A 68,864-nucleotide genomic window follows, 5' to 3' on the forward strand; every position below is an offset into this window, starting at 1 on the left:
AGCACTTGTTTGTTTTATGAATGATGATATTGAGTGCGATACTGCAGACAAAACCAGTCGCACATTTCATCAGAAAATCCAAACTTAAAAAAATGTGCACCCAAGCAGCGCATATAAACTCACAGCAAACCCTGCTCTCACGAAACCACCTCGGCATGCACACCATCTCTTTATTCATCTTGTGCACTCTTGTCTGTGTATATAAAATCAGTTTCTGATGAATTATTTTATATGAGATTTAAGATATTTAAGAATAAAATAAGTCTATATGTAAAGAAAGTTGTATGGGAAAAAAACTGACCTCTCTCAATGTTAATACTCAGTATCTGAGTTTAGAAAATGTCCTTCTTTTGTTTTCAAATGCCTTTTTTCTGTTGCAATTTTAGTTACTTCATAAAGTATGCAGACTCGCCATGTGTTGTGAGACTTATCCTGTCATATCAGAAATAGAAATGCACTACCCATAACAACATTTGGAATGCCAGAATAGAATTTGTCACTTACAGTACGTTTATTATAGAGATGTTTGTTCAGACAGAAATATTTCAATTTAAAAAAGTGACTTCTGCAGAAAAGAAACGAGAAACATTAATGTGATACTCCCTTTATTTGGATGGCAGGCTTTGAATAGTGAAAGGAGGCCCTGGCAGACATCAACGATGATGCATGACCCTCATAGCTTTGCACAGGGCCACTGGAGTTATTTCCAGGGTCTGGAACAAAATGGGATAGTGGGCCTTACTTATGAGTTATAAAAGAGTGGCCCACAATTGATCACACAATATGTGCTCCTTAGATGCTGGCAGTCAGTGGCCCTGGCTTTATAGTTATTGGAAAGGGATTTGTAACAGTATCACAACAAAACATTTGAAACCAGCCTCTCCTGCTAAACCCACATTAAACTGAGAGAACATAGGTCTAGGTGAATTGCTGTACAACATGTGTATTTGCTGGTGGTGTGTCTTAGGAGCAGCCTGAGCTTTTCAGTGTCTGTGAGACGATGTGTTTGGTATCATAGGCCACCGTAGGCCGACTTCTCTGTTGTCATCAGTAGCAGATGTACTGCCCTAAACGAGCTCGCTGACTTCGTTTCGGCTCACCAGACGGCTCCTGGAATATTCACCTGTGGTACTGTGACAAAACCTAAAGCCAGTTTTCACTTTTTTCTACATTGACACAGATTCCAATAAATGTATTTTTTCACCATGCAACGGATGAGAGCATCTTTGGCTTGTGTTTGTGTGTGTGTGTGTCCGCCATGTGTGTGCACGAGCAGAGAGCGCATTTAACTTCTGTGACGATGAATGTTAGTGAAAGAAAAAGCCTGTTTTTATTTCTCAATTCCCGCCGTAATGTGTTTATTTCTTCTGACAGCGTGATGGAGATTGAGATGCCTTACGGAGCCACCACAGGGGAGGAATTCAAATGATAGCAGGCTTGACTGCCGCTGTGTGTGTGTGTGTGTGTGTATGTGTTGTGCATGCTCAGACCTTACATACACATACATGCATAGGCATCCACATGTGCACACATCACCCAGGAAATGAGACAGTGTGTCTTCCGTGCATCACAAATCACACCCAGGTTTGACAGGCCATGAAACGCCTGAGCACATTTAATATGCAGCTGGAGTTTTTTTTTTTTCTTTTCCAAGGCCACATGCCCCCCTCCCTCCCCACCATCAGATTATTCGTCTGACTGAAAGCCATGTGAAATGTCAGACCCCATCTCTCCCCTCCGTCTGCAATGAAGATCCAGACTGAACATGACTACTGCAGGGTGTCCATGAAAGATGAGTCATGGACGTCTGAAGCCAATATCTTTCCAATATATCTTTTTTACTGAATTATTTTGTGTGCTGCAGCGCCAAATGAGCTGCAGTGGTGATAATGTAGATAATTAGTATATAAGACCATGATGGCTTTTATTACCAGGGGTGTCTTTGAACCAATAAGTGTGTTTTTCCAGAAAGTGCTGTTGCTTTCAGCTTACCACAGAGAATCAGTAAAACAAAAGGATGCTTCGCTGGGTGGTTTCAAGACTGCAGGCCGCAATAGGTTGGACTGCGTGGTTGGCGAAGGGAGAAATTGGCCTAGGACGGCATCTGTTTCATTAAAAATTAATCTGGTTTTAGTAACACAGATGTGTGTTTATGATACAATTAACTGTGTTTTAATTTCCTGTTGTAATAAATAGGTTTGTAAATAGAGAGTATGAGCAGAGAGAGGAGGAGACGGAAGTGAAAGTCTGCTCCTGAGAATATATGTTGCATGTATGTGTTTAATTCTGGGGGCATGCATGTGTAATCACATCAGCAGTAACAAGGAGGAATTCATACATAGCCTACAGTCTGATCTGATTTCACTGAGGGTTTCATATAATGATGAAGGAGCCGTATATGTGATCGAGGGCATGATTTTTGAGTCTCTTTGTAGGCCCGTCTCTTGACACTTGTGGAAAGTGTTTTTGTCTTTCATTGACAGAGAGGAGAGAGCTTTTTTCAAGTGCGTAGATCAATCCGACAATGAATGGCACACAAATGGATTATGTTTTTCTATAATGTAGACACATGTATGCTTTGTCTTACGTAATCACAAATCATCTTCAATTTCTCACACGTCGTGTTATCCTGCCTCTGTGTGCCTTAGCCTCCCCCTCCCTCTCTCTCTTTTTACTCCTCACATGTTTAGAAGCACTCTTTCCACCCTTATAACAAAGCCTGCTCCTTCAGCTCCAGCCTTGGCAGACAGGACTTGCGATAGAAGGCTGTGATCGTCATGCTAATGCCGCCCTTGACTTAAATAACATGCTCGAGACTCGCAGGGCGGGAGAGCGAAGCAGAGCTGCAGAGTGAATGGCGGGAGACAGAGAAGGGGGTGGGTAGGGGGGATTTGGATGGATAGTTTGAGGCTTACGAGAAGAGAGGAATAGAAGGAGTGAGGTGGAGAGATCAAAGAGGAAGAGGAGACAGAAAGAGGTGGGCAAAACTTCTTATTAGATATCATCACTTGGTTTCTTGGAAGCTACATTTCTAATGGGATGTGTGTGTGTGTGTGTCCGTAAAATGTCTCTGTGTGTGTTGGGATGTGTGTGTATGAGCTAAGGCTGCAGCAGTGGTGGAAAGTAACTAAGAATATGTTTTCAAGTACTGTACATAACACATAGATTGTACACATGAATATCAATTTACTCATCTATGGGAGTACTACTCAGCCTGTGAAAACTGCTGTATAATGTGTTCTGTGGCTCTGGAGGAGTTTTGACAAGTTAAGAAAATAACCCTGATGATGTCATAATGATGTCATCATTGTTATCTAGACTTGAGCTTGGAGGTTTGAGCCTGTCTTATAAACTGGGGGCGTGCAGTCTAAAAGCTATGAGCATTTACAAAGCTTGGAGGGTCTAACTTAAAACTGCATTATGGGAAATGTAGGATGCGGCTTTTTTAAAGGTTGACTCATACCAGGGACTAATGGTCAGGATATCTCTGCACTTCTGCTACAAGTTTCACCATTTTACTATTATTATTTTAAGTCCTGAAACTTTGCAGAATGACAGTACTAACTCCAGGAACTATACGACAATACTACGTACTTTATACTTCCACCTCCCTTCATTTCAGAGATATTGCATTTTTTTGGTGAGATCTGACAGCTGATAGCTATAGTTACTTTGCAAATTAGGATTTTACATGCAAAATATATGTTATGTCTCGAAGTTACAATGAATTTTTATATTAATACAATAACAATAGAATTTATATGATGATATGACACTCTGTTCATATAATGAGTGCTGTAACTGTGATACGTGAGTCTATTTCATTATAATTCTGATTGCAGTTTCATCTGTAATAGAGAATTTCTACACAGGCCTTTTTCCCAGAAGACATTCTGACATGTCACAGTGAGAAAAGCACGTGTAAACAGTCTAATATTCACTCTTCATTTACCTCTGTTGTACTCTTCACCAACGCTGAAAATAGCTGCCTGCTGTGGGTAGAAATAGTAGCAATAATCCTGTCAACTTTCTGTGGGTTTGTCATTATGAGTGCGCCAACAGTTACAAATTGTTATTTAATCCACTGTTAATATAAGAGCTATTGATTAGTGCAGCTATACACAGATCTGAACACTTCACTGGCCACTCCACTGTGTGATAGCAATAGTGATGATGCAGTAATGGTGACGTAGTAACAGACAGTGACGTATACGTTTACGAAGCATGTTGCTCTGTCATCCATTATTCACTTGGAAGAAAGAGCCTGCTTTTTCTTGCACAGACTTGTACTGTAGTTGTTTGCCTAGCGGGCATAGGATAGGATGTATGCTAATGCAGTGCATAGGGGCTCCAGAAATGGGAAAACAAAAAACAGCTCTATTGGTTTATTTGGTTGTCATAGCTGTGTTTTGCCCCAGTATGCGTCTCCCTCTGCAGAGGTTGCCTTCCAGCCAATCACTATCTCTCAGCTTCTCCACAAGGAGACCTCTGAAGACTTACATCACTTGTCAAAGCACATGAAAGTAATGAACAAAACCCCAACCTATTTTACCAAGCTCAACCCCATTCTGCTATTTCACAGTGGCTTACTGTCAACACAGCCGCACCTGATTTTCAGTCTATGATGTGACAATCCGAGGTAGCTTCTCATTCTGAAGGAAAAAGACTCTCAGTGAGTGACATGTCTGAATATTCCCTGTAACTTGTTTTCTTGTCACAGCCATTGGCCCCTGCTGCGCTGCTGAATTTCCTAATGCATCAAATCCTTTGTGAGTATTGTGAAGCATGCCAAAGACTAAGTCTGGTGATATTGCTGCACTCTGTAACTCAAAGCTGTGTGCTGGGTTCGGAAGGAGCCAGTAGCTGCCAATCTGTGCTGTTCTATGTGTTTGATAGGCCTGAGTCTCCCCTTCCTCCCCCACAGCCCCTCTTTGTTATTTATAGCTTCCTCTAATGGTGACGCAACACGGTACAACTGGAAGGGAGCAAAGAATCATGTGATGGTTTTAATGCAACAATCCAGTGGATTATAGGGGCCTAAGAGGCTGCTACCACAGTCTGTAACATCGAGGCTTGAACACGACAGCCAGGCTGGCAGGCAGGGCTGAAGGCGGCCAGCTCCCTCCCTCACTCCCTTCCTCGCCCCCTCTTCCTCCCTCCTTCAGTGGAGAGAGAACAGGACAGCTGGGGACGGCATGGTGGGCAAAGGACCAGGGAGCAGGGAGTAGAATGGAGAGGATGGAGAGGGAGGCGTGAAGCCAGGAGATTACGCTACAGTAGCTGTTTGTTATGGGTGTGTTAAGTCCTACACAGCTGCCAATAACCGGTGTCCACCTCCTCTATATCCAGATCCAAATGAAGGTTTATCCTCTAAACAAAAGAATCATTTGACAAAGTTTGTAAAAGGAACTGCAAACTGATCTGAGTTATTCCGTCACTCAAAAACAAAACTCAAACATGACATTATGCAATACTTTGCTTCGTCATTTTTTCATTGGAAAATGAGCCTGGTGAGACTTAACTAGTAAAATTTAAAAAACAACTTATAATTGGTATTTTATACGCAGTTTACAATATTTTTAGAAGATGTTCAAATGAAAATTAATAAATGAAGATTTTACCACAGAAATATTTTTGTGATAATGTGTTGAAGAAATATGGAGACCCAAAGGTAAGCAAACAGGTCAGAAATGTAACTGAATACATGAATAAATAATATTGCTGGTCAAAAAATTACATTCATGCTAAAAACGAAATATAAAGTTTCATACTTTATAACTCCAGTCAGTTGGCTTGTTTCGTTAACTTTAATCAGTTGATAAAATAAATAAAAAACATATATATATATATCACTTCATTTTTAACTCCCACTCAGACACACCAGGGCAGGAGTATGAATCTACAGTAGACAATGCAGGAAATGTTAATAGCCAGTATAAAACCTTCACCTTCTGTTGGTTTCATACTGGGACCCTCATTTAAATCAAATTTACAGAAGGTATCATTGAACAGTTCACTGAATAAGTAAAATATAAAGAATTGGGGGCACGCTGCTGGCTTAGGGGTTATGGCACCATTCCCCATCTCTCTCTCCCCTCATTTCCTGCCATCCCTCTACGGTTGCTGTCTAATAAAATAATAAAATACTCCGTGAGTGATGGGGGATACATTGCAGTGGTCACATGTCCTCAGCATTTTAGACTATATTCCCTCACTAAAGAGTCATAGTACTGACTGTATGCTCCAGAAAGTCAATCAGTTTCATTTGTTTTTTAACAGATGAGTTCTGGGAATCTCAGATTGTAATTGTGCACTTGAGTCTTAAAGGCTTTAAGCATGTGGCCAAATGTTCAAGTATTAGTTCTGAAATGGAGAAACAGCTCCTCAGGGTTTTCCTTGCAGTGTGACAGGACTCAAGTCCTCACTAAAATAAATGCTGAGAGTCGGAAGGAGCCACTGAAACTGCCACTGCCGTTCACTCACGATATAAAAACAGACAGTGATGTTAATGCATGATGTAACGTAGCTGGTAGTGGCTTAAATTGTCAGCAACGCAAACCCACTGAAATATCTGATTGCCTGTCCTGTCTTTGGTTTTCCATTTTCTGCTCTATTCTGCTCTCTATACAGGAATGCCATCTAGTGGATAAAAATGGTAATGTGTGGTGTTGAACAACACAAGTGGATGTCAGTGAGGTAGCCTTTATTTACAGTGTCTGTGAGGTTGAGACAGAGGCCAACAGGCAGGTTAATGCATAAACTGGCTTCCTCTTTGTGGTTGGAAAAGGTTTTTATACAGAGAAACAGAAAGAGAAAATCGTAAAACCACATGATCGCTGCAACAAAAAATAAACAAAGATTATGCAAATGCTTGAGGTCAAGACATGAGTCAATTTGAAATTTCCACATGTGTGGAAGTATAATTGCAAGACTGATCTGCTAGGACAAAATAATGTCTTGGCCATGTGTAGCAGAAACACTGGGCCATTGATCCCAGCTCCCTAAATCGCGTCCCACTTATACCCAGACAGGCCCATTTAATAGATTTTTATTAAGTGAAAGATTAGCCAGCTGAAGTAATTAAGTGTTCAGATGGAGGTGAAAAATGGGGGGCCCTGCTGAACTTCAGCCCCCGGCCAAATGCAAATGTATGCAGGGATACACTTGAAGTCCTTCCTTTCTCTCTTCCTGTGAAGAATTATCATGTGGCAAGTCCATGGGCTAGGTTCATAAATGTTTGTTCTACTGTAACACATCAAGTCTTACTGCAGCTATTTAACCCGCGCTCGCTGCAGAGATTATGCCAGTACATTGTTTTGTCTGCGAGGCCTGATGAATATGCATTTTTTTCCTTCCCTGACTTTAATGCCTGAGTGCTTCCTCACCCTCACACAAGCGCAGACACACACACACACACACACCAACATGCACAGGGACACATTCTGCAACACGAATCCACACACATACAATGCTGTGTACATACAGCTATATGTCCGCATTGTAATGCATTTAGATTACCACTGTAGTGCAGGTACATTTTTCATTACATTATACATTTATTAGTTTGTATTGCAGTAATATAGTTTTGTCTGATAGACTAATTAACTAATAACGTTAGTTAAAGTTTGTTATGATTATGTAAGATTTTTGTTAATGATGAAAATATTGTAATTATAATTGTAACATTGAATACCCTGAAACTAATTTTAGCATCATATCCTCAAGACTGCAAACTAAAAGCTTCACATACTGTTGAAAGAAAAAAGAAAAAAAGAGCAACAGTAAGAGCTCACAGAAACGCAAAAATAATGGAGGCAATACAAAAATGATTAGGCTAATCATAGAAAAGCATTTAAACAAAAACGAAAGAAAGTACAGTAACGGAAGTGCTTACTCTAATAGGGTAGGATGACAGGCCATATAATACCCAGAGACATACCCTACCCCCCTTCTTGTCAACAGGAAGTATAACATTGCCATAGAGTCAGTGAGTTAGCTGTAGGCTTCAACTTCCCATTTTTTTAGCCTACATTTGCTTACATTTTGGCAAACTGAGACCCTTGAAAGTATGCCGAATTAGCAACTAGCAGTTTCTGTTTGCAATGCACCCATGGATGTACAGACAGCTTTCACTGAATTACTGCGATACTGAGGAAGACTTGAAAACAGGATGATTCTCATGCAAGTTCTCGAGTTATAAGGAGCTAGTAGACAATGTCTAAGTAGATTTATGGTTTGTTTGCAAAGTACAGTGGAAGTCACACTGAATCTAAAAATATGTGTTAAATCTGTGTGTTCAGATTTGACTGATGACTTTGAGAAAAAGGTCATCTGTGCATAAATACACTCTGTGTTTTTCTGAAAGCTTTATAGTCTTCTGTTTGGCCTCAGTTTGTGTCACTGACAACTTGCAGCTCAGACTGTACTGATGTGTGTTCAATCAGTGCCAGTCATGAAGCAGATAAAGCTAAGTTGAAAGATAACGCTGGAATTACACTGAATATTGCATAACATGTTTGTTTTCATCCGTAGCTCTTTCTGTGTTACTTAACTAAACTAAATACCCAAGGTACTATATGTTTGGCACCTATTCAAAATTAGTCATTGCAATCTGATTCACTGAGCTAAAATGTGTATTTTAAAATTTTGCTTCAAACTCTCAGCTGCCCTCAGCTCTACCAGCTGTTCCAGAGGTGACATAGACACCTAAAGCATGTCCTCCACCACAGCTCTTAGTCCTGTCCATGGTAATAGATTTCAGCCTCATATAGCAAATACAGCAATCAAGACTGTTCCCATTTATTTTCTTTTGCCAGTATTTGATTCTGTAATCCCCCAGATATTACTGCAGGTCTACCCACAGAAAGCTTGTCACGCTAAATGAAATTGGAAGAGTTACAAGGCGAGCATAGTTGCCTTGTAGCAAGGGTTTTTTCTGTACGCCTTTGTGTGTGTTCCTCTGTGTGTGTGCTGTCTCTGTCCACAGGGTTTGCGTAGTTCCCCTTCTGGCCAACAGGGCCTTTTTTTCAGCTTTTTAACAAGATCTTGGGAAAACAGATGTCACCATTGCTTTTGTCAGATACATCTCTCTTTATGGACATCCCAGAACACATATTTTCAAGGAGAGGAGATGAGAGTAAAGGTGAGAGTAGGAAAGACCTTTGGGAGTGCTAAAGGAACTTGTGGTAAAGCTACAACTTCAAGACGCTGAGCAGTACAACAAATCCTGCCAGGCAACTATGATGTACAACGTGCTTCAAATGTTGATGTATATGCCTGCTCTAAAGCTGTACAGAGAGGGAGCAACTCAAAACTAAGAGTTTATATGATATACTGTTATTCTTCATACAATTTTTAAAGCAATTATCCATGCTTGTTTCACATATTTTCACAGTTTCACCAGCTGATCGCCACTTAATTTGTGTTTTTTTTTAAGAATTAAAAGATCAATTTACTCAAATTTCATAAAAACATAATATATTTTCACTTACCTATCTACTGTGCACTTTTGGTTTTACATAGTCAGCCCAAGGTTTGAGATAGCTAGGCCCCCTTACTGTTGCTAGCTTGAAACAATGTCTGATTTCAGACAAAAGTAGTTTTCTCATTTCTGGCCATCCACTGTTTTAGCAGCTGAAATGACAACTGTCGCTGGCAGGTTTTATCTGCTGCAGTTTGCTAGCTAATTAACCTAAAGTTAGCTCCCTTTGGTATTGAAATGTGGTCCCAAGTTGACGTTTTAATGTGTGCATGACTGATTCAAATTAGAGAATTGGCAAAAGAAAATGTAAACTCGTGCACATTTCCATGCAGCACTGTTATAGGACTTGAGATAAACAGCTGGCGGCACTAATTCTCTCGGCAGGTGCCATTAAACCATTGCAGAAGAAAAGGATGCAACGAGTAGGTGTAATTAGAAAAGCACCAGTCAAACCTCAAACAATGGAAAACCATGTAGAAGACATAATGGAAATATGGCATTTATGTTTGTTTCATTTATTCTTTTGAGGAACATTGCAGTCTCCTAGTGGACTGCAGTGGATTTTTAACTCACATGCTTTACGTATGCCACAATTTCTTCACTGTTTCCGTTGTTTTCATCAATACACCATCTTTTCCACCTCTGCCAAGTGTAAAAACTGGGATATATCCATTTTCTTGGTGGGCAGATGGGAAAGCACTTTGTGTGAAACAACATCCAAAGCTATCTGCTTGGCCAGATATGCCACTAGGGGTAAATGAGATTCTTTTTGTAATTTGGGTGAACTGACATTTAAAGTGCCTGGTTCTAGGGTACACCAGCAAACATTACACATTTAATTAGACCTCCTTCATTTCCCCAGCTGGTCTTTGGATTTCAGCAGGTTAGGTCCAATGACAGACCAGCTCTTTAACCTTATGATTTTGCTGCCACTGGTATAAATCTGAAATGTGACATAACAGGCTATAGGGATTCAACATTTGCCTATTCCTAGCATAAAATCAATACTACATGCTACTAAATGTGGTTTCATCTGTTTCCACACATTACTCTTGCTCATTCAATTCACACTTCAGTAGACTCCCTGCATAGCCTTTCTGCTTTGCTAAATCAGATATTCTCACAGGAGCTTCCCCACTGTGACACAGCCCTGAGCTACACTTTTAAAGCATCATACTGGAACTGTCGACTCAAGGAACTTTTGACACCTCGCAGGTTTTTTTCCAGGGCACATCTGCCAGTATCAACCATTCCCCAGGGACTGACAGCTGTCCACACGCTTGACCTTCCAGCCTCGTCATGGTTCTGCTCTGTAACAATACTGTCCAGACTTCATAGGTCAACCGGGGATACACACAGTCACAATTATGGGTCACAGCACTCGTTTTCTATTTGTGTGGGTTTTTGTGTCTGTCAGTATGTTAATTTATGTTATAAATTGTATTTTTATATATAATGAATATATAAGGAGGGATTATATTTTTATTAGTCTAGTCAGCAGGTTAGTTAGCTTTTAAACAATAATTATTTCATTACTCTCTGCTGTATGGAACAGGATATTTATTGTCATAAATATTTAAAACGTTATGGTTTCCAAGTGACATAATAAATACATACAACAAAAGATTATGAAATGATCTTGCTCCTAAAAACGTGACTGTGCAGTTATTTTTAAAAACCTTTTAAAGTGATTCATCCATCTATGTCTCTATAATGAAGACATTGTGGCTCAGTGTCGGCCCATTCATCTGTTTTCTGGAAACATAAGACCAAATGTGAGCTGGCATTGGTCCATGTACATCATGATTTGGCCAGATTTTGGAGGTGCAGACAGGTTCAGGCATAGAATCAGCTCCAGTTAGCAGGACGAATGCCAGCTTTGGGAGCTGGAATTGATATCGCTGTACTTGGGCCAGTCCTGGGAGGTATTTCATCAAAAGTCTAGTGTAAGTCCAGTCATAAGGCCACTTTTGGTCCAAGCCATTTTGGCCATGTCTCACTTATACCACCCTCTTTGATAACTCTGACAACTCTGATTGAATTAACTAGTTTGTGAACTGAACCATCCAAAGTAAATGTCTCGCTTCTATTTTGTATTGACTTGAGTCACAGAAATAAAAAATAAAAGTTAAAAAACGTTTAAGAGGTCCAACTTCACAGGGACAAACGGTAAGTGTTCTTTCCCCAGAAAATGAATAGACCATTTCAGCATTCAGTGTTTATTTACCCTCTAAATGTAAGATACCCATTCTCTTTTATTCTGAAAAATGTAGCTGAATTAGATTGAACAAAAAAAAAAAACACTATGCTTGTGTCTAAAATATGACAATAGACTAAACTGAGCAGTCATTATACTATCAGATAACTTCAGATTCCAATGTCAAGCTGATCCCCGCCAAGTGCTGCCTCACTGTAAATGATTCAGCTGTGCAGCATTTCCACATTAGGAGCTAATCCTTTTGAAGATGAAACACCTCTGAATGTATGTCTCAGTTGGCTACTGTACAATGCCAACAAGGATCAAACAGACTGCCTTGTTCTCCAGTAATAAGTCATTGAGGGGATATGCCAGAATATGTACTATCACATTAATTGCCTAGCTGCTGAAGTAAAAGTATTTCTCTCTATTATCTCGACATGCCAGAACGCTGAGCAGTCAACAAATCTAATACTGGTCCCCCTCTGCCTGGCCGGAGAGGCCTCTCTATCACTGCTCAGCAGCCACAGGGCACCGCCGGCATAATAGCAATCTAATTCCCTGCCACCCTGGGCTCAGCTGGCACCCAGACAGGCTTTCCATCATCACTAGCACGCAGCGCAAGATGATATTCAAATGGAGTGTGCAATTAAGATGGATCAGAGTGTGTACAAATAGTATTGATCTAGAACAAGTGTGCAAGAGTGTGACTGCATTAGTAATATGAGAGCAGGAAGAGCTGCATGGTTGTGGAGCTAACATTCCTCAATAAAGAGCTGACATGCAAATCTGCAGGATGCTACAATGTATTGTCAGGGTGCTATGTTCTCCAGCTATGAACTAGCTGCTTTTCTGAAAGTCAAGAGTTTGCCTCCAAAGTAGGTCACCAACTGAGGCTTATGGTTTCAGTCTGGCATATAGCAAGACTGAGGAAATCTTCAAAGCCTGGACAAATATCAGTAAAGTGTTTGACAGAATGTGTGGGAAAGATTGGTAAGAATTATTTGGTAACAAGACATACACAGTTTTTTGTATGTACCTCTAAGATTTCTGCCTGAACAACAGTACAGTACAGTGGAGGTAAATATGATATTTTTGTGGTGATCAGCACTCAAGAATGACATGCATTCAATAAACAAAATCAAACAATATCCCTGTTACTCCAGATAACCTAAGCTGTCAGCACTTTCCATAGGGTCTGTTTCTATGATAGAAAATAGCTGAAATGGAAATTGTGGAACTTGGAAAATTGTTGTCTACTGAGTCAGTAATTTCAAAAGATATCCCAAAATAAACCCAGAAATATCCACATGGCTTCCACCAGTTATTATGACGGCAGCCAGTTCATAATTTTCTGTCTATTGGCTACTCTCTGTGATACTCTCTGTGATATATCTTTTTCAGAGCAGACCTTTTGACTTTTCACAGTAGGAGAAGCACAGGTGAGCAATTATTGATCGGCAGGCAGGGAGTTTTCTGAAGCTGTGAGACAGCTACCCCTGTATTAGGCAGCCCGGCCTCGGCTTTACACACTTCCAGCAGTGGGGAAACGCAAGTGCAAGAAACAGGTGAGACATGGTCGAAGCAGAAGTTCGGAACCGTGAGGAAGAGAAGCAGATGTCAAAGGCGGCGCAACAAGGGTCCCAGGGCGCCTGGAAATGGGATCCGTCCGCAAGAATTGTTGTGTTTTTGTTACCCTAGAATGAGCTGTTTCCGCCATGTGTCTACAGCAGCCTAGAATGGATGAACCAAACACTGACTCTAGATAGGGCCTTTCGCGTTTTTTGCAAGTTTTGCGGCCACAGTAGTTTTGACTACACGTTTAGAATAGAAGGGGGAGGCGAGGGTGTTGCAACCAGCAACTACACTGCTAGATGCCAGTTAATCTTGCACACTGGTCCTTTAAGGGTGGAAGCACTCAGTGAAGGTTAGGTACCACCTGTTACATCTACTCCTGGCCAAATACACCCCAACAGGTGTGTCTCGCAGTTCAGTTTAGTTGTTTATGTCACATTCATGTATATCATCTATAATAAGTTTGACTTTCTGACTTGTAAGTATGGTTTAAGTCAACCTCCAACAACATCATAATTACAACCGGGAAAGGTTGGACTCTTACATATCAGACTTTATAAATAGACCTTTTTCACCCTAGAGGGCACTTGATCACATTCTCTCCACTGGAAGGGCAGCCTAGGGGGCACATCATCATGTTTTCATGCACATTGGGTCACTGTAGAGGGCAATTTATCATGTTATATCCAGGGGCATGTGCAGACTTTTTCGATTGGGTTGGTACAAGTGGGGTACTAACTTATGCTGGGGTGGCATGAAGTATGTCATTCCCAATTTAAACAGTACTGTTTATGGACCCCAGTATGTAGAAGTATTCAAATACATTTATACCACATGCTTTTTTGCCCCAAAATACATGGGATTAGCATAAAGTTAGCATGTATGTAAAGGGGAGACTTGGGTACCCACAGAACCATTTCAGGTCAAGGGATCCCTTTGAAAATGGCCATGCCAATTTTTCCAGTGCCTTTTTTGAAAGACAGTGCTGAGTGGAAGAGGGAACGATGATGGGGTGGCCAATCAGATTTCTGGTTTTATCTACTGTAGGGTCTTCCTTGAAGGCACTTGATCAGTTATCTCCGCTGAAAGGGCACTTCATTGTGTTTTCATCCACATTAGGTCACTGTAGAGGGCAAACTACTATATACCGGGGTTTTTTTCCCAACATGGGTAACAAATTATAACAAAACATATCTAAAACATAGATGGATAGATACTTTATTCATCCCCAAGGGGAAATTCACAGTTTCCAGCAGTATCCACAGACTGGGATAAAACAGAAGATTAAAATTTAAGGAGGCATGCAAAGTACTACTACTAATAACAACAACAACAGGAAGCATGCAAAATAACCAATAAAATCAATAGTAAAATAACGAGCATTGGGTGAGTGGCCTCACTTGCATGGTTTAATAGTGTTTTCTTCATATGTCATATATCATAACGAGCTCTTCATATGTTTTATATGCAAAAAGTACCAAGCTGTCAAGTAATTGTAGTAGTGGAGTAAAAAGTACAATATTTCCCTCTGTAACCTAGTAGAAAGCATGAAGGTTCAAGTACAATTACTTAAGTAGCAAATGTTATAAGTTAAATTCCACTACATAGGCTACAGTACAGTGGAACCATGACATTGACAGCACATATTAATGGCATAACACCTCGGTCGAAGCCAGATCACAGGAATAAGAGGAGATAATAAGGACTAAGTGATGAATGTGAGTCACGCTGTGGACGGAGGCGTGGAGCCAACTGTAGCATGCAGCTCTCCCCCCTCTGCCAGCCCTGGCTCCTCCGCGGGGAGGAGGGGAGGAGGGGAGGAGGGGAGGACTCACACAACTGCGGCTCATGATCACCTTCCGTGTGTCGCCTGGTTCTGTGGAGGTATAGTAGTCATGACAGCCTCAAACACTGGCCAGCAACCCCCCTCACCACCACCACCTCCTCCTCCTCCTCCTCCTCCTCCCTCGACCAGCTGGAGACGGTCGATTGCGGCGCATTGCTGTGCTTTCCCTGTTTTCTCCGGCGTTGTTTTTGGACCGGGGTGTCCCGCAGTGACCATCGACTGGCTGCTGGACTGCAGCAAGTAGTCCACCTACCCCCCCGGTTGTGCTCGGTGTACCCAGAGAGCTCGGGCATGCCATCTGTCTCGAACAGTGTTGTCTGGGCCGAAATTCGCTTGACCACTTGAGGGAATCAAAGTTGGTGCAATGGAGACTTCGGGCAGCGATGCAGCGGTCACATACTCGGGCAGAGCGGAGGAGAGAGACGGGTTTTATGATGTGGAGCACCTGCCTCCACTGCTGGAAGATGAGGTGAGACAGGGGGTGTTATATGTTGATTTTACAAGATTGTACATAATGTCTCCACTCTCCAGTGTTCTGGCACATCATCTCATAATGAGTTCAAGTTGGTTAGATTACATGATTTTCATAAACGCACCACCGAGGAGTTCTTCTCTTCCAAAAACACGTTACTTATTCAAACTGCTGGGGCTTTCTGAAGGCCTTGGAATGTTAGAATATTTAATTAGCACTTTAATTTGCACTAGATAACAAAGATGCTGTATTCTTCTTCATAAAGGCTATATATATTTTATGTGTGACCCATAGACTATATATATAACTATCTATATTCAGATTCTACAGTAGAAGTAGGCTACTGCATTTAAAATTCTACTTAAGTACAAGTGCAGAAGTAATAGTAAAAGTAGTGCAGTCTAGTTTTTCCCAATAAGGGAATGATTATTGGAGTAGAAAAAACTAATTTATATTCATTCTTTGGACTTGAATCTTTGCTTTTCTTGTGAAATATTGGCACGTTTGACCTATTTTAGGCTTTGAACAGCTATTTTATCTAAATGTTTTATCTAAATGAAACCATCTGATCTTCAGGTCCCTCCTATCTCCTGGTCTCTGTTAGATCTCCCACCTCTCAAATGAGTCTTTGGTGGAACTTTCAACTCATAGACACCTGTAATGTGACAAGGAACCCCAGACTGTCTAGAGGGGGCCACAAGCCAAAAAAAAAGCAATTGTGTTGTATTTTATAAGCTCATCATCCAGTGAATGTAGTGCAGTACACAATTTCCCTCTGAACTGAGTGTAAGTATAAAGCAGCATAAAATGGAAGTACTCCAGCAGTATAAGAGCATCAAAATTGTCCCTGAGTAAATGTACTTAGTTACAATTCATCACCAGCTATAAATTCATTGGTTGACGTGAACCATTGTAAGTAAGAGTTTTTTAGTGGTAACTTAGTTACCTCATTTTAATTGAGTGATGGTTGACTTCATTCATTAACATTCATCAAATGTTACAAGGGATCAAGGATTAGACAATATACTGCATTGAGTAAATAACAAAATACGCAAACTACTACTACTTTCTTTCACTATTTCTGTCAGTCCCTGCATGCAGAAGCACACCCCCACCAGCCTCACCAAAACCTTAGCGCTCAGAGGCAAACTTATGTAGGACAGCATATTTAACTTGAGGGGGGTGAGAGAGACTTCTAGCTTCCCTCTGCACTGTTCTCAAGGGAAACTGTCTATTTATGGGGCTGGTACTGCTGTTGCTGCTTGAAGTGACACTTTTCTGCCCTGTAATTGTACTCTACCCCACTAGATCACATCGATATGCTTTGTTCACAATCTGCCCCAACTCCCCTGCACCTATAGAGTCATAAAGCAAAACAGACACTTTGAATATTAAAGAGGTTACAGGCAGTAAAATGAGTAAAAATACGTTCCCATTGAGAGATCCTCTGGTATAAATTATGTCATGGAAGGAAAAAACAGTATGTTGATGGAATGGAAGAGCTGGACATTGACACTCACTGCTTTGTGATACCCCCACACCCCCCACTTTCCACCCTTCTATCTGAGTTAAGGCCAGCTTTTGTGTTCACTCACAACCCGAACAGAAGATCCTGTAATAATCAGACCGCAGCATTATGCTGGACGCCGCATGGAATCTCTGAGATCACTGCGTCTGCCAGGATAAATGGGGCCATTTGGTAATAGTGGATCACAGATGATGCAGTGTGTTCATGTGGGTGTTTAGAGTCACTCCGTGGCATAAAAAGGGGGTACGTGCATGATGTCATGTACCAAATGCCCTTGCTATTGAAGAAAATGTAGGATTTGGTGCAAGATTAGGGCACTGTGCAAGGTCTTTGTTCAAATTAAACATATCTTTTGATGCCTCTTATGGCAGGGTTATTCACAGTTCCCCACATTTAAGACCATACTGTAATATAATAACTTTGCTGTCAACTCTGCAAGCTGTCATGTTCCCGTGGAGAGATCACTTCCATCAAGCTGAGATCTCTAACAGTGACCTCATGCTGATGTTAGCTTTATTATAGGAAGTTTTAGCCTACAGATGTTGTCTTGAAATGGGATAAATGTTCTTCTTCACTTCTTAAATCGTAATTAGAACACAAGTCAGCAGATTTACAAAGCTGACCATAGTGTTTTTAAGACTTTTAAATGAGTTCCCCTGCTTCCCGGCAGCCCTTTGTTTCCTCATGAAAATCCATCTGTGAGGATTTGAAACTTGCTTGAGAGCGGTAATTCATTACAGTGAACAGCATGTCAGTTTTTATTTTTGTAAAGAGGCCTTGACTTTGAGATATAGTTTATACTGGTAGCCTTCTCTTTAACATCTCTGCTTAGGGATCTCATGCTACTGGTCCGCAACACAAATTCCCAGCATAGAATCGATTGCACTGCCCTTAACTTTTAATTTTTTCCCCATTAGACTGTTTCCGATTTCTTTTATGGTGATGATTTCATTTCCTAGCAAGGCTGCAAAATCAGAGCAGAAATTGGCTCTTTATTTCAAATGTACTATTTTCCAACAACACTGATTTACTGCAGTGCACCTGACTTCATAGTTTCTCTTTGTAAAGCTGAAAGAAACGGTATTCATAAACACACAGAGCAGCAAGACAGGTACAGTGAGGAGCCAGCGTGTATATAATTTAGATTTATTGCTGAACAAAAACACTTTTTTCCCCAGCGAGTGTTCAAGCTAATCTTTTATGAGGAAGGAAACACATTGAACACGTTTGTTGGCCCTCAAGGATTCGCACAATGCTTTTGAATGAACATGGACACAACTTTTGTTCGTATAAGGCAACCCCGCAGGGCCCTGTTAATTCACTGGATTATCCAAGAATATTTGGTCACCTCATCTGTTCTTACCATATCTCCCTATCTGTATATTTGCAGTAAGGCACTGTATTGCAGTATCACTCGCCACCCCAGCAACCACCTGTTGGATTCAGTTTCTCCAGGGTTTAGGTGGAACTTTATCTCCCTCCAGCGTCCCTCTGTGCTGCAGAGAGTGATGAGGTCAGAGCCTTAACACCAAACTTTTAACTGTGCACACTCTGTATTTACATTTTAATAAATCTGTTCCACATGAGCTAGCGGACTGAAATGCTGTTGAGAGCATAGGGACTGGGAAAATGCTTCTTTGACGGTGCGTTTGGTGCTCATGGAGTGGAAGGAAACGTGAATGCTCTCTGGTCTCTACTGCCTGACATTAAAATGTATGACTCAAGTCAGTGTTATTTATATGGCCCAATATCACAGATGACAAACTTGCCTTGAGGCGGCTTTACAGTTTGTACAGCACACGACACCTCCTATCCAAATACAAACCCTAGATTTGAAAAAAAAACTTGAAAGAACTTCAGGAAGAGCAACAGACATGAAATATATGTTGCGTGTAGAGAATAGTACAATAAAAAATAACATTGTTAACAGTCAGGATGATAGATTGTAAACTTTCAGAGGATGTTGAACAACTTCCTGAACTGCTGAACCATATATTAAACTATATATTATTATTAGACATTGTATAGTTTTTGTGTCTATGTAAGGTACAGACCTAATTAGTTAGGATGACATTTACACTCTGCCTCCTATTGTTTTGAGACAATGGAAAATGGTTGATCTAGCTAAATAACTACAAGCTGATGGAAGAAAATGGACAAAAGGCTGACTTGTGCTTAAGGCGGGTAATTAGTAAAGAGTAAAGAGAGTTCCTCATTAACATTTGGCCTCACACAAGTAGTGTATTAAACCAGAGCACTGATGCAGATCAAGCCCTCAAAATTCTGTGTGTGTGTGCTTACCTGGACATACTTGTGTGTGTGTTCACAGGAGAATGTGTCTCTGGCAGACATCCTCTCTCTGCGGGACAGCTGTCTGTCTGAGGAGGAGGTGTGTGCTGTGTGTGCAGAGTGTGTTCTGGCGCTGCAGAGCATCAGACCCTCCCACCTCTTCCACACCCTGTGTATAACGCCAGACACTCTGGCCTTCAACGCCCATGGGAATGTTTGCTTCATGGAGCAGCTCAGTGGTGAGTCTACAGCACAGGCACACTGCCATTTATATATTTGTACAATAAAGAAAACACTTTCAGGACATTTATACACCTTCATTGGCACTTATCTTATTATACACACCATTTTTGCATGAGATTTTGCTACTGATCAAGCTGACTGGTAACATATTTTTATTATTATATATATTTTTTGGCACAAGTCTTGTCATGCAAAGAACATTTAGAAACCAGAAGACATGACAGATTAAATCAGAGCTGCACTGCAGAGTTTAAATGTGAGATTGTACCTTAACTGCAGTTTAAGCTCAGCTTGACGCAGAGAGAAGGCACCTTTTTCTCTTCAGTGATTTGTTGCCCTGATCTGTATCACTTTCGATTTGCAAATTCCTGCTTGAAAACACTCTATCAGTGTCTCACTGGATCTGTCAGGCTGTGCCGAGGTCTGCAGGTCTGCTCTGATTTACCCAGATGAAATCTTTCTCCTTCACAGTGCTGTGAGGCCCCGTGACATTGAATGAAAAAACATCCTATCAGGAATTATTATCTCTCACCTCCTCTCTTCTCCTGTCCTCCCCTTTTTCTCATTCTTTTATCTCGGATATTCTCACTTTTTTTCCTCATTCTCTTTCTATATAATTCTTTATCTTTTCACTTACACCAGCGCTGGAGCATGTGCGCATACACACACACACACGTCTGTAGCACACACTCAATACATGCCCTAATGCCAAATGTCAGAAATTGATAAGCATTGATTAGATCTACGGTGTTAGAGTTGCCAGGGGGAGCGTTGTTGTGGTAACAGCTTGGTTAGCCTATCAGCAGTCGACCTGCGCTCACACACACACACACACACACACAACAACACACACACACACATTACACAGCCACAGCAAGTGTTGCATCCATTTATCTCCATGCAAATCTTCCGTCAGTAATAGAGACACTTTGAGGAGATGTTTTGATTACTCTGTCAGATAAAATCCTTCGCAGCCTCATTTGTTGTTGTGCTTTATTGGATTGTGTTCAGTCCCTCGGCTATGATTCATCCTGTGGATAGAGAAAGAAACCACAGTGCCCACATTACCCTTCCTGTGTTAGTTGTTCGTGCTGAACACTGCATCTGTATCATTAATCACAGCACTACGCTCACCACTTTACTGGCTGCACAGTTTCCCGTCGAATCCATTTAGTTGAAGTCTTTGTGTGATAGTGATGAAATTTCGAGCTGATGCACACTTGAGCATCCAATCGCACACAAACAGGCTCTCCCTGTGAGGCTGTGACCTTGAGGGCTGCGGTGATGAAGCTCAGCGAGAATAGCTGTTGCCGCAACGACTCATCAATAGGGTTCATTTCAGCTAATTAATTACTGCAGTAGTAACAGGAATGTAGTTGTATGGGACTGTGGGTGATGCCAAAGTAAGCAAATGGTTTTGTTGATGACTAAGAAAAATTGCTAATTTTCCCTCGAGGTTTAGCCTCGCAAGCTGTTCCGTTCCTGATAAAACGGGACTGGTCGTGGGAAATCTGATCAGTGCATTTGGAAAGTGTGTTGAATCAGTAATATTGCTCAGCTCTTACTACCTGTTGTCCTAAAATGCTGTAGGCATACATGACTCACCAAGCTCTCACCATCACCCTGGAGGCAACTGCGTCACTCACAACTGCTGTCTTTTTTTCTCTCATTCACTGCCTATTTCACTGTGTTACAGAGCTTTCTCACTACAAAGGGTTGAAATATCGTGTCCTCCTTTTCTGCTCCCGTCTGTCCTTTTCTCCTTGTTTGTTTGAACTGGCAATCTCTGTGAGACAAGAGGAGATGAAAAAAGCAAAAGAGGGGTGGAAAAGAAAGAAAAGGGAAGAGTAAAAGAAAAGTAATGAGAGGGGAGGAGCAGTGGAAAGGGGAAAAAGAACGCATAGATGAGTACAGGAGAGGAAAAGAAAGAGGATACAAGATGAAAGGAGAGGAGGAGAAGAATTTAAAGATGTGAGGAGATTAAAGGAAAGGTAGGGAAATGAAAGGAAAGGAGAGAGGAAAGGAATCGAGGAAAGTAAAGGAATGAAAGGAAAGTACAGTAGGGGATTAGGAAGGAAGAGGAAGGATAGTTGAGTAAAGGGGAGAAAAGCAAAGGAAACAAGGATAAGGAAGAGAGGAAGCTAAAGAGATAAGGAGAGGGGATCATAGTAGTAGGAAAGGAAAAAGAAGAGGAGATGAGGAGATTAATACACAAAGAGAGAAGAGGAATCCAAAGTGAAAGAAAGGGGAGGAGAGAGGAATAGTGGGAAGGCAAACAGAGAAGGAAGGAATTAGAGGAATTGGAAAAAAGGGAAAATGGGAAAGATAGGAGATGAAAAGAAAAAAGAAGAGGGGATGAGATGAAAAGGGCTAAGGAGGAGAGGTGAAGCGAAACGGAGCGGCCTCCCTACACCTGGGAGGGGACATCATAACTCCAGTAGACAAACCCAGATCTGTCATGACCCACTTTACTCACTTCCATCCCCTTCCTTCTCTTCTTTCCCTCCTCTAACTCTGGGTACAACCTCTCTCTCTCTCTCTTTTCCCCTCTCTCTACCTCTCTCATCCCAGGTCCAGCTGAGGGGGTGCATGTTTGTGCTGATGTTTTCCTGTGTCTGTGTGTCCTGCTTGTTGCCAGTCTGAGCAGTGGCCTACTTCAGGAGGAGGCTGCAGCGCTGCTTCTCAGTGGCTGCTCCATCTTCTGATCTGCAAATATCTCCTGTCTTGTTTGTCGGGGATTATCTCTGACACGAGAATTATGCAAATGAAGGGAAGTGGCTACGCTAGCTCACTGGACTGTTGTGGTTTAGCATGCGGGATACATATTCCTCTGATTTGCATCTCATTAAGATGGATGCTCAGCAAGTAGGTTACAGTACAGAACTGACATGGCTATACATCAGAGTGTTGACATCAAACGACAGATGCACCGTGTGTTCCCTTCTGATGACATTATAGTGTACTGTATGCTCTTCAGACGCGCTTAATGGTTCAGCTAATTGGTACGTTTTGGTCTTGCAGATGATCCAGAAGGCTCCTTTGTGCCTCCAGAGTTTGACAACACAGGCAGCACATTTGAGGTGAGAGCTGCCGAATCTTCTTATAGATTTTAATCTGGTCACAGTTGCACGCATTCGCCCCTGGGAGTTTCACAGTTACGGGCACCTTGGTTGTGTTTGCTGAGAGAGAGGAGAGTGTTGCTCGTTCTCTTTCCTAAAATAAAATTCCCCACACAAGCCAGCAGTCATTCAACTATAAGCTCACCTCCATCTGATCAGGTGAAATAGGCAGGAGGCAGTACTCTTTAACAGGAAGGTTGCGAGGAGAAAGGTAAACTGTAGAATTATTACCCAAACTAACCTAAAGTTAGAGGCCATCAAAGGTCCATGTAAGAGGAGACCTCTTCTAAGACCTCTGTTCAAGGAGAGTTTATATTTGCTGCTGGCACATTTTAGAAGTTGAATGTCCCAATTTTTACTTTGGTCTGTTATTTGACATATGTCTTTGTCATGAGTTGTCTCCAGCTTTGTTCCAGGTGTGAGGTCCTGTTCCAGGATGAAGTTTTATAACATCAGTCTAGGGGTATGAATTCATTACATGATGTTGAATGTCCATACACTGTTGGGTCCTCTTGAGTGTTCCCTTACTCTGGAACTGAAGCTGTGTTAAAAGAATTTTAAACACGATCAACACCTCAACCAGGACATTTGAAGTGATATACAACCAAATGTATGTTTTAGGTGTAAGATCTTTAGTAGTTGTGAAATAAGGAGTCTTCTTGCCATCTGATATTAGTATGAACTTCCCCTCTGTGGTTAGTCTCTCTAATTTTAAGCAGTGGTGTTACTGGAACCTTCCAGTCACACTACTCTTATCTCTATTCTGGAAAGTGGAGGAAAGTAATTAAGTACATTCACTCAAGTAATGTACTGGTACTTTACTTGAATAATTCCATTTAATGCTATTTTATTATTATACTTATATCTATGCATATATTTCATACTTTACCACTACATATTGTACTTTTGACACCAGTGCATTTGTTTATATGTATTTATTACTTTTCACATTGAGATTATTAATACAAAAGATTATGTTTTAATATAGGTTAAGATACCCAGCAGTAATGAAGTAATAAATATTAGCCACACCTGCAACATTATACATAGGCAGTATTTATTGTCCCAGGAGGGAAAACCGTAATACACAAATACACAATACAATTACAGTGGACATATGGCCATGTGTACACATACTCCTTCATGAGTCTAATAATGTAGTGTATATTATCATTGTGAAATGGGCCACAATCATGTATGCATGTCAGGTAGTCGCTCTTTACCTAATTGTGTAATTGTGCGCACACACAGTTTTATTACCAGTATGTGTGCACTCACTTTCAATTTCACCTCTGAATGCAGTGGTTGAGATAATTTAGCTAAACAGTTTTTTTGTTTACAACCTGTATGGTCACCTGACTTTGTATGCTTCTTACCCATCACCACAATATAGTCTGACTCAACCAATGATAGGTTAGGCCACAATGGCCACAGCTACAAGAATAAAACCCCGGTTGAAATACACCAGAATTATCCTGTAATGGTCACCCATTTGAATCTTATGACAGGTATGATCTGGCTGTAACTGGCTGTGAGTGAGGCACTTAAGCATAAACTCTTTTAGTGTAGCTGTGTATTAACATACATCATAAAGCAGAATATACCAGCAGCTCCAGGTATGAATGTCTTTGTACTCCACTGTGTGTACGGATTGTCTTGTTGTACTTCTGCCACTGGATCTTTTTTGTAGGATGAGTATGCATTATCTTTAATGACTATTGTGGGTTTAATAAATGTTATTTATGCTCTGCCATCATTACTGAGTGGATCTCTGTAACTTTTATATTCCTTTTTAGAGATCTCTCTATACATCTGCCCTATAGTATTCTGCTATAGGGGAAGTCTGAAATACGTATTTTTGCTGTGAAATAGAATAATGCCTCTGATTTGATTGGATTCAAAAGCTTTTGGCTTCCTCTGTGGAAATAAGAATTCAAATGTGAACCTCACACACTGCCATTGAGAGGTGTCACTTTTCACACCATAACATGAATAAATTTACAGTAGACTTATGTAACCTTCTTTCAAAAATAAACCGTGCATACTTATTTTTGCTGTGTAAAAATACAAAGTTTTTGTCAAACAAACAACTTCTTCACTTCTCTCGTGTTTTTCTCAAGTGTGTTCCCCTCAAGGGAGATATTACGCACGGCCAAAGTAATAGTGTAAGCAAAACAGGAGTTAAGGCCTTCAGCTGAGCGTTTACTCTTCTATTTTGGTGACCCACACTGGGATCCGCCTTGCACATGTGTTTACCACATAAGTATGGGTACAGTCCACTTCAATTGTTGAAAGTGATCGTTACGTCCGAGATTTGAACTCTGAAGCACCTGGTTCAAATCTGCTGCTGCCTTAGACCTGACCATAATATCCACTGTCAAAGCAGCAAAGCAAAACAAAAGCTCTGTCATAAATATGTACAATACATGACAATTACTGCCCAAAATGGCAAGAGGATCCTCTGTTTTTGAGCCTTTTCTATAGCCATTCATAGATTCAGATCTCTGTGCTCGCTGTAAATTCACAGCTGCAGCTGGTTCCTGAAGATGATGATGATAGTGTTTTCTCCTCCTTTAACCCCGGCTGCAGGGCCATGTTTACTCGTTGGGCTCTACGCTTTCTGCCGCACTGAACTTTGTCATCGAGCCAGAGCTGGAGGCAGAGCTGGGAGAAGAAATCCAGAGGCTGCTGGAGCAGATGCAGGAGGAGAAGCCTGAGGACAGGCCGCTCCTGCAGGTATTAACACCCTGCTGACTGTTCTGTACTGCTAGAATGATTCATAGAGAACTGCATTGTTTTAACATCATGAAGCAGGTGTAGAATAATTTGAGATCTCACTTGAGCAATTGTGTTGTCATGGTGTTCAGAGGAAAGAAGTAAAATGTCTGAAATTAAGTCAATATGTGTTTAGTTAAGTGTTAAATTAGGTTTAATTTAATGCAAATGCAAAATGAGTGGTAACAACTTGTATTAGTGATTATTGCGGTTTCAGATTCAAATTCTTTTAGCAACCACATGTAGTAAATATTCAGTAACTAAAAAAAACAACAACAACAGCATAAAACATAATTAGATAAAACCATAGAGAAATAAATGTATGTAATTTTAAAGTCATCATGACCCAAAGAGGTGGTTGGTGACACATGTGCACATGCGTGTGTGTGGTCAGGCCTGATTATGTCCTTACACATCAAAGTCATAAAATATATCCCAGAACTGCACTGCATCACCGTTCCTTTCCAGTCACATGTAGAGCTACAAGGGTCCGTTAGAAGTGAATGTATTTACAGTGATTATGGCTGCAGTATACATTTAAGTCCATTTTTCTGTTCTATTAGGTGAACTAATGGGCACTACATAGAGTCAGTGCTCTTGAGCAGCATCAAGTGGAAATTCTGTGTCAGTGCAAATCACACAGTGGGATTGTCCTATACTGTCACAGCATGAACTTCAACAGGGAAAAACTATGTCTAAAAATATGTCTAAATTATTAAAGATTTCAATAACAAAATGCAGCCTTACAAAATAAAAGATAAAAGACAAGTTGTACTTGTATTAAAGCAGGTGATAGATCATAATGTGACCTGAAAATATATTGAAGAAAAGTGTTTTTGGCTCATAATGACAAGCATAGTTTACTTCAGTAGTACACTTTGTAAGTGTGTTACAAAACACTGTTGCACATCTTAGATCTTTATTTTCTTCACAAAGAGAAGTAAGTGATGAAATGTAAAATCAGAACAGAAAAAGTGATCTTTGCACACCTGTGAGTAGACCGACGGATTTGCAGGATGTCACGACCTGGCTCTGTAGCCGTTGACAAAAACGAGGGAACGCAGTGGAAAGTACAAATTATAAGTAATTTTATTTAAACATAAACAACCTAAAGGCATCTCGAAAAAAGAACTAAAATAAAAGAGAGTGTGTTTGTCAGTAACATCAGTAGTGAAAGTGTGTGTATTGCATTGAGGTGTTGATTATATAATGAAAAGCTAAATGTTGCATGTTAAAAAACACAAACTTACTCCGAATACAAACCAAATGATTTAAATAAGATTAGAGAAGAGAGCCCCCGTCAGGCCAGAGAGGGCGGCTTTTATAAGCTGGGGAAACACCGGGCCCAGGTGCTTCCAGGCTATGCCATTGGTCGGCGAACCCCATGTACATTGCCTTAAAAAGGAAGAGGAAACATTAGAACCAACCTTCAGGGACCGCGTCACAGGAGAATAAGTGATAAATTCAAGTCACAAAAATCAAGCTCCTGCACACTGCTGACACTTCCGGGTAAATTTGTGTGAATAGCTACGTTTCCGGGGTCCAGTTACCTTTGAAACAGGCATTTCATAATGATAAATGACAGGAACAAGCCTGCATACAGTGTATTCTTACTACTCGGCAAAAAGAACAGGCCAATCAAATGCAAAGGTACAGCCAGGGCATCAACCATCCATAAAAAAAGTAAACATGGGAAGGGCAGAGAGGAAGAGAAACTATTTTTATTTCCTAGTTTTCCAGGTGAATCCCGATTGGCATTAAATTGTCTATTGTAAAAAAAAAAAACGCCTTATCCAATGGTTGAAAAACACCAAAACAGTAAAAGGCATTTAAATACAAAGAGGAATTAAATAGAAAAACTGCATAAAACAACATTGGGATGTAATTGCACTTGAACCCGTAATGACAATAAAAAGCTCCAATTAATATATAAAATAATCCAAAATACACTTACAAGTTTATCCTTACGATGGAAACATAGCTTCTTAAAAATATACAATCAGCCACAAATTCCAAATTCTAATGACTTAAGGGAGGCTCCAAATTAGGGCATCCTTACTGTGTTCTGCCTCTACCCTCAAATATTTATTCTTGTCTTAAAACAAAGACAGATTGTTCCAGAATATTCCATTATGAAAATATTTGCAAACCTGCAAGTTTGGATTACTCCCAACAGGGACTCCTCTCTCTGGGCTGAAGAACGGGCTGTTCTCATACCTCCGTCTGCCGGCTGTGTTGCCGGAAGCTGTACTTCTATTGGCCGACGGGTTTGCTTGTCCACGTCCGAAATCAGTTTCAAACCTTTCAAGGTGATTTTTATTCATCTCAATTTACAGATGTCACTGTTTGGTCTCGCTGGATTTTGGTCTGGTACTAATGTCCTCTCGTTTGTATATCCACAGGAATGGCCAGGAAGGCTCCTGGGAGGCAAGATGGCAAACAATCCCAAAACCAAGAAGGATGTCTGCTTAAAAGACTGAGCTCAGATGATAATAAGCAAAGAGCTCTCTGTTGACAGTTGCTGTTTAAAGCAAATGGTGTGGTCCAGGCAGCAGTATGTGACAGAGTGAAGGCTACAACCATTTTCAAGGAAGCAGCTGCTCTGGAGGGGAAGAATGATCATTTAAAATTCTTCCCATTCAGGTTTCTGTTATCTACACCTAATTTGGGGGAAAAGCACCAGAAGGTTTTTTTTCCGCCAGAGGTGGGAAACGGCACAATTCTTGCTGTTGGAAAACTTTCAAGAGGTGGCTACACATGACAAAGTCAACATTTTTTGATTTTAACGTATTTATAAATATTTATCCCATATAGTTTTTTCCTTCTAAAAAATTAAAACATTCATTTTCTTAGTTTGGATGGTCTTTTCCTGGGAAAAAAGCTTACCTAGGACCTAATGGCCTGAAAATTTCAAATTGGGATTTGTGCTTTAAGCTCAAGCTAGTATTTTAAGTGTTGTAAAAGGAAATATAAAATTCCAAGGGCGAAATTCCAGGGCCAGGACCTCATTCCTAGGTGCCTTGTTAACTGTAGAAGCTGTTTGCTTGAGGTTTCCTTGTTGGAACACTGTGGCCCCACCCATTACTTTTGTGATTTGTAACAGACTGTGGCAAAAAAACGACACCTCATGATGATCTCCAGCGTTGCTCTTCACTTCATTTTGGTTTATTTGCTTAATCGTTGTGGCCTTTCACAATTTTGGCATTGCTCAAGAAAACCAGTCTGTGTATCGTATATAGTATGTGTATAAATACAGTAATTATTGGTGGAAGGGAGTTGATGTGGAATCCTGTGGGCCTAAAAAAAAAGTAAAAATCAGGTAAAAGGCATTTTACTGCCCATTTTATGCCATTAAAGTATATAAGGTTAATTCTTCTTCTTCTTCTTCTTCTTCTTCTTCTTCTTCTTCTTCTTCTTCTTCTTCTTCTTCTTCTTCTTCTTCTTCTTATTATTATTGTTATTATTATTATTATTATTATTATTATCATCTGCAGGTGTGCGGGGGCTGGGATTCCTCCCTCTGGGCAGAGGATTTGGAAAGCAGTGAAAGAGATGGCATGATCTTGGCAGATGACTTGGATTGCAGGTCCCACAACAGCTCCCCAGTGAGGAGGAGGGCCCAGCAGAGGCTGAACAGGGTGAGGGGGGCTCTTAACCGCTCCTGCTCTGTCCCAGACTCCAACAACCCCCCTTGCCTTTCCCCTCCAACTCACGGCGATATCAGCATACCTGTGTCCGACCTCACTGAGATAGGAGCGGATGAACACTTGAGCTGCAAGTCTGTGTGGAGTAACAGACTTCAGAGACTCAACCGGGGCAAGTCCTGTGAGTCCTACCCACACAGTAGCACTGAGGACTGTGTGAACTCAGTTGTGGTTAGCCAAATGTCGCAAGTAAATGAAGATGCTTCAGAGACATTATGCAGTGGAGAAACACAGACTCAAGGAGTGCATGAATGTGAGTCTAATAACTGCACCCAGGATTCAGCATCTTCCTGTACCTCCTGTCAGGAGCTTGAAATGGAACAGGACTCTTCTTGGGACCAGAGTTCGTTAAACCACAGCCTCTACATTCCTAATAACCACATGACCAAAAGCATGCTGTGCCTCAACGAAGAATCTCAGGATGAGGTTAGCCAGTGCCTGATGGCTCTCAAATGTTTGACCTAGCATCTCAGATTGTTTTTCACAACCATGTCTGGTTCTATTATGGAGGTCCACTAAAGAGCTGTCTGTCTGTGAATAAGACTTGTGGCTATATTTGCCAGCGACAGAGGTTGCTGCTTGGGTCTTCATCAGCAGATGAAGTTTTCTTAGTTGATGTGGAGATTTTTTTGTGTTTTCATTATGTGACCTAGCTATAAAGCTTTGGTTATGTGTTTACAAATGGTCATATGTTGGGGTGACCACTTACAAGCTCTGGAACAAAACTAGCAAGTGGACCTTTTTAATATTTCCAAGGTCAAGAATGTACTTTAACTTCAACTCTCTGTTTTGTAGCTACAGCTAGATAGGTAGCCAGCAAGGAAAATATTGCTAGTATCAGTCAATAAGTAAAGGTAATTTCATTTGGGTTACTTCATGTTATTGCCTGCAGTTAAACTCTTTAACATTCTGTCAGAACAGTTGCTCACAACTTGTTTTATAAGGCTTTTAATGAAATTGAATTGTGTAACCTTTTTAGGGGGAAGTCGACCGTCTCAAAGAGACACAGTTATCACATAAGTACTTAGTAATAATACGCAAAAGGAATCTACAAAAGTGAAAGAGCGAACACTTCCTTAAGACAAATCTTTGCTGAACGTTGGACCATTCAAAAACAGAGTCTGAGAAAGTCAAGTCAGGGATTACTACAGTTTGAGTTAATTAGGTCTACTGAGGGATCAGCTGAAGCTCAGAAGTCTATAACTTATTCCTTTTCTACTACTACTTAAACTGTGTTTGCTCTTTATTTTCTATCCAGTGGATCTCGCTCAGAGAGTTGCTTGCTCGGTGTGGACGGAGGCTGACAGTTAATGAGCTGTGGGCTCTGTGTTACACCTGCCTGTCCTCACTGCAGACCTACATTGACTTTCCAGGTAATTTTCAGCTTTTCATGCATGAAACCAGTACTTATAAGTACTTAATATGAACTGCTCCTGCAAGAACATTTGAGAGCACAACGTAAGAGCACAGATCTTGTAAATGGAAATTTTTAGAGGAGAGAAGAAAAGGCGATTTTATTACATGGCTTGCATTTTGTTGCAATTCTTCTGTGCAGCTGATTTCTCTCTTTTCCAGCCTATTTATGCCTGGACACAGTGCACGTGGGCTGTGAGGGAGAAGTACTTTTCTTGAAACCTAAAAACATAGGTAGGTTTACTCAAGTCTATACAATTGTTTACTTGCAAAATAGATGTTGAAAATGCACTGTGTACTCAAGTATATGAGGCAACAATGTCTGGAGGCTTTTGTTGACTTCAGTAACTGACTGTCAGTGTTCTTTGCAGGATCCAGAGATGAATTTTATCTTGCTCCTGAATATCAAGAACATGGAATTGTGACCGAGAAGGTCTGCCTGTCTGGACTGCTTTCATTTACGTATCTTTAAAACTAACTTTCACTAATCATTGGCTTTAGTTGTAGCTTTTCCCCTCTTCTTTTCTGTGTTGCCTCAGGTTTGTGTGTATGGGGTTGCTGCTATTCTCTGGGCTACAGCCAAGTTCAGTTTATCACCTAATCAAAAACTGGCAATGCCTCGCAAACTGAAGAGACTGCTCCTGGAGATGGCAAAGAGGACACCCATTGAGAGGCCTACCATCGTCATGGCTAAAAAAGTATTATTATTTTTATTTTGACATTTTCTTTTTCCATTGTTTGTTTAATCAAACAATCCAGCATTTTTTTTTTTCAATTAAAATTCCTAAAAAAAAGAACTAACAAATTACAAAAGAGAAAAACTGTTTGACTTTAAGAATGGCTTTGATGAATATTTCTGCTTTCTTTATTATAAAACATAAACTAGGTTGTGTGTTTGAACTGAAACCTGATTTAACAAATAGACCAACAGCTTAAACAGAGGCCTCCCCTCACTAATCTTTCATTCTCTGTACTCAGTGTTTGAGCTAGAGGTGAGGGAACCGCTGATATTTACAGGGAAGCTGAAGTAGAAGGATATTGACTTGGTGTCCATTCAGATACATAACTCCACTTCATACAGTTTCATTTTGCAGGCCACCTAGCATTGCACCTCTTGTCTGACTCAGATTTACTATCACAAATGTATGCCCACTACAAAGGCTTCTGAACAACCCTGCACTGTCTGGCTATATACCTTGTGAGGACATTATTTGATAAGAAGGCCCCTAATTGTGTTATTGGTCCCACTACATTTTTGGCCAAGGTAGTGACATGGCTCTATGGCAATGTCTGTCCGTTGGTGATCCCCTAATTCTTCATGTACTGCCTTTAAAGTTCTATTTTGTCCAATACTTGGCTGCATGCCTGCAAACTAATAACATCATCAGCCTCAGCTGTACTTTGTGTTTAGTTCTAATTAGCAAATATTTAACTAGCTAGAGCTAAGTGCTAAAATGCTAACGTCAAGATGTTAACATGCTCACTATGCTAACATGCTAAAACAGGAACAATAAACAATAAAGTTTGTATGTTGATGTTAGCATTTCTAATTTTGTATAATTAGGCTTTCATATTTCATTTTCAAATTATTTGGATTCCTTAATCATTTTACTTTTCTTTTTATTTCTATTTATTTACTACATTTAGTAGTAAATAAATGTATTTTGTAATGTTGACTTATTTTATTTTGTATTTATATATAATATAAAACAGAAAATTAATATAAAGGTATATACATATAAAAAAGAGCCTAAGTATATACATTATAATACAATATATGACAATATAGATAGAAGTAATGTATGCTACAGTCCTGCCCTGCAAAACACTTTGGATTGTATTTCCAAGTATGAAAGGTTCTCTTTAAATAAAGCCTGATTTGATTTTCCATATCAATGTGCACATATCACAACTTCAGAGAGGAGCACCTTTCCAAATAGACATATCCTCTTTGAAAGAAAATCACTTGTAATTTAAAGAGAGAAAATCCAATTTGTAAAAGTGCTATGCCATTTTGTCAACAAAGGACTCTCCTAAAAAAATACCATAATTTACTTTTATTATTATGCTGTCAGTCATTTAGTAAAAGTAGAGGTTAGTTTTCCACATACTGGATGTTTTATTTTTAATCAGACACTTATTCAGGGCAGAATTAATTTCAACATTGTTAGTGATTGTGCATTAAGGGCCCCATATTGTTATCACACTGGTTTTCATGTGTCTGTTCCAGAGCTGTCGTGACTACTTATCACGTCAAGGGACAAATGCTGAGACTGTCTGGAACAACCTCGTCAGCAGAGTTCACCCGGTAAACTTTCCTTTGTTTTTCACCACAGATACATTTACACCTTTGTGTCTTCAATTGTTTATTTATTGCATATTATTTCAGCCTCAATGTCAGTCAGTTTGTTTTATTTGGCCATCCTCTTAACGTCTGTGTTGTCTCAAAAAAAGGACATTTCTGTTATAATGTTATAATGAACAAGTTAAATTTTCTTTCAGCCAGTGTCCAGTGATGCAGATGATTTGAGTGCAACTGAAACTCATCAAAGCTCATGTGAAGAATCTGCACAAATCAGCGGTAGGACAGCTTTACTTTAGTACGGATGACCCTCATGCAATATAGTTTATCTTGAAATGGACCAGTGCCTGAACTGTACCAAATAAAGTGCCAGTACCCTAATTGAGCACAACCCTAACCACAACATAACCCTCACCCTAACTCTTTATCCATTTTAACAACATTTGTTCTCATTGCTGTTCTCTCAAGTGCTAAGCTAGCTCATGCCTAAACCTGACCAAACAAACAAACAAGAAAGCTAATCAGAAGCAAGTAGGGGATGTCTTTTCCGCCAAAAATCTGAATTGCCAGTACATAGCAGTGACTGCAGGCCCATTTCAGGCACTGAAATCTACAGTATATTATACACTAAATGTGCCAAATATCAGGAAGACCCTTTGAATCGTGCTATTAAAAGGCACTGCTGTGTTAAAGATGTCATTCTTTTTCATCTAACATTCATGAGAGAAGAAGATTCAGTAAAGAAGGTAGCATGGCCGTCCACTGGGATCATACCATATTAGCAGATCTTCCTAATATTTTACACATGTTGTGTAATTTACAGATGTGCATTGCATGAGACAATATCACTGATATTGTATCTGGCATTGTTGTAACTGTGTGTAGGCTTTGTGCCCATGGCCACTGAGAGCCGACTGGCTCCTGTGCCTGGCCCTGTTCCCCACAGCTATCCAGTCAACCAGGAACTCCAACTCCCAGAGGCCTTCACTTCCACTGCCACACACTTCACCCCCATCATCCTGACCAATCAAGAGGACTCAGAGGAGGAGAGCCAACACCTTGGAGCAGCCATTGAAGGGTAGGATGTGTTTTAAAAAGCTATTTTCCAGGTAAAGGTTATTATATAGAATAACAAAACATTTTGCTTAACTTAACTTAGCATAGATAGTGGAAATGGGCGGAGAACAACTTTACCAATACCTCAAAAGCTCATTAATTACCATTATATTTTATTGGTTTAAAGGGCCAGTGTTTAACCTTTAGAAGACCTATTGGCAGAAATGGAATATAATATTCAAAGGTATGTTTTCACTGTTCAATAGTCTGAACACTATTTGATGACCTGAGAATGAGAACAGGCCGTGGAAGTGTAGGAGAAACTCAAAGAAACACAAAAGGCCTTATCTACAGGCAGTGTTTGTTTTGTCTGTTCTGGGCTAATGTAGAAACATGGTGGTTCAACATGACAGCCTCCACGGAAGGCGTCTTGCACATCTTCAGTTAAAAATGGCTCATTCTAACAAAATCACTATTCCTATATTCAGGTGATTATACACTAATTAAATCATACCTATGTATATTATATTCCATTTTTGCCAACAGATCCTCCTAAATGCTACACACAGGACCTTTAAAAATAATACATTAAAAGAAAAGAAGCAATAAAACTACCTCCACAAAATGCTTCATAGTTTTAAAAGAAGGCTTATTAGGAATTGTTTATTTTACAGGACTATGGATGGATCCACAAAAAGCAGTGAACACATCGAGCACTCTGAGTCCCTATATACTGCACAGACTGAACCCAATCTACATACACAGGAGTTGCCTGTTAATGAGGCTGTGGTAACTACAACTTCCAGCGACAAGATGATGGTCAACTCTGCTTCTACTCTCCCTGATATTTCCTGTCTTGAAGTGTCTCTTCCTCCGCCATTATCCACTAACCTCAATGGTTGTGGTGTTTTCAACAATTACCTCTTCCGTCAGGATCCCACAACAGGACATCTTTCCTTAGTGCCTGTGCAGGTTAGGGCTCCAGAGTCTCTCCTCGGGTTGGATATAAATCTCTCCCTGGTGCCACAGCCTTTGCAGGGACTAATCGCAGTTCCAGAGAACACTGATGCTTCATTTATTAACTGTCTGAATGTGCCTGTGAAGCCTGAACCCCAGGATTATGGCCCATCATCACATTTCAAAGGCAGCTCCATCTTTTCTGACAGCCCCCTGGAGCACAGTGTTCCCAGAGCTTACAATAGACAAACAGATCCAGGAACACAAGGTGAGAACCAGTCTTCTTCCGAGTCCATCTCTCCTAAAGTCCACCCTGCCCTACAGGAGGTGATTGACCTGCTCAAGGGAGAGTTTTCACCTGATGGGTATTTGGACAATGGACACAAGGACATCGCCATGGGTATGTATCTTTAAACTATAATGTAATTCTATTACTGCTTTATCATGTACTATTTTTACCATTGATGATTTGCTTAACAAAGCGATGGTGAAAAACCTACTACATTTACAGATAGGTGACAAATTAAAGGAAGGATCTGAATGAAAGAGTGGAGAAACATGTCAGATGTTGATGCTTTCATACAGGACACGGGGGGTCATTTAATGGTCTGATGAGAATGAAAATGATGTGAATCAATGGAACACTTATGGGAGAATGGAAAGGGTTCCGGAGACTGGGAGGATTGTGTTGGTTTTTCTTTTAAATTATCACCCATGTGCATTGTGCAGTCATTACCAACCAGCGGTACTTGTACACCAGGGGGTACGTGGAAAGTTTATGGAGTAGCTGAACTAATATCCACACACTGAGACATCTGTAACACCTCAACACCATTTGTTGCAATTAAGAGTGTGCAAAAAGTAGGTTGGAAGCAGGTAGAGAAGTTGACACTGTTGGTGAAAAGTAATGAATAAATAATAAAAGTAATGGATGAACAGTTTACATAGAAAAATAAAGGATATGTGGTGATGTGTATAATCCAGTAAAATTACAAACACTCATATTTACAGAGAAATCAGTACCACAGTCCTAAACATGGAACATTCCCATTCCCCTCAGTTGTCTGTTTGGTGGTATTTCTTCTAAATGTATAATGCATTTCTGGGAATGTTCAACTTTGGTTTTCTAGTTCTAAGAAGATTCCAAGAATCTTCACACAATGTACCCCTATGATTATTTAAATACCCGAAGGGAAAGTTGTTCCTCCAAGGTTGTTTGTAACATTGAGATTGTTACATTAAAATAATTCTAATAGTAGTTCTGCGGATCTGGCTGATGGTGTGGGCTTGTTACACCATTTATGCTGTAATGTCCACTGCACATATACTGTAGTTTGTACAGGGTGAAAAAAAATGTTTTCCCAGGATGACAAAATCATGACCCGCCCTACTCTACCTCTGACTGGCTTAACCTGACATTATTCATGCCTAAACTTAACCAACTAAACCATGAAGGCAACAAGTACAAGCCTATCAGAGACAAAGTAGGCTGTTGGGATGCCCCTAGGTTGAGATCTCAAACTCACTGTAACCATTCAGGATGGCAGAAGTACTAGACAGCTGCAGTGTTACAAAGAACAGACACCCCGTTGTCTTAAAAATCTGCATAATGTTCCTTCTAACACCAGACAGCTCCTTCACTGTAGGCAGTTTTAAAAAAGCAGTAACCGATCCCATAATCCTGTCTTGAGCTGTTTAGACATAATCATTTAATTTTGTTTTACTTTTTCTCTTTTCCGAGGGGAGTACATCTTCTCTTTGAAGGACCTCCAGTACCACAAGTTTGCCAGTGTTGTAAAGGAGAGGTTCAGAGACCTGTACTGGGAAGACGACTTGCTGGGTGTATTGCACTGCCTGGTTAACTACAGCCCATCCACACTGTGAGTAGGACTTCAAACACTTGTGTCTGTGGCCCTGTTTACACCTGCCAGTAACATGTGTTTTGGGTTATCTGATCACAAGTGGACAGTGCAGGTGTGAGATCCCAATGCTCAGACCACATTTGGAGGTGGTCAGGGCCACGTTCTTTTAGCAGTGTTTTCACGAATGTATCCTGGGCCAACTTAAGGCGTCTGCGTAAGTGGAAGCATATACTCATTCATGCGGAGGCGGCGCCATTAAAGTGAAAAAAAACAAGTTATGACAACAGGCAAACAATATTTTTGTGGATGGAGCACACAGAAAGAAAATCCTGTTTGGTATCCTCTGGCTGCTCTGCCCTCAACTCTTGATGCTTGACTGCCATTAGCTAGTTAGCTCAGTTAGCCATGCAGCTAGTGGTCCTATAAACTCTAGCTGACTAGGAGCACCAGGGGAGTGTCAGTGTTCACACCACTGGAGGAGGAGGTTTAATAAAGATAATAAGGCTTTATTTAAGCTAATAGGACCACTAGCTGCATGGAAATAAAGCTATCTGTCCATCAGAAAACTCACAGAGAGTTGAGGCAGCCGGAGGACATCAGGCGAAAAACCAGGAAAGAGTTTGTCCATGAAGTATGATTATTTTTAACAGTTATTAGTAAGGCTCAGCCTCCAGAAACACTGCCTTCAGCAACGTTCATTGTTTTTCTAACCTTATTGTCATTTGTGGTCTGATAAACAGTAGCCTAAATTGATCAAATTGAGGTTAAAAACAGTAACGCAGTTGGTCTTTTCAAACGGAAATGGTGTACGTGATCATTTGCATTTAGAGCGGGGAAGTGATATCCAATCACAAGCGGTCACTAGAGACGCATTCTAATGCCAGGTGTGAACTGACGTACTTGGAGCTGTCCACTTTTGATCGGATCACCCAAGACCCATATTAAGGCCAGGTGTAAATAGGGCCTGTCTTATGAATCTGACTGAAAACAAACATTTCTTTCTAAATTTGGACCACACAAAGGAAATGTTGTCAATGTAGCCAGAGGCACAGCTTGTTGCTTTGGTCCACTGCTCTCTTCAGTAACTGTACTCAGTAAAGAGGGCAGGCTGAAAGGTCTAGCTCTGCAGTGAGATGTACATCCTGCTGAAATGGGACATAAATCAGCAACACTTTATAATTAGGCAACAAATCACACGCCTGAGTAATGCTGAACTAATGAATGAATTGCAGGATGATCATATACAGATATAATCATTAATGTTGCTCACTATTAAGAAATTATCAAATCATCAGATTGTGAATGTGAACCAACAGTTACTTCATACATTAATTTATATGCCACCAAATTAGCTGGAATTCAGTTATAAAGAAAAGGGCTAAGAGCCAAGCATTTGATCATCCTCTGTGAAAGCAGAACATTACCAGTTATAGAAACATGAAGCTATTTTTATCAAACTGGGGGTCAGATGGAAACATCGTCATTTATCTGGATGATCCATATTTTTTATGGTTGTTGAAGGAAGTGGAGTGCCGCACGAGCACTAAAACCATCTAGCAGGTGTCAGCTGACCAATCCGGGGAGGACCAGTCGGGATGTTTAAGCCGAATGTCATGCAGCAACATGTTGGTGTTTGCATCTGACTACCAGTTTTATGCATTAAATAATCTCAAGTTTAGTTTTGCATTACTTAAGCATGTGTTTTGTATTTTTTTATTTAAAAGAAATACATATAAACTGAAATGATTGGTTGATTAATTACAATAACTATTTAAGAATCAATTAGTTGTTTGTTGTGTGATGCTAAACATTGTCTGGTTCCAGCTCCACAAAGGTAACAATAAGGTTTTCCTCTATTTTATATATTTAATTGTTAACTGAATACTGTTGGTGTATGGGTATTTTTTACTAGACATTTGAGCATTTCACTCGAAGAATTGGATTATGATCAGCAGATCAACTGATTGACAGTTGATAGTTACAGCCCTAATTCATATGATGTTGATATATCCATCTGCTGGTTGCAGCTGATTGTGGCCTGGTTTCAGATGTAAATCTCTGCCCACATCTCAAATTTGCAGATCTTTAATAGATTCAAAAAATAACCAGGTGAAAATAAAATGCAAATTCACTGTGATTATCAGGCTACCTGTACCTGATAATGGCAATGCAGTCCTTTTAAAACAACACCATTGAACTGGAAATTACATGTTTCACACCACAGTTTAACACATCAAAATAAACTACAGAAGCTCAGTTGGAGAACAGATCGGTTTAGTACAGTTCAATTTTTAAATAGTGACAGGCTTTACAACACACCACAACAACATCATTTTGGTGTTGTTCCAGTGTCAACTCTGTGTTAAAAGGTAGATATGTATTACAGTTTAAATGACTTCATACATCAACCACAGTGCATTTTAGATTGTGAGAGGTTTTATTATCAGTTTTTAATCCTTAAAATAAATGACTATGTTTTTCAGGGACTGGGTTGTCTCATGAATCAAATCAGCACAATTATCCTACATTATGAGTTAAAGAGATTATCTTTGGTGTCAGAATAATTACCCCAAATTAAATAAAGGATATCTTGTTAACAATACAACAGCCAGTGCTTCCGTCTCAACAATGAGATGCCTACATTTGGCTGCTTATAGTCAGGTTTTTAATTTATTCTTCTGTGTGTTTCTGAAGAAGAGGCACACAGGATGATCCAGTCCTCACTGATCATGACCTGTCCTCCTCTGCACACTTACATATCACACCCATACACACTATTCAAATGAGCATGCACTTCATACATAAGCTTGCAGCTTCAATGGTTCCTATGGTAACGGCTTCGCAGTATGTTTGTTAGTGCTGGGGAGAATGTCTCGCAACATTAAAGATACATGTAAAGCCTCTTCTGCATTGTTACTGATATGCTGACAAGTAGCCCTGTGGGGCTTAAGTGCATGACTGAATACATAGAATGAAGGTAACAAATTCCATGCTTTGCCCTTCTCTCTTCATTTAAATGTAAGTAAGAGAGACAAGCAGAGGGACGGACGCATGTCAGTCCTCGCAGACATCTTTTTATCCAGGCGTTGCCATGCTCTTATGCTCAGGGCAATATGTGGAGAGACCCTTTAATCTGCTGTGGTAGGGAGACATCACAGCCATCCAGAGTGATAGACAGTCTACCTCTGGCAGTGAGCTGGTTTTCAGGGCTCAGCTGTGGAGGGTTATTTTTTCCATTGTTTTTCTGAGGGGATAGAGGGAGGACTGTAGCCTTTCTATTGAGGGATGGTCCATTCCAACTCTGACATGGGCTAAGAACTGACGGTGTCCTTTCCGGGCGCAATAACATTTTATGGACTGACGTGATGTGCAAGTGCATCTGATCTGCAAGATGTGAGCAACAAGCTGCAAGATGTTTGAAATGAGTCTTTGGCTTTCTTGTTTGGTCCTCAGTGATTGTTTCTATGAGCGACTGTGTGTTCTGCTGTGTTTTTGCATTAAATCAGTAAACATCAGTAAATGCCCACAGCTGTAAAGGTTTTAAGGCATATTCTGGATCCTTGCTCATCTGTGAAATTTGTTAGCTATTATGTTTTGCCGTTCTTTTGTCCAATTGTGCTTTTCATTGCATACTTAATTGCAAATGATTGGCATTGTTCTTTACATAAGTGCTAATTGTCGCTAGCTTTCAGCGCACTGTGTGTGTTTTCTCTCTCCTAATGCGCCTCCTGCAGTGGCTCTAATGAGCAGCCTCCATCAAAGGCTGTGAAAAGGGCAGCTCTTACCCAACCCTTGATAGCCGCTGTCTGGGGAGGGAAGAGGGAAGTTTGCCTGCATGGTTGTCTCGACCTGAATGGAAACATTCACACGTCCAGTCCTGATGCTGTGGATTCTTGGGAAGGAACCGAGGCCCAATCCTGTCACAGAGAAAATGAGGCTACGCTTGAAGATTTTGAATTAAGAACGGAGGAGAGTCAACACTGTATCCATCAAGGTAGGAGATAGACTTGAATGTTTTTTTATTTAGACAAAGATCAAAGCCATTTCATTTTGAGGTTATTTAAATGGTAATATTTAAGAACTAAAATTGAACCTTTAAAAACAGAAAACGCAGTTTAACTGTGTAACTGCACTGCAGTGGTGGATGTGTTTTTAGATATTTCACTTAAGCTGAAGTAGCAGTAGTACAACATAAAAATACTCTCATTGCAAGTATTTCACTTAACATTTAAGTGAAAAGTAAAGCTGTCAGCATTATTAGTAAAATATACTTTACTATACTAAAAATGCAGAAATTGGCCCCTGTTCTATTCTTTTATTTAATATTATTACTGATGCATTTATGGGTAAGTAGCATTTTATGTTGTAGCATGTCAATAAAGAGCATGTTTTTACTAATATGCTATTAGGTAGTTTAACCTATAACAGTGCAACATATGCTTTGTATGTATAATCTTTCACAATCTGTAAGATAACTAGTAACTAAAACTGTCAGATAAATATACATAGTTAAGTAAAACAATATATATATATATTTTCCTCTGAATTGTATTAGTATTTCCATTTCATTCTCCTTTATACTTCTAAGTAAAGTACAAGTACTTCAAATTTGTACCTAAATAAATATATTTTTTTTTTACTTAATTGCTAATTAATTCCTCCTCAAACAAACTACTTTTAGGTTTTTGGGGATTTGCATTTGATAGTAGATTCAACATTGCTTTCAGGAAAAAAAAAACCCCAAACCATGTGTGATGTTTTGATATATTTCACTTTATTTGGCTGCTGGTTGAAGTCATGAGAGCTGTGACTGGCTGTTGGATGCTGTTCTTAAGATTGAAGCACATTCATAAGAGTCCAAGGCATGCTAGCAAACAAAAGATTTCCTCTGAAACCCCATTCCTGGCCAATGACATTCACAACCACACACACACACACACTCACACCCTTGCATCTGCGTTTGTTGTGCTGTTAAAATGTGCTCGACATGGGGGGGGTTATTACAAACTGTGGATAAAAAAAGATAGATAAGAAGTTGAGCTTGAATTGCCTTTAGGCTCATCTGTTAAACAGTGGATGCATTGTGCAGCCATGACAGGGTTAGCAACAGATACCCCAGCACCACCCTCGGATCTCTTTATGTGTTTTTATACACAAATCCAGTTAGTTTTTTTTTTCCGCTCTCCATGTGATTCAGTCCCTCTCTCTTTCTCTTCCATTGCCCCTTTCTGTCTCCATTTCCCTGTTTACTGGTCTAGGCATGAGCACGTACGGTTTGGACATAGGGGTCATGGAGGGAGGAGATCATTCAGCAGGGGGCAGCGATGAAAGCCCCTCTGAAGCTGAGTTTCTGTCTGGGATAGAGGAGGGCCTGACGGGATCCTGCTACGAGCAGATGAGCCCGGACTGCTCGGAAGACATGGAGGACAGTGATTCTCTGGCATCAGAGCGACTCCTCTCGCCTGGATTCAGAGCAGAGGGACGGGGCCTCAGCTTCAGCCCAGCCTGGGCCTTAGCCTTCTTTGGAGAGGATTGTTTTAGTCCAGAGGTGATCCAGTATGCAGTGAATCTGGGGCAGCACACAGGCTCACCGTGTCTGGATGTGAAAACACAGGTGGGTAAACCTGTAAAGCTTACTGCCTGTGAGTCATATTTGACCTTAACCCAAATGTGTTTGAACAAACAGCAGACTGCGTGAATCAGCTGATTTATTTATCACATTCTATTACACTAACAAAACGTATGGGTTTTTTTATGCAATGCATGTTGCAGTAGTAGGAGGGAGAGTAGTGTATATTAATGCAAAAGCTGATATTCTGGATGCTTTAAAAAGGAAGAAAAGGTTTTCAGCACAACCGATACATTTCTACTGAAGAGATCTCTACAATCATCAGTCTCTGTTTCATTACTTTGTATATAGTTTGTTTATACACTGCAGATTGAAAATGTTATTTTGTGATTTCATTCAGTGGTTTCATTTCCATTCTTTGTGCATTTTATCCATGTATTATGTTAGATCCAAGTGCATATTGAATGCAGTCTCACTTCCTAGTTCCATTCAGCCCTTCACCTGCTTTGGTTTCATGAATAAGTACAGGAATTATTTTCCAATTTGTAATAGAGCGGGGCACGGTCAGGATTTGGGGTAACTGGGACGAGAGCATGCGGGGGGAACTTTAAGATAATTGGCATAATATTCTCTCCTAACTGGATCTGAATATCAATGTGATGAACTTAGCCCTTGGCAGAGAAGGTTATTAAAATTTGTAAAAGAATATTAATGAATAGTCTTTGTGTTTGCGCACTTTGATGGCACCACTGTTTGTGCAACAGCTAATAACACACCTTAAGAGCCGTGCTGCTGTGACTTCTCACTCATTTCACTTCAAAAGATCCATTGCGCACTGTTGCCGCGGTGAAGAGAGCAACAAAATGCTGCTCCGCACACAGAGTGGAAATACCCAAAGGCTTCTTTCAACGAAAGGCATGTGGTGTTATTTTAGGGCCTTTTATATGATTGTGTGTGATTCCCTTTGAACAGGAACTGCAGCAGCAGCTGATAATTGAAACAAGGAATCTGAAGAAAACGAGAAATTTCTACCAGAAGCTGATTCAACAAGAGCGAAAAAACAAAGGTTGGGTAGCTGTTTCATGACACTGCTAGTATACGCAAATGCCACGTGAAGCTTCCAGTATGATCTATAAAACAGTGTATGTGTCCAAAAGGTTCTGAGAGCAAACTGATGCTGTCCAAACTCAAGTCCCAGTTTGAAGAACTCCGGTCCAAAGTGGTCTTCTTGGATTGTGTGAAGAAATACCTTGAGGTACTGACAGAGCTCTACAATTCCCAATACTGCTATTTCTCATTCATTATCTTACAGCTTCCAACCTTTGATATGCTTTCTTGTATTTCTGCAGATTCTAAGTGTGGACCAGTGGGGTTTGGAGGTTTCATTACTGCCTCCTTTGGCTGTCTGTGGACCCGACTCTTTGGACCTCCAGTCCTCTGAGGACCCGTCTGTTCTGAGCTTTGGTACCAGCAAAGGGAAGAGCACTCTGCAAGCTGGATCTCCTCTGGGTCTCATGGCTTACCTCTACGCCAGGTATTATTGATGAGGCTTAAGATTAGAAATGTGCTATCCAAAGCTTTTCTCTGGTCAAGTCATGAGGTTGTATGAATCCTGATGGCGTCTCAAAGCGGTGTGCAGCTCATGTGATCCATTTCCCGTGTTAGATTATTTATCCTCCCTGCTGCTTTTGATCTGGCCAACAAGGAGATTTCACAAGAAACTGAAGAACATCCTTGATGGTATTATTTATACTACAGACATGTTTTTCCTAAAATAAGGACTTTCATTACAGCTCGTTTCACAGCAATGTACTGCTGGTGTCTGGGATGTTTTTAGCAATGCTAGCAGCAAGTTAAGCAGGTCAACAATTTACTTAATTTAATATTTGTTTTATAACCAAATACCTTTCAAATAAATGACACTCCCATCAAGCTCAGCTGTACTTGGTGTTAATTGCTAACTGTTGATAACATGCTAAACTAAGATGGTGATCATGGTTGGTAGCATTGCCAACAGAGCTGTTTACGTGGCTGTTGACTCTTCGTCTGGTTCATAAACTGTACTATATATAGTACTATATATATATATATACTTACATTTTTTAAAAAAGCTCAATTTAGGCAAAAAGGCATTTATGAGGCTTTTTTTCAGTTTATGTCCTCAAAAGGTGGCTTATTTAACAGCTTAGTAAATGTATTAGCATTATTACAGAAAGTCTTTATGTATATACGTACTTGTTCTGTTTTTGGTATAGAATCTCTGATTTTGTTGTGTTTGGTTCTGAAACCAAACCAAACCTACGCCCCTGAACAAAGGGGATCTTCATGAATTCCCATTTGTCTGGCAGCTCATGAGACCCAGTGACAATGTTGTGATTTTCGAGAACTTCGGTATGACGCGACTGCTCCCAGAAGGCACCATTTATGCATGGATGCCCAAGGCTCATCTCCTTCATTGCCTTTCCCACATGGTGAGAGTAAGAGAGAAAGGTCCACCAGAAGAAGGTTAAGGAATGACCACGATAAGGAACTAAAAAGAAAAGATGATTGTCTGTTAATCATGTGTTTATTCCTTGAAGCTGAAGTAGGTAACGCTTAAAAACAAAATAACTTTTTATCACATTTGCTGAAACTTTTACTTTATCCTGACAGTAGCACATGAGACAGATAATCTTTAAAAAGATTGCAAGAATCCACCTCATCTCAATGAAAAAAACACTCAGAGGCAAGAAAGATAGTTGATTGTTATTTCATTTCCCAGGTCGTCAAATAACTGCTTCGGGTCAAGTGTCAGTATCCAGGAATGAGACTCAACCATCAACTATCTTTCTCGACTCTGATGTGTTGTTTTCATTCAGGCACGGTGGATTCTTTTCATTAGGAATACGAGGAGAAGCGAGAGGAGCTTGATTTTTTTTCACAGATTATGTGTTTCATGTACTACTGTCTGCATATAGCAAAAGCTTGATAATATATGACATATATATATTTTTTTAAAGTTACCTACTGCACCTTCAATATGTAGTGGAATGTATAATAATACATTTCACTGAATGGTGTTGAACTGTGTTGTTTTCTGAACTGTTCAGTGGCACTACAGTATGTTCCTTTTCACCACAGAAATGCTGCTTTGGAGGGCTACATCCAGCAGTTCCTGTATACCTACCGTTTCTTCTGCACTCCTGAGCAGTTACTGCACTTCTTAATGGATAGATTCATCAGTGCTGCAAGGTACTGTATATTTAGTAGCTGATGTTTACATAGAGAAACTGCTAGAATACAGAACAGTATGCCAAAAAAAACCCATGGGATTCTCCTGTCCAGCCTCTCTTGTAAACTTGCACTAATTGTGTGATTATGTTTGTTCTACACCAGACAAGGGCCAGACATGTCAGGAGACAGCGAAAAGATCTTCCATCGCAGTTTGGACGTGCTCCAGTTCTGGATAACAGACTGTAGACAGGTGGACTTCACACCTAAGTCCATCCTTGTGGATACAGTAGAAAACTTCCTTAATACTGAGGTAAGCACAAAAGCGTACATATTGCTCAGCACTTTACAGAGATGACCTGTCAGTCAAATGGCTGCACTGTGACAAACGGTGTTTTACCCTGGCATTTTGAGCTCCTAAAGGTGGCAGTTTTCTCATGCCACCTACACACTTCATCTGTTAATTATAATCCATGTTTGTGCAGTTGTAAGCGCCAAATTTATTGTGTGTCAACATAGTTCATGGGTGAAAAGTCACTGGCATTTAGAGCAGCAAAAGTCAAAGATTTCATGAAGTATACAATTCAAAATACCAGTGCAGAATCTTCTATAAGAGAGCCTAGCAAAATGTATCAATTAAAACATGCTTTTGGTATAAGATGAACTCTTCATGAAATGCACAGTGTCTACTTTCTGTAGTTCTGCGTTTTGTTTTTGCACAGGTGATTCCTGTTGAAAGCCGAGGGGAGGCCCTTCTTGCTGCTCTCCACAGCCCCCCATGTACGAGTTGGAGCCAAGGAAGATGGAGCCTGATCAGCTTTGAGGAAGAAGATGATTCTACGTGTGTGCATTCATCTACTGAGGATCTTGGGAGAAAGGTCAGTATAAAATGGTGACAAGTTATGCTATGCTTTGTTTTTGTAAATGCTCTCATCTATCCTTTACCTCTATCATCAAAAATAAAACTAAAGTGATCTTTTAAAAAAATCAAAATGTATCACCTTGCTTACAGTAGCATAATATATTGCAATATATTGAAAAGTAACCCCAGTATCGTGATACATATCGTATCGCCAGATGATACACAGCATACAATACACAGCCCTAAATACAATACAATAGAAACTATTAATCTTGCAGTTTGATGCTATGTATTAACAGCAGGTTCAGTCCTTGTTGATTTTCTGGACTGATCTTTTACTTTTGCGGGGGCAACAAAAGTCCTGCCAAAATCCATACCCTAAAATTAATTTGGGGACATATGCAGAATCTATTAGGTTTTTATTTAGAGAAGATTTATTGCAGCAGAACTTTCTGGTGATGAGTGAACTGTATTTTAAATACAAAATCTAATTTATTGATTCTACTGTCTCGCTGCTATTCACTGAACCCTGCATGACATACAAAACAGCCTTCCTTCCTCTATTACTGTATTGTGTTTATATAATTCAGAGCACGTATCCTCTCTTGTCACATCTCTCTGTCTCGACTCTTCAGTGGAGATTCTCAAGAGTAGTGGAGCCTTCTGCATCCCTGCCTAAAGAGAAGGCCTTCTCCATTGCTGCGGCCCTGCCTGTGCCTTGCTACGGCTCCATGGTGGATGACCTCTCCAACGTCTGCCTGCACAGTGAAGAGCGACTCCCTTTCAGCCAGAATGAATACAGCGCACAGCACATAGCCCAGCAGCTCACCCTCCTGCAGCAGGCACGCACACATACTGCTCAGTGCACACCGCCACCTTGCACTCAAGTTGTTGTTGTCTCTTTTCACCACTAGAGGGAGACATTCCCTTATGAATGCATAGTAGTATTATCAATATGTCAAGTCCTGATCTAATATTGAAGTTGTACCTTTTGTGACACAGGAAATGTTTCAAGGATGTCATCCAGTTCATTTGCTCAAATCCAGAATACAAGGAGTCAGGGACAAAGTCTTGACCCCAAACAAGTGAGTATAATATCACCAGCTTTACTTATGTCACATATAAATGGGTGACAAATCAAAAGAAAAAAACATCAGAAACTTTATTTGTAAGGTGCTGTTTCACCACAAGCCTCCAGAACAGCTTCGGTTCTCCTTAGAAAAGATTCTCCAAGTCTCTACTGGCTAAAAAATATGCCCTCATTTGGTATTTTGATTAAACCAAATTTCCCCTGGTTTCACTTGGGTTAAAAGCCTGTGACTCTGAAGGCCATAACATTTAATTCACATCCTTTTCCATTCAGTGATGTCCTCTATGTTAGCATCCACATTCTGTATGTACAAAGCACAGTATGCAGGGTTCGGCTGACTTGGTAACGTGTGCGTCATGTGTACAGTGAAAGGAACAGTGAACTGTCATTATGTAGCTGCAGCTGCATCTGCCGGACAGATAGACTATAATGTATAGTGGTCCAGATGGTCCAAAAAGACAAAAGTAAATAAATCTATAGATAACAATGTACTTGACTTAACAATAATCATAAAGAGAGATGCATGAGACTACTGTGCCTCGTTCTACGCCAGCCTGTTAGAACACTGCTAGGTGCATATAATGAACTACTAAATAACTAATTTAATTTAAAAAAAAGCATAATCCCCAAGTCCCCTTGCATTCAAACTCTTTTAATTCAATAGCTTTAGCCTGTTTGACCGTTACAGATTTGTGTGTCTCCCAAACAGAATGTCAATTTATTGGTGGTGCCAAGAAAAATATCATGCTGATGACATTTTTTTCTAAGGCACCTTCTTACTTTAGTTTACTTAATTGCACCACTCAGTATCAATACGACAATAACAACAACAGCATTTTAATTCATCCATAAACGATGCAGGCCACTAGGCTGTTGACAGTCTTTTAATTACATCGCTAGTCTCAAGTGCAAGACAGAACACACATTTTGTGTAAGTCGTACAGCAATCATAAGCTGCTGTTCTCTTTTAGTCCTTGCTTAAAAATGGGGTGAAATTACCTTGGATACAAAAAGGCAGTTAAATCAGAATCCGTGCCTGTAAAATTAATAATGCTGTGGCCAATGGTTGAAGGTAATTTCTGTCCCCTGATTTATGCTGTATATCCTTTGTAAAATGTGGTGAAATCTATTGTATTCTATTAGTATCATACTGTATATAGATAAAATATGTTAAAAATACCTATTCAATTTTCCAACCAACAGTTGAAAACCTGAATGCATAAAAAAGAGAAAAGAAGCATACCTCACATTTGAGAATCTCCAACCAGCAGATGTTTGCCATTCTTGCTAGATAAATGACTAAAATAATTAATCAGTTATCAAAGTTTCTGGCACTTAGTTTTCTGGTAATAAACTAATCAATTTATTATGTCTTCAGTAATAACTTCCTGTATTGATTTTTTTTCCCCCATCAGGAATGTGTCTCAGCACACCCCGCCAGCAGAGGGCAGCAGCTTGCTTGTATGTGAGGGGACGCAGTCAGACAGCTACCTCCAGCAGCTGCTCACTTATGCTGACAGTGTCACTAACTGGATCTCTGCTGAAATAGTCATCTGTGACTCCGTCAAGGTGAGAAGAGACATAACTCATGAAAGTAACAGGGTCAGCTGGGAAAAAAGGCAGCCATTACTGTCACAGCTTGGGCTTTGATTTCTCATCAGACACAGACTCTCATGTCAGTCACAGAATTTCCCACTGTGTGCTTTCTGTTGATTCCCTAGTCTCATGGTTGAATGGTTTATAGACAGTTAGGGAACAAGAACATATGGGTCTGAAACCTGAAACAGTTCTTTATTTAATTATGTATTTTTTGGGGGGCATTTTTTATTGGCTTTAATTAATAGAGCTAGCTGTAGAGCAACAAGAAACGGGGGAGAGAGAAAGGGGACGACATGCAGCAAAAGCCCAGAGGCTAGACTCAAACCCATGGCCCATAAGCTGTCATTTGTGTCTTACAAAACGTTGAGAAATTCATGAAAAATAGATTAAATAGATAAATAAAATATCTCCTCCTGCTTTCACCCACCATTCAAACTTTGAAATGTTGCGCTCATTTACAACATCTGTGCATCCATTCACATCTTTCATACTGACATGACAGCTCGAATACTCCAGCTGACACTTCGTACTCAAACTAATGGCAATTTAACTGCTGTCACCTCTTTAAATGACAGTTCAACTGCTTTCAGTGCTTAAAGACAAAATTTCAATTACAAAGTCTCAGCAGTCACACTTCAGCTGATTTCACCTGCTTTTGGGTCTTCACTTGTAAAGACTAGGGATGGTAACATTTAATGATTTGCATCGATACACCCACATAAAAGCTGATAATGCTTGACTAAAACTTGATTAAGAAAGTGTGCACTGGATACAATTTGGGATGATCTCAGAATTCATCGTTTCTCTGATTTATTTATATTTAAGGCCCTATGCCTTTATTATTTAAAATTGTGACCAATGATTTTAATTTTAGATTGATTCTTCCTCTCTAAACCATTTCTCAAGATGCTTAAGAGCAACCAAAGAAATAAAAAATAAAATAAAATCGCATTGTGTTGAATCCAATAATGTTGTATTGCACTCATAGTTACTTCATATGTATCTTTAATGTATCAGTGCTCCAACCTAAACTATAGCTCCCAATTAACACCTCAGATGCATTTTAACATTTCCAGTGTTTGCATCTGCATTTTTCAGCATAACCGAGCACACCTGCATTGACCAGTGAACAATGCATCCATAACCTTGACAACATATAGTATTTTTATTGTTTCCAAAGGACATGCTTCATTATCCAGCCTCCTCTAGAAAAGCAGACCACTGTAGCATTTGCATTTCGCCTTGTTTAGCAGTTTTTTATTGCTAGCTCTACTCTGTTGCAGACACAAGTTGCTTTGCTGACCAAGTATCTGTGGATAGGAAAACACTGCTACGAATCAAGGAACTTTGCCACAGCCATGCAGGTCCTTGGAGGTCTGGAGAATGTGATTGTCAGGCAATTACCGGTAAGGCTGCATCTCATAAATTCCTCCTCACACAAGTGGTGAGTTTCTGTATTAAGTCAGATGCCCTCGAGCTAAATGTTTTCTTCAGCTGTGATAGAACGGGTTGGTGTTTAATTAGTTTCACAAATGAGAAATTAGCATGAATGCATTCAAATAAGATGTAGATAGTGTGAGTGCAGTGAAGAGGAATGTAGGCTGTGAATAGGAGTAATTGAAAAAGCTCACAATTAAAAGAAAATAGTATTGAGAAAATGAAAGAACTTTTCATATTTCCACCTGAAAGCGGTTTATATTCTTTGACTCGTGTTGCATTGCAATCTCTCTTTCAGAGCTACTAAATAAAACTTCCTCCTCTGTTGCCAACAGGCTTGGAAACATCTGTCTTCCAAGGTGTGTGAAATCCTGGAGGAGCTACGGGCCGTGCAGGTGTGTGTATGTGTGTGTGTGGGTGTGTTTGAGCAAGCACACACGTATGTTGTTTGTAACTGAAGGCTAGGCTGGTCACATATTGTGAAACTGGGCTGCAGGGCAAACAAATCAATAGAAAAACAGCTTCAAGCAACTCTGCTGTGTGCTGAGGGCTTACAGCTGGCTCTGCTTCTGAAAGTTACCTTCGAAAGAACCTGATGCATCAAACATTATGCACCACTCTCTTAGCAACTTTCCTATTTAACTGTAATTAAGAGAAACGAGCGTACGCTCTCTTGGTTTTGAAATGTAAAGAGGTTAAATTTGTTGAAAAAAGTCCTCTAAGAGTCTTTCAATCATATTACACCGCTACATTGGACACGCTTATTACTGCGTCAAGCACCTGAGACTTTGGCTTAATTGGAATTTTTCTAAATGTTCTATTCCAGTAAGAACTAATTTATTTACTGTGCGGAGAAATTGCTCTCTCCTCAGGTGTTTCTGAAGAGTGACGACCTGTGTCTGATGGGGGGAGAACACACGAGGAGGAGGCCCACCCTGCCCTCAGTGCACACCTGGCCATGCACGTCCAGCAGCTGGAGATCGGAGCCTTCACACTTACTACTGGAGCTTACAAGTGGCCCAAGCTCAGGTGAGGGGAAGTCTGCATCATTTGTTGGTCGGTAGGAATCGGCCATTGTTTTGTCCCTTCCATTTCTGCTTTTATCTCTTAGCTTCCAGTCTCTGTTACCAGCTACAGTTAAGAGGATTCTTCACTCCTGATCAGTTCGCACAGCCGACTATAAATTCCTCAACATTGGGAACACACGTTGACGGTTTTGTTGTTCGTACGACCTGACACCACCACATCTACCGCAGATATCGAATAACAAGACTATCTTTAGTGGTGTCATCTTCAACTGGCTTACTTTGTTTCTTGACTTGACAGCTCAATGTGAAAAATATAATTAGCAGTGCAATGAACATTTGCATTCTTACTGTCCCTCTGATCTGACTGCTTGCAAGATAAGTGGTTACAGGATACAACTTTTATAAAACAAAGGGAAGAAAAATGAGTTACCTCCACACGCCCTATGGAATTTCAATCTATTAATTATTAACAGTATTGATTAAATTTAATAGTAATTAATTAATTATTGGAATAATAAGTCCATGTCATGGAAAGCTGGACTGATTTGTTGAACCTCAAACAGGTATTTGATGGTATGGAAAATCCTGTGTAGTGTAACAGTGTATACAAAAACATCAAAAACCAAATGAGTCTCCACTCACTGTGCAATTTGGAAGAAGAAATGTGTTGGCACACGTTTTTATTGCCACACAGACATTTTCTGTTATGATGTCCTATTTTTACGTGTACATATTAGAAAAACACAAATACCAATGCATTCTGACTAATTACTGCGGCTTTTAACTAATCACATGATCCATGTATTATGTTGTAAAACTGGTCCAATACTTGTCAAAATGTAGATACAAAGTGATCATTCCCATTCCTGGTGTAGACAGGAAGTTAAAAGACAAAACATCTCTGTGGAGAACTTCCTGAGCTGAGAAACAAGTGGAAACGACCTGGCTGCTCAGTCCCCTCCCTTCCTCTACCATTACAACCATGATTTTACCGCATGCTGGAATTTGCACTCATTTTATTTCGTTAGAGGTGTGATATTGATGAAACGTGCTTACAGCCAGTAAAATTAGCCTGATGTCTATCCTTGCAGTGACACAATATATTAACAGTGTCATTAACACATAATTAGCTCTCTCCCCATATCCCAAGTATCCATCTATGACAAAGTCGGCCAACTCACTATGAGGACGCTTTTTCCCGTGTCCTTCTCCTTCACTCCAATATGGCTGACCAGATGCTGAGGTCACAGCAAGTGGCGGTTGGATGGTAATGGCACAGCTGTTGAATTTGGGTTGTTGGTAAAGGTGCCAGTGTTGCACCAGATGGCGCCGTGGGATGGGGTTTGATTGGAAAAGAGGTTTCGGGCCAGATGCTGAGAGGCGACTGGCTGTATCCAGATGCTGAGGTCAGGAGATCTAGCAGGGAAAGGCAGAGACACAGCTGGTTACTGTGGACCCAGGGTTACCCCCGCTCCCTCCAAATCAGGTCACAGGCAGAGCTTATGATGCTGCTCAGACGAAACCGCTGGTATAATATGCACCTAGATATGAATTATTTTCATATTTTCACTTTTGCTTTTTTCTGTATTCCCATTTCATGTTGCTCCATCCTCTCATCCACCCATCTGTGGCTCTAGGAGCATAGCAAAGGTTGTGAGTCAGATCCATGCCTTCCAGGAGGCTGTGTACCCCCACAGCCCGGACCGGGAGCTGCAGGCCTACCTTCGGCGCCGTATCGCCCGACTTGCCACCTCTGACATCCACCTCTTGGCCGCCGACAACGATGCTAACTTCCAGCAGTCCAGCGAGCGACAAACACGGAGGATCCAAGACACGCTGAGGAGGGTTAAGGCCACTTTCCAGTGAGCCCTGACCCAGTCACATCTCACAACCCAGAGTGAGACGACACAACCAGGTCAACACCCCATGTCCAAGCCCAGACTGAGAGTCCATGCTCAAGCCACAACCCACAGATGCCTGTGCTGTCCTGGCAACCGAGCAGTGTGGACTGGAAAACGTTTTGTGCTGTTATATGTTCACTATTTGTCATAGGCCCCTTACATTAAGTCAATAATATCAGTTTAGACTACCGGACAAACTTTATTTGTAACTCACACCTTTAATATTACACAGGTTCTGCTGTCGATCACACGTAGTTTCTGTTTGATTTTAATAATAGCATTTTTCTTCCACACAGAGAAGTATGTTTGTAATTTGCAATGATTCTTCCTGCGCTCATATGCTGACATGTCTTTAATCATCATTTGTGAATTTACCCTGTAATTTAGCTGTTAAGGCCTATATATGATCATACATGGACTGAAGGCTGGATACCAACATACCAAAGTGGGCAACTGTGTTGCACGATAGCAACTAACTTGCTGAGGGCCTTTAGGTGGAATGCTACTTTTTTAGAATGCTGCATGGCTGTAGAAGTGTCGGTCAACGTCGATATTTTGTTCAAATATTCATGGTCAGCAGAAGACGTATTGACTTTGATGACCTCTTGACTTTCCCTTTATGTTTCTCACATTCATGGTTTTGTGGTTTTGGATGGATTGCCATGAAATGTGATAATAAGGTTATCACGTTCCACACAGGATACATTTTAACAACTTTGTTACTTTGGTTTCTGACCTAATATCTGCACAACGAATAATGTGTTTACTGCTAATTCACAAATGTTAGTATGCTAACATGTAGGGATGTAACAATACACTCAACTTCGATACAATTCACAATACTGGTTTCACGATGTGACTTTCTCAGAATTTTTTTAACAAAATGAGATTGAATAAAAATTCTGACTGAAAACAATTCCTTTATTTCTCAGACAAAAACCTGCAAAATATATTTTCTTGATCAAATTATAGAATCCTTTCTTGTGTTTGAGAGGTAGGGGTAGAACTGTGCAAAACAATTTCCTTTTCTTTGTAAAAAGTGAAACTAATGTTTTTGCGCCTTGATACAGCTACTGACACGAGTGACGTAGGACTTCAAACAAGCAAACTCAAAATTAGATAGTGAAAGCGAGGACACATTTGGTCCATGAACTCTGCCTGGATGGTGCCTGTTCCACTGATATTTTAAGCTGACTCTGGAGTTCTCTCTGGATTCTGTTTCATCTTCTTCACCGCAGGTCACTGCATGCGTTTTTGTTGTTTTTCCAGCATGCCCTGTGGCCCCCACCACCACGGCCTCAATGCATCCAAAATTAAAGTGAGAAGAAGTGTTTTTGCTGCAGCACCTGATTTGGTCTAAATCTGCCTTTTAATATAGCCTCACATATAGTTAGTGTGGTTGGAGTCTCTTAGAGCCGGTAATGCTAGAAAAAGAATCCTTATGATGTGTGTGAGTGCCTTGTTACCTAATCTTGAGGCCCTGTCTGGAAGAATGGTCTTGGGTCAAGATCTACTTTAGACCTTTATTATTTCAGCTGATACTGTGCTTAGAAGGTGCATATCCATAGATTAGATTCAATTCAATCATATCACCACATAGCAAACCTGATGACATGTTTCATTCCAGCACAGAAACTGCAGAGAAAGGGGATAGAATGGGGGGTAAATTGGGACCTAGCAGCTGATTTAGGCCCCGAACAGGTTAATCCAGCCATGTCAGACATTTAAATAACATGTATTTGATGTTGCTGAATCGTGTCGGACTTGTAGGAAACAAGATAACTGTTTATTGATCATATATTTTGCTTAATGTACAACACGTAGTCTCTATTTGTTTCACCAAATGAGATTCATATGACTAGATTGGTAAATTAATATCTAATATTAATGCAATTTAAACAGCACAATGTGAAATAATTGCATTTATTCTCAGTAGTGTGTTGTAAAGGCCCAAAGCTAGACAAGCTTACTGTCATGACAATACCTTGCCATTACACAAAAAATGATAGAACATAATGAGATGTCAGTGTGCAAAATGTTATTTGAGGAATGATGTTCAGTCAGTGTCTATTTTTCTATTTTGCTGCCCGCTCTCTCTCTTCCATGGTCTTCGGCCGTGAAACACACCGTGGAGATGGAATGTGACATGCTCCGAAGATTCACTTAATTTAGCCAAATAAATGAGATTTTATAAGCCCGTCTTGCCAAAGTGTATTATTGTCAGACAATACCCGTGGTAGACTGGCTGTATGGCAGGTTACAGCCCTGTTACATCTGTCAGCAGATGTGGAATGTGGTGGGAGGAGCTGAAGCTGCTCTTCCTCTCCTATGGGGATTTAAAGTGTATGGTAATGACTTCATCAGTGAAATTAGTGTGCTTTCTGGCATTTCCTCTTAATTATCACTGGAGGATTTGCTGTGTTGTAATGGCTGCATCATATTTTAAGTCAGTAGGCCTATACAAAACCTGATTACAAGGACTGTTGGCTTCATTTCCTCTGTGTTTGGGGCCTCACAGACTCAACATCTATATGTAAACATAACAATAATTATAAAAATGCATTTTTCTTTCCTTTTGAAAGAACCCTTTGTCTCAAACTGTGCTTGCACATTTGATGAAAGGGACTCAATGTGGAAACAAGCATAAAGCATTGTTATTACATCAACTCACAACATATTTCATGTTTTGTATTCTGTATGGACTATGCATGAACAAATATATATTCATTCTGTTGTAGTATCCAGCCACAGTCTGCAGTCATTTACAGACAAAGAAATGTACAGTATGTTGTCATACATAGTGCTATTGCATAGAATGTGTTTGGGGTCAATAGACCTGTTATGAACAAACTATTATAAAGCTTCATTAACATAAATCAAAATATATTTATTTGTGATTTGGGAGGAGCAGTGCTGCCCAACTGGCAACTCTAATCACAGTTTTACAGCAGATGAAAATCCATTATTTTACAGCCGGAGTGTCTGAAACCCCAAATCCCAAAAATATGAAACGCTTCATTTTCAGTGGCTGACTTCTGAAACATGTCATTAATTCAAAATCACATTTGTAAGCCATTCTCAGAAAATTAGAAAAAGTCATTAAATATCAAAGTGATAAAGCAATGAGCTGTTAAAGAGGGCTCTGGGCAGTGGTGAAATCTGTTTCATTTCATGCTACTTTATACTTCTGTTAACTACATTTAAGTGGGAAATATTGCTCTTTTTGCTGCACTACATTTATCTGACAGCTACCGGTACTTTGCAGACAAGACCTTATAATTATGTAATTAGCTCTATCCAACAACAAGTACATCAATTACTGTACCTCGCACCACTTTAGCCTTATACATTAAAGTGCTTCCTACAGGTTTATGCATTGGTAATTATAACCCAATAATAAAATAATACATTGGGATGGGGGCCATTCTATTGCCAAATGAATAATTTTGATACATAAAGTAGGTCTACATTATGTCAGTAACACATACTTACATACATACATACTGGTAAGAACCAGTGGGGTTTTGATACTTCTACTTAAGTTAAGGATTGACTTCCTATACCACTGACCTGGGGTCTCCAGGACAGTGAATATTGTTTATGAATAACCTGAAGAGACTCATTTAAAAACACCAGGAACTCCAAAATGTGTTCATTTTATTTGCTATGTGAGTTATAAATAATACAGAAATGTTATGCCACTTCCAAACAGCACACACAATACTACCTATTGGATGCTTTATCCAGGCTCTAGTAAAAATTAGAATACAGTCACTTCTTGTAGCTTTTCCTCTGGGACAGACGGAGCCCATGCAGGCAGAGCTGAGGAAATAGGCGCAGTGTGGCGGCGACGTCCCGGGCGCTTTTTATTGTTATCTAACGGGATCAGGGCGCATCTTCAAAGCCTCACAGATAAAGAGCCCCAAAAGACTGAAGGGACTCCTGCCTCCACTGCGACAGATCACCGATAAAAGAGACAACCAGGCCCAGCCTCTTATCTGCTTTGTCATATAACTAAACGATCAGTTTAGTGGCATTGTCCCTGAGCTGCTGCCTGCAGAGAGCTCCCTGAAGGAGGGCCGCGGATCCCACAGGTTGGCCGCTGGCTGGCGGAATGACGTCCATTGGTTTATTAGGCAGCTAATAAACATGGTGTGATACTGACAGTTATCATGTTACAGTTTACACATGTGAAGAGTCAAAGTGCATGCTCCTAATGTTACTTTGGATCTGATCTGTGTAATATGGGCAATCTTTGGTGTGCGATGCAGTCAATTTAAGGATTACCTGATCTTTCTATGGGCTTGTTTGCGTTCACAGGGCTTTCCCAGCTTCCTCGCAGCTTGTTTTAGCATATTTACATGTGAACGGGCCGACAATCAGCCGTAATTGTGTTGCTACTGTAATACCTTTGATCTGTAATGTTTGATGCGCCTGTGCCAAACGCTGGCGCCAGCACTCACCAGGGTATCAAGACATGTCAACACCAAGCCGCTTAGGTTTACTTGTGTTTCCCCAATTGAGTTTTCACTAGTGAAATCAGTGGAGTGGTGCAATAGTGCAGAAACAGAACAATTTCCATGCTTTAAATCATTCATTTTTGGCCATTTTATCATTTAAATGCCTGTTATAGACCTGTTGTTTGTGCCTCCATCATGACAGAGAGATAAATAAGCCTGGAACTCAATGTTCTGAACCATGCTTGCAGCAGCCAAATGACAAATCTATGATGAGCAACTCCCCCTGTATTATCCTTTATAGATCAATTCCAAGTGCTTTCATAATGAATTTTATTAGAGCACTGTTATTAAGACTTGATTAGCACTGACATTTGGAGCTCCTTAAGATAATGTCATAATACCCAGCATTCATCATTTACTGTGAAAGCAACACCACATTATAAAAAGACTTCTTTACAAGTACTGCATTCCAAATCCTGGCAATATAAGGTACTTTAGCCCATGGCATTGTTATAATATTGTTGGATTATTATTACCAATGCATTCATATGTAAGCAGTACTTTAATGTTGTAGTTGGTGAAAGTGAAGCAAGTTATAACTGATCTATATTTTTAATCATTAACAAAGCACTATATGTCATAAACTGATTATGATTTGTGTGTAACATCTTAATCTGAGAAGTAGTAATTATAGGTGTGAAATGAACATAGTGGAATGCATTATTAGCTCCTGAAATGTAATGAAGTAGAATTATGAAATAGTCTAAAATGGAAATCCTCAAGTAAAGCCCCCATCAGACATCTTCAGGCCACTGATTTGATAAATAAACCCTCCGTGATCCCTGTGCTTTTAGTTTTATTGGATAACTGACACTGACATTCAGAGAGACAGAGTCATGAAGGAATACACTTTGATTTAAATGAGAACCTTAACTGAACCAGGCCTAATAAGACATTTCGACACCTTTCCCCCGGTACTCCTGTATGCAGCAGCAACATGAAAGTCTCCACCTCTGCAGGAGATACAGCTGTTTCTGCAGGGCCCCCAGTTTCAGTCGGGCGGACAAATGTATGAGCTCAGGAGGGTTCTCACAGACTCGGCGGCGCCAGGTCTTCACACACTCACAGGATATGTAAAGACTTCAATAACGAGCCATTAACCCCTAATCATCGGGATCGATCAGGCGTTAACAAGGGCCTCTACATATGCAAATCGCTGCAAGGGCCAGGGCCCTATAAAAGCCGACCCTGGACAGGGGCCGCAGTCACACACTCCCTCTGACATTAGCTGGATTTACAGGTCACTAAGCGGCTCTGCGAACATGGTGAAATACTTTTCTGTGGACTGGCTGGCCCAGAGCCATCACAACACCGCCCAGACTGAGGACCACGGTGCTGGCACGGATAGCGCACCGACCTGCAGACCACATATTCCCTGCATGGTGCCGCCGCGCCCGCCGACCTTTGGCAAGAGTTATCTTCAGCCAAAACCCAAAGCATCAAAGCCCGTTGAACACATGGAGAGCAGCGGGCGTCAGGACACCAGCCTGTGCTCACCTCTGCATCCAACCAGCTGCGCCTCACCAAGTAAGTAGTCTAAAACTCCCAACTTCAAACCAGTAATGTCAGCACTGATGCACAAGCAGCATCTGTAACCGAGTTTTCCTTTCTTCAGTTTCAGAAATGAGCGGCTATTCCTCCGGCTACGAGAGCGAGGCGGCTTCCTCTGAGTGTCTCTCTGTGGACGAGGGGAGCGAGACCGAGAAAGACGGACCCCAGCGCCGCGTCCGCACCAAGTTCACCCCGGACCAGATCGACAAACTGGAGAAGATCTTCAACAAGCACAAATACCTGGACGCTGGAGAGAGGGTGAAGACTGCGCAGAAGCTCAGCCTCACAGAAACTCAGGTAAGACCAGACTCAGTGCAAACACACAGGTTAAAACCCAATTAATGTCTGAGTCTGTAACTCTGCCTCACATCTTATACTGACTCTGTATGTTTGCTTTCTCTCAGGTGAGGACCTGGTTCCAGAACAGAAGGATGAAGCTCAAACGGGAGGTGCAGGACTACCTCGCTCCCCAAGTCCCGCCGGTGATGTTCCAACCTCTGTCCGCGGTTCAGTACCACAGCATGGCCCGACAGCCACCCCACTACCCCGCCCCAGGCCCGGCCTTTTACCCGCTCCCCGTCCCGCAGCTGGTCCTGCAGCAGCAGATGCCCCCTCACCACCGCATGATCCGCAGCCCACATTTCTACTGAAGAGCTGTGAAGCTGAGACTTTTCCGACTGAAACACTTAGAATCCAAACCAGTGCAATCCAGAGTTGTTTTATTTGATGTGTGATTTTTATTATATTTGTTATAAAAGTTGTATATAAATTACAGAAAAGTCTATTTATCGTTGAATAAAGTTTATCTTCTATACTACAGCACTGGACTCTGCATTTTCTTTGCCCTGCATACATAACATTTAAGCGATTAGATGCAGGCCTGGCTACAATGGTGGCAACATTGGATATCTTAAAGATAAAGCTGATGATAGTATCTTTATTGCAGGATTAGTTCAACATGAATAGATCATCCTCTCTTTAATCTTGAGGTGGGAGGAGGTTGGGTGAAAGAGCTGATGGAGATGGGAGTTGTCCATTAAGGTTAAAGTCTTATCTCAACTCATTGTATGGATCTCCTGCTTTGATTCTCTCTTTATATAAAGCTGATATGAGGCCAGAGCCCAGTCAAACCAATCCATACAAACAAATCATACTAAATTAAATCACAGAGGATGGTGTGTATACAGTCATAGGAGCTATACATTCCTGATGAGAGCCCGACATTGTGGTGGTCCCCCACCCCCCCCAACCTGTCAGCAAAGACTGAGCATATGCTCTGCACTTCAAACGCCAGCTAACGGGGAGATCATGGTCAACAATTAGTCCTAATTAAGCTGCTCATTGATGAGTTTACACTTACCGCAGGAGCCCTCCGGCCCGGCTCCAGAGAGTCTGGGCTTTTGTGTGGCCAACGAATCTGACCTCTGGTTTGAAGTCTGAGTGTGTGATGAGATTTGGAGATAGCAAACCTGATCCAAATCAGCTTTAAGATGATTAAAGGTTCATATACGTGCAAGTTGTACATCTTGTGTTTCTAGATGATGGCGCAGGGTATTCTAATAGTCATCTTATGCCGGGGCAGGAAGATTACCACAATTTTGGTGTAAATGAATTGAGACAATATAATCATCATTCTGCTTTGGGTCCTACAGGTTGTATTGGGGTTGAAGGTGCCCAGAGGCCCTTCAGCAAATGTCTCATTCAAATAAGTTTACAAGGATCAAACGGAACTTTCTCGCTTTTGTCTGACTGCGGTCACACCCACCATAACAAAGGCTTCATCACCAGATTGTTTGATGCTCAGACAGCTGGGCGCTTCTGTCTGCGACTGCAAAGGTCAATCACAGATCTGACAGCCGGGGCTGAGACGTTCTGATTGAAAACTTGTGGGACATTTCAGCGTAATATTCTGCCCTGATATGGCTGAAATATAAGATTATGTGATAATGTATTTGGCCAATGGCACAGCAGGACTCGAAGCCTACTAGAAATAGTTCTTTGATTGCTATGACATTCTGTATTCAGCAGCGGATGTAGGCCTGAATAACTTTATGCAGAGCTGCCAGGTAACTGATACTCAGACTTACTGGCGCCAGAGCATCTCAGCCAGCCAGGGACGTGAGAAAAACCACAGCCCAGCCTCTATTAACCTCAATTACAACGACCATCAAGTTTCTATCGTTCCGTTGAGATTCCTTTGCATATGCAAATAAAGACGTGTGCCCCTCCTATATAGCGGCCCAGAGCCACCCAAGGGACAGCGACACACACACCTTGAGACCACTGCTGGAATACAACATGGCAAACTTCTCTGTAGAATGGCTTTCCAAAAGTTACTATGAGGATATGTCTCATTCAAAAGTCCATAGAGAAATGGAAGAATTTACAAAAGCAGCAAGAAGCCAATACTCTCCGACCTCGCCAAACAGTAAGTTCCCTGTACATTCTGTCTCCAGATCGACGGCTCTTTGGGTTGATACTGATTGTGACTAAATGAATTAAATTCTCTGTTCCTCCTTCCAGATAGTTGCGGTTACACTTCGGGCTCTGAGAGTGAGGTGGGAGATGACAGCGAGGGGGAAGCCACTCAGCAACGAAGGATGAGGACCAAATTCACCTCTGAGCAGATCGGCAAGCTGGAGAAAACCTTCAGCAAGCACAAATACCTGGGCGCTACACAGAGGAGGAAGATCGCTGAGAAGCTCAACCTCTCTGAAACTCAGGTGGGTTTGGGGCGGTGGTTTCAGCGGGTCTCCAAAGGCACTGCAAAGGCCTCTGAAAGAGTCACAGCAAAATTAGGACCGGTAGTGTTAGTTTAGGTTAAATTGGCCATGTATAAGTGTATATTTTTATATAAAGCAACCTTCTAATCTAACGTGAGGTCCTAGTGTGTGTTTCCAAACTCAGTAAAAATAATGAATATAATTCACAGCTGAGCATATTGCACATTCGCTAATGGTTGCCTTGTGTCTCTCTCAGGTGAAAACGTGGTTCCAGAACAGGAGGATGAAGCTGAAACGGGAGGTCCAGGATCTGCGTCCTGAGTTTCTGTCGGTCCCGGCCGGTCTGCTGCCGCCTCTGCTGTTTCAGCACCCCGTCCTGAGTGGACAGCTCCCCGCCGGCAGCGGCTTCTACCCGCGGGTGCAGCCGCTCCACAGGACGGTCCTGCCCGCTGCTCTTCTGCACCAGCACCGCTCCCACCCCCCGGCCATCCTGCAGCCTCCCCACTTCTACTGAACGCGGCCCCTCCGCCACCCAGCCAAAATATGTTTTTGTCTAGAATCTAGATATTCTTCCATCTCTCTCTCTCTAAAAGAGGGGTTTAAAACTTGTTAATATAGTGAATATAATGTTTGCCTTTAATATGTCTGAAGCACTATAGTATATATAGACGTTACTTGTATGTATGATTAATGTAATGTAAATATATTTGCTGCAAATGTTCTATGTGACAAATAAAATAGAATCAAAGAATACACTGCACTTGTTTGTCTTTCATCAAAGTTTCTTAAAATATTAATATGTTCTCATTTATCCTGCTGAATCTTATACAGGCAGCTTATTAAAATGCACATTTAACCAACCATAACATATAAACTTTGTGCCATTGAGTACACAGTAGTAAAGTGTAAAGTAGAGCTTTTTAATATTTTATTCGTTTTATTTTTTAAATGATAAATCACATTTTTACAAACAGGATTTTACCTTTCCACTGTAACTAATGAAAAGCGTAAGCGAAAACACAAGGCTGGCAATGAACTCTGGGTAAATATCGAGGCCCAGTCATTATAACCATGGATAAATAGGGAGTTCCCGTGTGTTGTCATCTGTTGCAACACTGACGTTAACTGTAACAAAAGGAACAAATGGCGCAGTCTGTTTCCAACACACTGTGATCATGTTGTGCTTTATTCCCACTCTTTCTACCTCTCCCTCTTTTTCTTTGAGGAAACTTCACAGTGGCCATAGAGGATCGTAGAAACTCCAAGTCGCTTATTTGTTAGAATATCTACAGGCACATATCACACAAACCAGTTCAGGGTATCCAGGGCCCCTGACACCAGCCAGTGGCCCCAAAGATCCTGTCTCCAAGCTCCAGGCATGGCTCCAAGCTGTGATCGCTCTCTGCTCGTTGTAGATTTACATCTTCAAAGGGACATCAAAGCGGAGGTAAACGCAAGATCATTGAGATCCATTGAGCGCTATTGTCTCCCGATTGAACTATTCGCACTTACTCGAGAGACGCTGAGGGAGCGGCGCCCTCAAGTCTGCCTGAGGTGTATATTGCCTCACGTTAAAGTCATTAGGTGGCACCAGCTAAATAGGTAACTGATTGAGTCACTCTGTCATAAAGCGGGGTATGCCTTGTTCAATTTATGATTTGCAATTCGGATTCAGAGCAGGAAGTCCCTGCTGGCGGACTGATTACATTCACTGCAGGTTATCAGACACTGGCATATGCTGCGTCATTCAGATCTGGACTCCTCTGGCAGGTTTTATGTTTAGCAGCCACATACCTGGAGTGAAAGGAGGTTTGGGGTTATTCAGCAGGGCCTACTCCCCTGCATATACAAGTACACTTAAAAAGAAAATAAATACTGACACCTCCCACCAGGAGGCACAATTATCAAAGGAGACGATTAGAATTCCATGCACCAGTAACTCCTGTAATGAGAAGAACATTATTCATTTAAAGACTTACTGGACCATATATCCATTTATGCAGACCCTCTATACAAACCACCAGACAGTGCGAGGCCTCAGTCTGCAGCATTCTCTCGGATTGTTCCTGGCACTAATGGCAACATGAGCATCAATAAATGATCCATTGTGTGAGAGCAAAGAATCAGTGGCTTGAATGACAATGAGTGTTTCACTGATCCTTTTGAGTCAGGTGAGTGGCTAGGTGAAGAGGTGCTAACAGTCTCACAGAAGCTGCAGCTGGATGGCAGCAGACAGACTGGAGCCAAGGATGTTTGATGGGGAGAAGCCAAAGGTAGCCACTAATTCCATCTGAGGCATCAGCTGATGACTATAGTAATGGGATTACGTTTACAGTATGTTGCTTTCAGGGATCTACATGTAGATTTATATGAATTGTGAATTGATATAGATTTTAAAAAAATGTTTAGACAATTGTGAAAATGTTTGGACAGTAATGCCTTTAAAATTAAAGCATTACTTGGTGCCAAACATTTTCACAATTTGTCTAAACATTTTTTTAAAATCTATATCAATCCACAAATTCATTATAAACTACATGTATGAATCCTGAAAGCAACATACTGTAAACGAAATCCCAGGTTACTAAGTCATCAGCTGATGGCCTCAGATGGAAATTAGTGGCTACCTTTGTTGCTTCTTTTCCCCAATCAAAATCATCCTGGCTCCAGTCTTGTCTGCTGCCATCCAGCTGGCAGTTCTGGAGACTGTAGCACTCTTCACCTAGCCACTTCACCTGACTCAAAAGGACAGTTGAACACCATTGTCATTCATAGTCCACTGATTCTGCTCTCACCACAATGGATCATTAGGATGCTCTGTGCCTATAGTGCCAGAACAATCCTGAGAGAATGCTGGCCAGGACTGAGGCCTCGCACTGTCTGGTGGTTTGTATAGAGGTCTGCATAAAGGTGGATATATGGTCTCCAGTAATCTTAAATGAATAATGTTCTTCTCATTACAGGAGTTTACTGGTGCATGGAATTCTAAATGGTCTCCTTGATTAATTTGTGCCTCCTGTAGGAGGTTGTCAGTATTATTTCTTATATGTACTTTATATGCAGGGAGTCTACCCTGCTGAATAACCCGCAAACCTCTCCACTCCAGGTATGTTGGCTGCTTAAAATAAAAACTGCCAGAGTAGTCCAGATCTGAATGACGCAGCATATGCCAGTGTCTGAACCTGCAGTGAATGTAACAGTCCGCCACCAGGACTTCCTGCTCTGAATCCGAATTGCAAATCATAAAGAACAAGGCAACCCGCTATGTACAGAGGTGACTCAATCATGTTACCGTAAGCTGGTCCACTAATGACTTTAACGTGAGCAATATACACCTCAGGGCAGATCTTGATGGGCGCCGCCCCTCAGCGTCTCTCGAGTAAGTTGCTGAATAGTCAATCGAGACTAATAGCTCCGAGTTTGGGTATTCTCATGGAGTAGATTCGGCGTTACTTCGCGTTGGAAGGAAGTTCTCTACATTGATGATGTATAATTCTTCAACGATGAGAGAGTCGACATTCAGCTGGTGCCATGGCCTTGCGTCTTGTCAGATCTTGTGGTGGCACTTGGCTTGGGTGTTCAGTCCCTGGATACCCTTAACTGGTCATTTGTTGAATGTATATTAGTAGTCCTGTAGAGATAACTAATGGGATATAATGACTTGAGTTCTTACATTCCTCTTATATCTGTGTTGAAGTTTCCTCTAAATATAGAGAGGTTGTGGTGTAATGGGTGGGAACTAGATGCACAAGGGATGTGGATCACGAGTGTTGTGGAAACATACTGGCTTCATTATGTGACTGTTTGGTTTTGTATCAGTTAGAACGTCTAGTGTTTGCATCTCAGTTGTACAACTACACGTGAACTCCCTTATTGGTGTATGTTATATGGAGGATTGTTTTTTATCCATGGAGTTTAATGATACTGGCTCTCTTGTAGAACCCAGATGGTCATTGTCGGTAGACCATTGGTATTCGCGCGTTACTCGTGTGTTTGGTGTGGTCAGTTAGTTAATCACATGGAAGGAATGTAATCCTGTTTTTAAAAATGTTGAGTTTTTGTTATCATGTTATATTTATAATATATAATTCATAACGAATATATGTAAAATATTTAATATTGCGTGTACTAGTACACTATTTTATGTATACTAGTGTGATATGTCAGAATGGCACTTAATATTGTTGAATTTCTATTATGTTTGGGATGATTGGTTAAATTGGCATTTGATAATAATAAGCTGCCTGTTATAGAGGAGTTCATGAGTGGAATTAACATGATATATCATATTAATATTTAAGGAAACTTTTGATGAGAATATGCAAATCAGTGCCTAAGTGTGTTGTTCTTTGAGGGTTTGTGTATTTGTTTTGTTATTTTGTTGTTCACAGGAGATACATTTGAGCATGAATATATTTACATTACGGAGTGAATATACATACATATATGTAGTAAGTCTGGTGTGTGGGTTAGAAGTTTGGTATTTGTAGATATTGGGTTTAGTGCTTCGCGAGGTACATGGGAGAGAAGAGAGTGCTCGATATAGTGAGCTGATTATGTATGTTGTTGTTCGGTATGGGTATTGGGTTTTTGAGCTAATGTTGTGAAACCGGATGATGATTATGATGAAGAGAGATGGAAAGTGTTAAATAGTGGGTATCTAGATTCTAGAACAAACAACAATTTTTGCTGGTTGGGGGGTTAATTGTGGGGGTCCGGTTTCAGTTTACGAATGTTGGGAGTGTGGCTCGGTATGGCTCTGTTGGTTTGTTTGTGGTGGGGATCGCATGGTGTCTCTGTTGCAGTGAGCAGCGTGGGTCAGAGGACCGTAACCCATTGGGTGGATGCGTCTGGCCCGGGGTAGAAGCGCTGCCGGCGGGTGAGCTGTTTCCTCGACGTCATCTCTGGGAGGGTTTGGTGAAACATGTCTGAGGCGCATGTGAGAGAGCGCGGTCGGAGCCGACAGAAAGCAGGAGCCAGATCTGAACCTCCGTTTCAGGCTTTGAGCGTGGCTGGCTTGGAATCTATTTTGTTGGCGACATGTCTGTAATGAGAGATCATTAAGGCAACCGATTTTGCGATTAATGTGTCGAGATCTGTGTTGATAGTTGCAGCTGTGGAGGAGATTTTTTCGAAGTCTTTTTTACTGGAGTTTTGATATACTAACACTTTAGGATTGCCTTACGTTAGCATTTTACTTTTTTTAGAAAGGTTGTCCTTGGATATATAAAAAACTTTTGTGTTTTGGATGACACCTTTGAGTTACTCATGGACCATTGGTTAATGTGTCATTATAGATGGAGCTATGAACAATACGCGCGTGTTCCATAATTTTTGCTAGGACTTTTTCATTCAAGAGGCCTTTGCAGTGCCTTTTGGAACTTATGTATAGACTCAGTCCCGCGCCTCAATTGTACCATCTCTGTGGTATTCAGGAGAGTTGTGTCTTTTCTAAGCTAATACCTGCCTCTGGTATTGCCGTTGGTTTACTCTGGTTGTCTGTCTAGGTATTGCTCAGCTTGGGCGGATCGTCATGGAATGTTGTGTTTGGGATTTGTTTGCACGTGAGGTGGAGAGGTGGTTGGGGCGTTGGATTGAATGTTTTTTAAGTGTGATCGTAAAGTATCGCTCGTTTCGTTGCTGAGTGTGCTTCGCCTTCGCTGTATCAACGCCAGCCTCACTTCTCGCAGTGATAGTCCCGATATAGTGTAGACTGTCAAATATTTTGATCTGAAGAGGAACTCATGGTGAATTGTGTTTTAATTAGATGTTGATTTTATTGTAGCATCAGGTAGATACAACCAAAGAGCCTTCGATTCTGGTGAGATAGAAGTCGAGGGACTAACGTTGGCTATGTTGAGGTCTCGGGTGAGTGTGTGGTGTCTTCTGGCTTTTTCGCTTATAATAACGTTCCGATCTCGAGATTTGTTGAATGTGATGATTTATTTTTTTGGTCTTTTCTCAATCAGTTTAAGTCTATGATTTGCGGTCAGTTACAGAGATAGTTATGTCTTTTATTTGTTGTGTGAGGCTGGTGGGTTGTGGTTTTCAAGTTGTGGTGTGTCGCTGTCCCAGTTATTATTAGGTGGAGGCCTGAGGTTTCCTCGCTGTTGTTTTTTATGAAGATAGTGAGTGGTTTCTATATGATTGTTTTGTTGTTGTGTAGTGACGTGCTTTGATTTGCATATGCGCAAGTGAGGAATTCTGAACGTGAGACGATACTGAAACTTGTTATGTGGTTGTTATTGAGTGTTTTGAATATATGATGTGCTGGGCTTGTTGTTCTTCGCTGTCCTCTGGCTGGTTGAGTGAGAGATGCTGGTCTGGTCGCCAGGGTAAGTCTGGTATCAGTTACGGCAGCGTTCTGCCCAATAACATATATTTCAGGCTCGTACTCCGCTGCTGAATACTCAGAATTGTCATGACAAATCAAGGTAGGTGTAGTATCAGTAGGTCTTCGAAGTTATACCCTTGTGCGCCAATTGATATATTTGATCTATTGTGGCAGTTGGAATAATTCACCATATCGCATGTGTCAGAGTTGAGAAATAGTCA

General features: G+C 40.8%; 3 protein-coding genes across 3 annotated transcripts; all 3 read left to right on the forward strand.

Annotated features, from left to right (window-relative positions):
• Positions 1 to 15,059: 15,059 nt before the first annotated feature.
• LOC118329551 (kinase non-catalytic C-lobe domain-containing protein 1) lies at positions 15,060 to 55,975 on the forward strand. The gene is given in 30 exon segments (XM_035663774.1): positions 15,060 to 15,568; positions 19,429 to 19,627; positions 22,653 to 22,711; positions 25,340 to 25,486; positions 29,020 to 29,655; positions 30,488 to 30,602; positions 30,805 to 30,876; positions 31,014 to 31,075; positions 31,182 to 31,340; positions 32,873 to 32,950; positions 33,145 to 33,223; positions 33,830 to 34,022; positions 34,675 to 35,357; positions 36,699 to 36,837; positions 40,554 to 40,813; positions 42,078 to 42,433; positions 43,361 to 43,454; positions 43,546 to 43,643; positions 43,738 to 43,922; positions 45,509 to 45,619; positions 45,764 to 45,911; positions 46,321 to 46,476; positions 47,096 to 47,302; positions 47,463 to 47,545; positions 48,966 to 49,119; positions 50,433 to 50,555; positions 50,922 to 50,981; positions 51,459 to 51,534; positions 51,537 to 51,615; positions 53,252 to 55,975. Coding segments are annotated over 30 exon segments (5,145 nt in total). The 5' UTR covers positions 15,060 to 15,463; the 3' UTR covers positions 53,481 to 55,975.
• A 3,292-nt stretch (positions 55,976 to 59,267) lies between these two features.
• On the forward strand, positions 59,268 to 60,303 carry vox (ventral homeobox). Its single transcript, XM_035663994.1, has 3 exons — positions 59,268 to 59,562; positions 59,651 to 59,883; positions 59,991 to 60,303. Exons 1-3 carry the CDS (start codon positions 59,298 to 59,300, stop codon positions 60,234 to 60,236), a joined length of 744 nt encoding a protein of 247 aa, XP_035519887.1. The 5' UTR covers positions 59,268 to 59,297; the 3' UTR covers positions 60,237 to 60,303.
• A 1,656-nt stretch (positions 60,304 to 61,959) lies between these two features.
• On the forward strand, positions 61,960 to 62,983 carry vent (ventral expressed homeobox). Its single transcript, XM_035663775.1, has 3 exons — positions 61,960 to 62,014; positions 62,110 to 62,309; positions 62,566 to 62,983. The coding sequence occupies exons 1-3, from the start codon at positions 61,960 to 61,962 to the stop codon at positions 62,821 to 62,823; spliced, it is 513 nt and encodes a 170-aa protein (XP_035519668.1). The 3' UTR covers positions 62,824 to 62,983.
• The last annotated feature ends 5,881 nt before the right edge of the window (positions 62,984 to 68,864 follow it).

Source organism: Morone saxatilis, unplaced genomic scaffold (assembly GCF_004916995.1).
Source record: "Morone saxatilis isolate NCDOM2014 unplaced genomic scaffold, NCSU_SB_2.0 Contig19, whole genome shotgun sequence".
Classification (NCBI taxonomy): domain Eukaryota; kingdom Metazoa; phylum Chordata; class Actinopteri; family Moronidae; genus Morone; species Morone saxatilis.

What these genes read in the sequence shown, in the direction of transcription:
- vox (XM_035663994.1), top strand. Translation starts at nt 59,298, where the DNA reads ATGGTGAAATACTTTTCTGTGGACTGGCTGGCCCAGAGCCATCACAAC. An exon ending in AACCAGCTGCGCCTCACCAA is followed by an intron (nt 59,563 to 59,650) that starts GTAAGTAGTCTA and finishes TCCTTTCTTCAG; the next exon opens with TTTCAGAAATGAGCGGCTAT. An exon ending in TCAGCCTCACAGAAACTCAG is followed by an intron (nt 59,884 to 59,990) that starts GTAAGACCAGAC and finishes GCTTTCTCTCAG; the next exon opens with GTGAGGACCTGGTTCCAGAA.
- vent (XM_035663775.1), top strand. Translation starts at nt 61,960, where the DNA reads ATGGAAGAATTTACAAAAGCAGCAAGAAGCCAATACTCTCCGACCTCG. An exon ending in CTCTCCGACCTCGCCAAACA is followed by an intron (nt 62,015 to 62,109) that starts GTAAGTTCCCTG and finishes TCCTCCTTCCAG; the next exon opens with ATAGTTGCGGTTACACTTCG. An exon ending in TCAACCTCTCTGAAACTCAG is followed by an intron (nt 62,310 to 62,565) that starts GTGGGTTTGGGG and finishes TGTCTCTCTCAG; the next exon opens with GTGAAAACGTGGTTCCAGAA.